Source organism: Heterodontus francisci, chromosome 32 (genome assembly GCF_036365525.1).
Source record: "Heterodontus francisci isolate sHetFra1 chromosome 32, sHetFra1.hap1, whole genome shotgun sequence".
Lineage (NCBI taxonomy): Eukaryota > Metazoa > Chordata > Chondrichthyes > Heterodontiformes > Heterodontidae > Heterodontus > Heterodontus francisci.
Genome location: NC_090402.1, coordinates 61,596,079 through 61,668,167, shown reverse-complemented (window position 1 = coordinate 61,668,167; position 72,089 = coordinate 61,596,079). Strand labels below are relative to the sequence as shown.

Below are 72,089 nucleotides of genomic sequence, written 5' to 3'. Positions count from 1 at the left end.
TCTTCCATTGTCTGTATACCTGCTTTTTCTCCCTTGAAGTTTGGTGATGTTTGCAGTTCAGGAACGCCTTGTGCTTGTGATTTAGTAGTTCCTCGATCTCCTTGTTGTTCTCCTCAAAACAGTCTGATGTTTCTTGGTCGAGAAAACAAGGGTATCTTCGCAATGCTGATTATGGTAGCTTTGAGGGCAGGCCAGGCGTTGTGGACATTCTGTGCTTCCTGGTCATTGAGCGTCACCAAGTTGCTTGTCAGGCGCACACACACAGCAGAAACACATTAATCTGATAGGAGATCACTTACACACGAGCAGCCAGCGGTGTGGAGCCTCCTGAGAGTCCCCTCTCTTTCCAGCCAGTATTTACAGGAGCTGGGACAGGGAAAAGAGTCTCAGTAAAATCAGGGATAGATTTGTTCACTCAAACCAACCCCAAAAATACTGAGTTATTTCTCCATTTACAGACTACCTGGGTGATTGGGAGCCGATAGGAAGAGCAGGAGTAGGGCTGGAGGGCCGAGCAGGCGGTTAGTCCTCCAACCAATCGGGGCGGGGCCTGTGGCACCGAGTGGGCGGGGCTGAGCCCGGATCTCCCTCATTGGCTGAAACTCTGCATCATTTTAGAACCTGATTTGTCTCAAACTCCAGCAACAATCTGGCCCTTTCTGTTGTGGCTTTAAACAGATGAAACCCTGTGGGTGTGGAGCAAATATTTCAACATTTGTTAGTGAAATGGATTCATTCAGGACAGACAGCAGGGATTATAGAAACACAGAAAATAGGAGCAGGAGTAGGCCATTCGGCCCTTCAGGCCTGCTCCTGCATTCATTATGATCATGGCTGATCATCCAGCTCAGTAACCTGTTCCCACTTTCCCCCATATCTTTTGATCTCTTTTGCCCCAAGAATTATATCTAACTCCTTCTTGAAAACATACAATGTTTTGGCCTCAACTGCTTTCTGTGGTAGTGAATTCCACAGGCTCACCACTCTCTGGGTGAAGAAATCTCTCCTCATCTCAGTCCTGAAAGGTTTACCCATTATCCTTAGACTATAACCCCGGGTTCTGGACTCCCCACCATCAGGAAATGCAGTGGATGTTGTGTAGATGGATTGTCAAAAGGTGTTTGATAAGGTGCCGGACAGGAGGCTTGTTGATAAAATTAAAGCTCACGGTATTAAAGGGAGTGGGGCAGTGTGGATAGGAAGTTGGGTAAAAGGCAGAAAACAGAGTAGTGGTTAATGGATGTTCTTCAGACTGGAGGGATAGAAACAGTGGTGTCCCCCAGGGTCAGTGTTGGGACTATTGCTCTTCTCAATATAGAGAAATGATCTGGGCTTGGGTATATGGGCAAAAGATCAAAATCTCCAGATGACTTTAAAATAGGGAGTGAGGGGAACGGTGAATACACAGGCTACTGGGGCAGGTGTAATAATAATATAAAAACAAGAAATGCTGGAAATACTCAGCAGGTCTGGCAGCATCTGTGGAGAGAGAAGCAGGTAGATGCCAGATGAAATTTAACAGTGGGAAATAGGTGATACATTTTGTGACATAAAAGAAGATAAATTAAATAGTAAAGGTTTGGAAGGAATTGAGGATCAGAGAGATTTAGGAGTCATGGATGACACAAAACTAGGTGGGAAATGTGTGTTGTGAGGAAGATGCAAAGCGGCTTCAAGGGGATTTGGACAAACTTAGTGAGTGGGCAAGAATGCGGCAGATGGAATATAATGTGGAAAAATGTGAGGTTATCCATTTTGGTAGGAGGAATAGATGTGCGGAGTATTTCTTAAATAGTAAGAGATTAGAATGTGTTGATGTACAAAGGGACCTGGGTGTCCTCGTCAATAATTCACTGAAAGCGAACATGCAGGTGCAGCAAGCAATTAAGAAGATTTATGGTATGTTAGTCTTTATCACAAGAGGATTTGAGTACAGGAGTAGTGAAGTCTTGCTTCAATTGTATAGAACCTTGGTTAGACTGCACCTGGAGTACTGTGTGCAGTTTTGGTCCCCTTACCTGAGGAAGGATATTATTGCCATAGAGGGAGAAGGTTCCCCAGGCTTGTTCCCGGGATGGCGGGACTGTCTTATGAAGACAGATTGGGGAAACTGGGCCTGCATTCTCCAGAGTTTCGAAGAATGAGAGGTGATCTCAGCTAAACCTACAAAATACATAAAGGGATAGACAGGGCAGGTGCAGCTAAGATGTTTTCCCTGGTTGGGGAGTCTAGAACCAGGGCACACAATTGCAAAATAAGGGGGAAACCATTTAGGACAGAGATGAGGAGATATTTCTTTACTCAGTGTGTTGTGAATCTTTGGAATTCTCTACCCCAGAAGGCTGTGGAAGCTCAGTCATTGAGTATGTTTAAAGCAGAGTTTGACAGATTTCTAAATACAAATGAGATAAGGAGATAGTGTGGGAAAAAGGCATTGAAGTGGATTATCAGCCGTGATCGTCTTGAATGGCAGAACAGGCTCGATGGGCTGAACGGCCGACTGCTCTTATGTTCCTATGTCACTAAGATTCTAACTGACACCTTGTCTTATTAATTTGCAAGTTTGTGAGTCTAGTGTGAGCAATTTTAATATTTATTAATATAAGCTGAGCTGAATATATAGTATATATAGTATATATATGAAGAATACAAAAGTCCGAGTGTATCAAGCCTGTGTCCTCAGTACCTTGCTCTATGGCAGCGAGGCCTGGACAACATATGTCAGCCAAGTGCGACGTCTCAATTCATTCCATCTTTGCTGCCTCCGGACAATACTTGGCAACAGGTGGCAGGACCGTATCTCCAACGCAGAAGTCCTCGAGGCGGCCAACATCCCCAGCTTATACACACTACTGAGTCAGCGGCGCTTGAGATGGCTTGGCCATGTGAGCCGCATGGAAGATGTCAGGATCCCCAAAGACACATTGTACAGCGAGCTCGCCATTGGTATCAGACCCACCGGCCGTCCATGTCTACGCTTTAAAGACGTCTGCAAACGCGACATGAAGTCCTGTGACATTGATCACAAGTCGTGGGAGTCAGTTGCCAGCGTTCGCCAGAGCTGGTGGGCAGCCATAAAGGCGGGGCTAAAGTGTGGCGAGTCGAAGAGACTTAGCGGTTGGCAGGAAAAAAGACAAAGACGCAAGGGGAGAGCCAACTGTGTAACAGCCCCGACAAACAAATTTTTCTGCAGCACCTGTGGAAGAGCCTGTCACTCTAGAATTGGCCTTTATAGCCACTCCAGGGGCTGCTCCACACACCACTGACCACCTCCAGGTGCTTACCCATTGTCTCTCGAGATAAGGAGGCCAAAGAAGAAAAAAAAAATATATATATAGTATACAGTAAATGGCAGAACCCTTTGGAGTATTGACAGGCAGAGAGATCTGGGCGTACAGGTCCACAAATCACTGAAAGTGGCAACGCAGGTGGATAAGATAGTCAAGAAGGCATACGGCATGCTTGCCTTCATCGGTCGGGGCATAGAGTATAAAAATTGGCAAGTCATGCTGCAGCTGTACAGAACCTTAGTTAGGCCACACTTGGAATATTGCGTGCAATTCTGGTCGCCACACTACCAGAAGGATGTGGAGGCTTTGGAGAGGGTACAGAAGAGGTTTACCAGGATGTTGCCTGGTCAGGAGGGTATTAGCTATGAGGAGAGGTTGAATAAACTCGGATTGTTTTCACAGGAATGACGGAAGTGCAGGGGCGACCTGATAGGGGTTTACAAAGTTATGAGTGGCATGGACAGAGTGGATAGTCAGAAGATTTTTTCCAGGGTGGAAGAGTCAGTTACGAGGGGACATAGGCTTAAGGTGCAAGGGGCAAAGTTTAGCACAGTACAGCACAGGAACAGGCCATTCGGCCCTCCAAGCCTGCGCCGATCTTGATGCCTGTCTAAACTAAAACCCTCTGCACTTCCGGGGTCCGTATCCCTCTATTCCCATCATATTCATGTATTTGTCAAGATACCTCTTAAACGTCGCTCTCGTACCTGCTTCCACCACCTCCCCCGGCAGCAAGTTCCAGGCACTCACCACCCTCTGTATAAAGAACTTGCCTCGCACATCCCCTCTAAACTTTGCCCCTCGCACCTTAAACCTATGTCCCCTAGTAACTGACTCTTCCACCCTGGGAAAAAGCTTCTGACTATCCACTCTGTCCATGCCACTTATAACTTTGTAAACCTCTATCATGTCGCCCCTCCACCTCTGTCGTTCCAGTGAAAACAATCCGAGTTTATCCAACCTCTCCTCATAGCTAATACCCTCCAGACCAGGCAACATCCTGGTAAACCTCTTCTGTACCCTCTCCAAAGCCTCCACGTCCTTCTGGTAGTGTGGTGACCAGAATTGGACGCAATATTCCAAGTGTGGCCTAACTAAGGTTCTGTACAGCTGCAGCATGATTTGCCAATGTTTATACTCTATGCCCCGACCGATGAAGGCAAGCATGCCGTATGCCTTCTGGACTACCTTATCTACCTGCGTTGCTACTTTCAGTGACCTGTGGACCTGTACGCCCAGATCTTTCTGCCTGTCAATACTCCTAAGGGTTCTGCCATTTACTGTATACTTCCCACCTGCATTAGACCTTCCAAAATGCATTACCTCACATTTGTCCAGATTAAACTCCTTCTGCCATTTCACCGCCCAAGTCTCCAACCGATCTATATCCTGCTGTATCCTCTGACAATCCTCATCATTATCCGTAACTCCACCAACCTCTGTGTCATCTTCAAACTTAATCAGACCAGTTACATTTTCCTCCAAATCATTTATATATACTACAAACAGCAAAGATCCCAGCACTGATCCCTGCGGAACACCACTAGTCATAGCCCTCCATTCAGAAAAGCACCCTTCCACTGCTACCCTCTGTCTTCCATGACTGAGCCAGTTCTGTATCCATCTTGCCAGCTCACCTCTGATCCCGTGTGACTTCACCTTTTGTAGCAGTCTGCCATGAGGGACCTTGTCAAAGGCTTTACTGAAGTCCATGTAGACAACATCCACTGCCCTTCCTTCATCAATCATCTTTGTCACTTCCTCAAAAAACTCATTAATGTTAGTGAGACACGACCTCCCCTTCACAAAACCATGCCGCCTCTCGCTAATAAATCCATTTGTTTCCAAATGGGAGGAAATCCTGTCCCGAAGAATCCTCTCCAATAATTTCCCTACCACTGAAATAAGGCTCACCGGCCTGTAACATCCTGGATTATCCTTGCTACCCTTCTTAAACAAAGGAACAACATTGGCTATTCTCCAGTCCTCTGGGACCTCACCTGTAGCCAATGAGGATACAAAGATTTCTGTCCAGGCCCCAGCAATTTCCTCCCTTGCCTCCCTCAGTATTCTGGGGTAGATCCCATCAGGCCCTGGGGACTTATCTACCTTAATGTTTTTCAAGACGCCCAACACCTCCTCCTTTTTGATATCGACATGACCCAGACTATCTACACTCCCTTCCCTAGACTCATCATCCACCATGTTCTTTTCTTTGGTGAATACTGATGCAAAGTACTCATTTAGTACCTCGCCCATTTCCTCTGGCTCCACACAAAGATTCCCTCCTCTGTCCTTGAGTGGGCCAACCCTTTCCCTGGTTACCTTCTTGCTCTTTATATACGTATAAAAAGCCTTGGGATTTTCCTTAATCCGGTTTGCCAATGACTTTTCATGACCTCTTTTAACCCTCCTGACTCCTTGCTTAAGTTCCTTCCTACTTTCTTTATATTCCTCACGGGCTTCATCTGTTCCTCGCCTTCCAGCCCTTATGAATGCTTCCTTTTTTTTTTTGACTAGGCTCACAATATCCCTCTTTATCCAAATTTCCCAAAACTTGCCAAACTTATCCTTCATCCTCACAGGAACATGCTGGTCCTGGATTCTAATCAACTGATGTTTGAAAGACTCCCACATGTCAGATGTTGATTTACCCTCAAACAGCCGCCCCCAATCTAAATTCTTCAATTCCTGCCTAATATTGTTATCATTAGCCTTCCCCCAATTTAGCACCTTCACCCGAGGACTACTTTTATCCTTATCCACAAGTACCTTAAAACTTACGGAATTATGGTCACTGTTCCCGAAATGCTCCCCTACTGAGACTTCGACCACCTGGCCGGTCTCATTCCCCAATACCAGGTCCAGTACGGCCCTTCCCTAGTTGGACTATCTACATATTGTTTCAAGAAGCCCTCCTGGATGCTCCTTACAAATTCTGCCCCATCCAAGCCCCTAGCACTAAGTGAGTCCCAGTCAATATTGGGGAAGTTAAAATCACCCACCACAAAAATCCTGTTGCTTTTATATCTCAGAAGGTTCCTCAAATGAGGCCATATGGGTTGAACGTAAGAACAAAAGGAGGGCAATCACTTGGCTTGGGAGTGTACTACAGGCCTCCAAACAGTTGGGAAGAGACAGAGGAGCAGATATGTCGGCAAATCTCAGAGAGGTGTAAAAATAATAGAGTAATAATAGTAGGGGATTTCAACTTATCTAATATCAATTGGGATAGTCTTAGTGAAAAAGGCTTAAAGGGGGAGGAATTCTTAAAATGCATACAGGAGAGACTTTTGAGCCAGTACATAGAAAGTCCTACAAGAGTAGGGGCAGTACTGGACCTAATCCTAGGGAATGAAGCCAGACAAGTGGTAGAAGTGTCAATGGGGAAGCATTTCGGGGATAGTGACCATAACTCTGTCCTTTTCCATAACAACCTTAAATCTTACAAAGACGAGCCAGAAATAAAGGTACTGAATTGGAGGAAGGCCGATTTCAATTTGCTAAAACAGGATCTGGCCAAAGTGGACTGGGAGCAGCTTCTTGTAGGAAAGTCTACATCAGGCCAGTGGGAGTCAGTCAAAAAGGAAATAGTGAGGGTTCAGAGCCAACATGTAGCCGTTAAGGTGAAGGGTAGGACCAACAAGTCCAGGAAACCCTGGATCTCAAGGGATATAAAGGATTGGATCAGGAAAAAAAAGGAGGCTTATGGCAGATTCGGAGCGCTGAAAACAGCAGAGGCATTAGACGAGTATAGAAAGTGTAGGGGGGTACTTAAAGTAATTAGGCGAGCGAAGAGGGGACATGAAAAAACATTGGCGGGCAAGATAAAAGAAAATCCTAAGGCATTTTATAAGTAAATTAAGGTCAAGAGGATAACCAGGGAAAGAGTCGGGCCCATTAGGGACCAAAGTGGCAATCTGTGCGTGGAGCTGGAGGACATAGGTGAGGTTTTAAATGATTACTTTTCATCTTTGTTCACTATGGAGAAGGAGGATGTAGGTGTAGAGATCAAGGAGGGGGATTGTGATATACTTGAACATATTAGCATTGAAAGGGAGGAAGTATTAGATATTTTAGTGGGCTTAAAAGTGGATAAATTCCCAGGCCCAGATGAGATGTATCCCAGGCTGTTATGTGAGGCATGGGAGGTGATAGCAGGGCCTCTGACACAAATTTTCAGATCCTCTCTGGCCATGGGAGAGGTGCCAGAGGACTGGAGGACAGCAAATGTGGTACCATTATTCAAGAAAGGTAGCAGGGATCGACCAGGTAATTACAGGCCAGTGAGTCTAACATCAGTGGTTGGGAAACTATTGGAATAAATTCTGAGGGACAGGATTAATCTGCACTTGGAGAGGCAGGAAATAACCAGAGATAGTCAGCATGGCTTTGTCAGGGGGAGATCGTGTCTAACTAACTTGATTGAATTTTTCGAGGAGGTGACGAGATGTGTCGATGAGGGTAAGGCAGTTGATGTAGTCTACATGGACTTCAGTAAGGCTTTTGATAAGGTCCCACATGGGAGATTGGTTAAGAAGGTAAGAGCCCATGGGATCCAGGGCAATTTGGCAAATTGGATCCAAAATTGGCTTCATGGCAGGAAACAGAGGGTAATGGTCGAGGGTTGATTTTGCGAGTGGAAGCCTGTAACCAGTGGTATACCGCAGGGATTGGTGCTGGGACCCTTGCTGTTTGTAGTGTACATTAATGATTTTGATGTGAATATAGGAGGTATGATCAGTAAGTTCGCAGATGACACGAAAATTGGTGGTGTCGTATATAGTGAGGAGGAAAGCCTTTCGATTCCAGGACGATATAGATGGGCTGGTAAAATGGGCGGAGCTGTGGCTAATGGAATTTAATCCTGAGAAATGTGAGGTGATGCATTTTGAGAGAACTAACAAGGCAAGGGAATAAAGAATGGATGGTAGGTCCCTAGGAAATACAGAGGGTCAGAGGGACCTTGGTGTACTTGTCCATAGATCACTGAAGGCAGCAGCACAGGTAGATAAGGTGGTTAGGAAGGCATATGGGATACTTGCCTTTATTAGCCGAGGCATAGAATATAAGAGCAGGGAGGTTATGATGGAGCTGTATAAAATGCTTGTTAGGCCACAGCTGGAGTACTGTGTACAGTTCTGGTCACCACACTATAGGAAGGATGTGATTGCACTGGAGAGAGTGCAGAGGAGATTCACCAGGATGTTGCCTGGGCTGCCCTCGGGCCCATGGAATTTGGGCAGAGGGTTGTGGAGATAGAAGAAAAGACCTCTACTGTGATGGTGGTCTCTAGGCCTCTCCTGGAATGAGAGGAGGCGCCCTCCTCTGAAGAGGACCCTGAATTACCGGGTCCATCTCCTGGCCTCGGGTCCTCAGACTCCCCCCGCCCTGCCACCGGAACAGAGTGGGGAGAGATGTCCCTGTAAATTTGGCAACTTTTTTTTTTATTCATTCATGGGATGTGGGCGTCGCTGGCAAGGCCAGCATTTATTGCCCATCCCTAATTGCCCTTGAGCTAGGCCATTACAGAGGGCATGTAAGAGTCAATCACATTGCTGTGGTCTGGAGTCACATGTAGGCCAGACTGGGTAAGGACAGCAGATTTCCTTCCCTAAAGAACATTAGTGAACCAGATGGGTTTTTACAGCAATCGACAATGGTTTCATGGCCATCATTAGACTAGCTTTTAATTCCAGATTTATTAATTAAATTCAAATTCCACCTTCTGCTGTGTCCCCAGAGCAATACCCTGGGTCTCTGGGTCACTAGTCCAGTGTCAATACCACTACGCCACCGCCTACCCGAGGTGGGGGGGGGGGCCCGCATGTGGTGGAGGAGTCTGTGGACCCACAAGGAGGAAATACTCCATCTGCCACTTGGTCGGGTGTCCTGGGTGAGGGTGAGACTTGTGAGGGTCAACCATCCCAGCAGCCTGATGCTGCCACCCAGGATGTCCCATAACCAGAGGCCAATTTCCTTGGTGCCCCATTTGCTGGGCCTGTGGGCACTGGTGGGGCAAGAGATGGCCTCCTCTCACCGCCTCCGATCCTGGCTCTGGCTGGATTTCTGGAGGCAGAAACTACCGTTTCTCTTGGGCCACTCACTGGCCTGGGGACGGAGGTGGAGGGGGTACTGAACCGCTGGTACCCATAGGCTGCAGTTTGATAGAAGAACCTAGACAGGATTCCTATACCATTGATCATGAGAGTGAGTTTGTGAGGGAAGCAGGACCAACTATTGCAGCCGGGACATCCGCCCCACAGTGTGTGGTGGGTGTGTCGGCCGCTGGCGGTGACGACCCGGAGGAGGATGGGGACTTGGTGTGGGGCATGGAGGATGATCTTGAATCCATCGCCAGTGAGGCAGTGGAATCCCTCGTGTCTCCTACTGAGTCTCTTCTCATCCCCACTGTTGAACTCCGGGACTTCCTTGTGGCCTACAGGGTTTGCCGCAATAAAGCTCAGTTGGCCCTCGGCCAGTGGTCGAATCTGGCGCTGATCATCCGGTCCATCCATGCCACCCTCAAGAAGGGGGAGAAGGGCTGAGAGGTGCCAGTTTAAGGTGGCCCTTCGCTTTGGGAGAGGAGTACATCAGGGATGCTCCATGTCTGGTCAATTATCTACCATCTGCGTGGAGCCATTCCTGTGACTGCTTCACAAGAGTTTGGTGGCTTTGGCTCTGCACAGGCCGGACATGCGGGTTGTCCTCTTGGCTTACGCCAATGGCATGCTCCTCACGATCACAGATCCCATTGACTAGTGGAGGATGTACGAGTACCAGCAGAACTTTTCTGCCACGTCCTCCGTGAGGATCAATTAGGAGAAATGTTCTGGTCCACCTGCTGGAGGAATTAACACCTTTTGCGTTGAGCACCACGCTCCTCCTCTATCTGGGATTCCACCTGAGTCCCACTGAGGAAGCCTGGCCAGCAAACTGGCAGGGGCTGGAGATGAAAGTCACCACTCGGCTAGGGCGCCAGACAGGACTGCTCCGAGTGCTTACCTACCGGGGCCGAATGCTGGTCATAAACCAACTGGTGGCCTCCATGCTGTGGTACCGGCTGGTCACTTTGGCCCCGCCCCCTGCATTTGCCACCAAGATCCAGAAGAAGCTCGTTGATTTTTTCTGGGGCAAAAGAAAACACTGGGTCTCTGCCGCGGTCCTGAGTCTCCCGATTGAGGAGGGCGGCCAGTCGTTGGTGTGCGTCCGCACCCAGGCTGTGACTCTCCGCCTTCGGACCCTGCAGAGATACCTGTACGTCGAGCATCCTCCCAGATGGTGTGCGCTGGCAACGTGTTTTTTCCACCAGTGTCACTGCCTTCAAGACGACACGCAGCTCCCGGCGGAGACCGTTAGCCGCACCTCTCTGAGGGAGTTGCCTGTCTTTTATCGGGATCTATTCCGAGTCTGGAACATGGTCGCCTCCAGTCAGGGTGCTCCCCCGTCGGCGGAGAGCGCTTCGGCTGTCCAGGCGGCCGACTCCGGGGATGAACCGGTGGGCGGAGAAGTAGCCGAAGCCCCCGGGACGCTCCTCACTGCGGGAGGCGAGGGGGCTCGGAAGAGCGGAGCGCTCCCGGCCAAGCAGACACCTGCTCTGCCAGAACTGCTCATCGGACCCAGGCCCCAAAACCCTCCTCCGGAGCCAGTCCCACACAACCTGAGCCGTCTCTCGGAAATGCCTTCCGTGACATACCAATTGGCGCGGAGGGGTTTCCTGTACGGGCTGCTCCTGCACACTCTCCACTTCCTCGCCTTCGTCAGCCAGCCGGACATGCCCTGGCGGTCCGCGTTGCCATCTGGCGGTGAGGGGAATCCCCGATGGAGGTCTTTCTAAGTGGGAGTCCTCCCCCTTTACATTGGAGACTTGGGGTGGAGTGTGTTGCACAGGGCAGTCCCATGCAATAGACTTTTAAGCAGGTTCACGGACTCCCAGGCCATCTGTACTTCCTGCGGACTGGACGAGTCCGTGTTCCATGTACATATGGAGTGTGCGAGGTTGCAGCCCCTCTTTGAGTATTTGAAGGGGCTGCTCCTCAAGTTCTGGCTGCACTTCAGTCCCACACTCCTGATCTTTGGGCACCCGGTGAGGAGGGCGTGGGCCGGGAGGAGGATCTCCTCGTCGGTCTGCTCCTGGGCCTGGCCAAGGTGGCAATTCACAGGTCCAGGCAGTGGGCCGTCGGGGGGTCCGTCCTCGCTGATTGCCTGCCCCTCTTCCGCGGTTACGTTCGCTCCCGGGTGTCCCTGGAGAAGGAGCATGCGGTGTCTGCCGGTACGCTTGAGGCCTTCCGCGACCGGTGGGCACCGCAGGGACTGGAGTGCATTGTCGACGCCGAGAATGGCATTTTAATTTGACCTTTTTGTTTATTTATGTTTTTAATAAAGTTATTAACAAAATATGTATATAAAGGGGGCCTGAGCAATAAAGGCCCCCTCGACATAAAATATATGAAAGGACCTGGGGTATAAAGGCCACCTAATAAAAAGAAAATAAACCCATGCTCCAGCTCTCCGCCTTCAGATCCTGCAGAGATACCTGTACATCGGACATCCTCCCAGATGGTGTCCACTGACTATGTATTTTTCCCGCCAGGGGTACTGCCTTCAAGACGACACGCAGCTCCCGGTGGTGAACATTAGCCATGCCTCTCTGAGGGAGTTGCTGTCTTTTACCGGGATCTATTCAGGGTCTGGAACATGGTCGCCTCCAGTCAGGGCGTTCCCCCGTCGGTGGTGGAGAGGGCAGTGGCTGTCCAGGCAATCGACTCTGGGACGGACTGATGGGTTGAGGAGTAACCGAAACCCCCAGGACGCCCCTCGCTGCGGGTGACAAGGGGGCTCGGGAGTGTGGCAACACCTGAGGAGGGAGGAGGAGGCCTGCTTGTGGTGGGGGTGCCAATGGACCTACCAGGAGAAAACACTCCATCTGCTGCTGGGTCACATATTCTGGGAGGGGGGGGCGAGACCTGTGAGGGTCAACCCTCACGACTATCTGTTCCTGCTGCCCGGGATGGACCTGACCAGGAGGTTGATTTGCACACTGTAAATAGTGCCCCGTCTGTGGGTGCTGGCGGGTTGGGATATGGCCCCTCTCTCTCCACCTGCAGTCCAGCTCTAGCTGGATTTCCAGAGTTGGGAACAACCGTCTCTCCTGGGACGCTCAGGGATGGAGGCGGGGAAGGGTCCTGGACTGCTGGTGCCCATGGGCCCTGTTTTTCCATAGGAGCCCAGAGAGGACTCCTCCGCCATTGATTCTGGGGGTGGGATCGTGACCAAGGCCATACCAGCTGCTGCGGCTGGGTGTCTGCCCCTCAGTGTGAGGTATGCCGGTCACAAGGGGTTCCATGCGTTCTTCTCTGGGTTGCTGGGGGAATGGAAGGTGATACATCAGGGACCTGCGGTGGAAGGTGCTGCACAAGGCAGTCCCACGTAATCGACTTTTCAGTCAGTTCATGGACTCCGAGGCTGCCTATAATTCCTGTGGGCTGGACAAGTGCATGTACCATGTTTAGATGAAATGTGCGAGGTTGCAGCCTCTCTGAGTATTTAAGGGGGCTGCTCCTCAGGTTTTGGCTGCATTTCAGCCCCACACTCCTGATCTTTAGACATATGACCCGGGAGGAGGATCTCCTCATCAGTCTGTTCCTGGGCCTGGCCAAGGTGGCGATTCACAGGTCCACACAGCGGGCCTTCAGGAGGTGGGTTGAGGGGGGGTGCGGGGGGGGAGAGGGGGTCCGTCCTCTCTGATTACCTTCCCCTCTTCAGAGGTTACGTTCAAGCCCGGGTGTCCCTGGAGAAGGAGCATGCTGTGTCCGCCAGTTTACTTGAGGCCTTCTGCACCTGGTGGGCACCCTAGAGACGGGAGTACATGATAGATACCGACATTGCGTTTTAATTTGAGTTTTATTTATGTTTTTAGTAATTATTTATTTAAAATGCATATAAAGGTGGCCTGGGGAATAAAAGACACCCGACAAAAATAAAAGGGGCCTGAACTATAAAGGCTATCTTTAAAAAAATAGGTTAGATACAGAGTAAAGCGCTCTCATCCACTGTTGCATCAAACGCTCCCAGGGCAGATAGATGGGTGTATTACCGATACCTTTCCTGGATACCAAGGTTAGGACAGGCGCTCTGGAATGTATGGTGAGCTGGGATTGGTCCATGATGATATCTGAAGGTCTGAGAACTGAAATAATCCAGTGTAAAGATGAGGTGTTAACCGTGGCTCAGTGCTTACATCCTCATCTGTCAGTACTGTGGATTCAAATCCACATCCAGAGACTTGAGCATAAAATCTGGCTGATAATCTACAGTGGGGGTGCTGCAGTATCAGGGGTCCTGTCTTTCAGATGAGATCTTCAACCAAGACCCCAGTTGACCTCTCAGATGGACGCAAACACTCCCATAAAGTTATTTTGAAGAGCAGGGGGTGTTCTCCCCAGTGTTGCCCATATTTATCACTCAACCAACATCATGAAAAAAGATTGTGTGGTCAGAGCCACCTTTCTGTTTGTGGGACTTTGCTGTGTGCAGTTTTCCTGCCATATTACCAACATTAAACGAAGGATTGCATTTATATGGCGCCTTTCGTGATTCCAGGATGTTTTAAAGCATTTTACAACTAATGAAGTACTTTTGAATTGTTGTAATGTAGGTAACACAGCAGCTAATTTGCACAGCAAGATCCCACAAACGGCAACGTTCTTGTTTGAAATAGTGCCACAGGATCTATTACGTCCACCTGAGGGGGAGGAAGAACCTCAGTTTAATCTTTCATCTGAAAAGACGGCACCTCCGATTATGCAGCACTCCCTCAGTACTGCACTGCAGTGTCAGCTTTGATTTTTGTGCTCAAGTCCTGGATAAAACTTGAAGCCACCACCTTCTGACTCAGAGGTGAGAGAGTTACCCACTGAGTCACAGCTGTCAACAGCACTGAGTATACAGCAAAAGAACGTCATTAGCTGTAAAACACTACGGGACATCCTGAAGTGGTGAAAGGCACAATACAAATACAAGTCTTTCATTAACAAAGGAGAAAAGGCCCAAAAATGGAAGAATCAGTAACAGAACATCAGTCTCCTTTTAGTTTAGTTTAGAGATACAGCATTGAAACAGGCCCTTCGGCCCACCAAGTCTGTGCCGACCATCAACCACCCATTTATATTAATCCTACACTAATCCCATATTCCTACCACATCCCCACCTGTCCCTATATTTCCCTACCACCTACCTATACTAGGGGCAATTTATAATGGCCAATTTACCTACCAACCTGCAAGTCTTTTGGCTTGTGGGAGGAAACCGGAGCACCCGGAGAAAACCCACGCAGACACAGGGAGAACTTGCAAACTCCACACAGGCAGTACCTAGAATTGAACCCGGGTCCCTGGAGCTGTGAGGCTGTGGTGCTAACCACTGCGCTACTGTGCCACCCATTCCTCTTAGAGAAATCAAGGACTCGAACACTGTGTATTTGACAGAAAGCTAATTTATTTAATATATATCTTGACTATTAATCCCTGTAAGGGGGCTGGAGTTTATCAACTAAAATAAGTCCCAGCTATCAGAATGAACATGGTTCAGTCCTGGATGTGATTAACAGCAGCAATAACAGGAGGATTCGCTGGTGTAACAGTCAGCTGGATGACTGAGTGAATTCCTTCCCACATATGGTGCGGGTGAACGGCCTCTCCCCAGTGTGAGTGCGTTGGTGTGTTAAATTATTTTTGCTTTTAAAGCTCTTCTCACATTCAGAACATTTAAAAGGTCTATGATTACTGTGAACAAGCTGATGTCCAGTGAGGCAGGATGACTAAGTGAATCCCTGCCCACACATGGAACAGGTGAACGGCCTCTTGCAGTGTGAACTTACTGGTGTCTCCATAGGTTGGATAATTGATTAAATCTCTTCACGCACAGAGCTGGAGAATGGCCTTTCTGTGGTGTGAACTCACTGATGTGTTAGCAGGTGGGATGACCAAGTGAATCCCTTCCCTCACATAGAGCAGGTGGCAGTCTCTCCCCATAATGAATGCGTTGATGTTTCATGAGATAATTTCTGCTTTTAAAGCTCCTCAAACAGTTGGAACATTTAAAAGGTCTCTTATCAGAATGAATAAGTTGGTGTTCAGAGAGGTGGGATGACTGAGTGAATCCTTTCCCACACACAGAGCAGATGAACGGCCTTTCCCCAGTGTGAACTCGCTGATGTGTCAGCAGGGTAGATGAGTGAGCGAACCGCTTCCCACATATGGAGCAGGTGAACGGCCTCTCCCCAGTGTGAACTCGCTGGTGTCTCAGCAGGTTGGATGACTGAGTGAATCCCTTCCCACACACTGAGCAGGTGAACGGCCTCTCCCCAGCGTGAGTGCGTTGGGTGTGCGTCAGCAGATCATTTTTACTTTTAAAGCTCTTCTTGCATTCAGAACATACAAAATATCTCTTATCAGAATGAACAAGTTGGTGCCTCAGGAGATAGGATGACTGAGTAAATCCCTTCCCACACACGGAGCAAGTGAACGCCCTCTCCCCAGTGTGAGTGCGTTGGTGTGTCAGCAGATCATTTTTGATTTTGAAGCTCTTCTCACATTCAGAACATGCAAAACATCTTTCATCAGAGTGAACAAGTTGGTGTCTCAGGAGATCAGATGACTGAGTGAATCCTTTCCCACACTCAGAGCAGGTAAACGGCCTCTCCCCAGTGTGAACTCGCTGATGTGCTAGTAGGGGTGATGACTGAGTGAATCCCTTCCCACACTCAGAGCAGGTGAAAGGCCTCTCCCCAGTGTGAGTACGTCGATGAGTATCCAGTTCTGATAGGTAATTGAATCCCTTCCCACACTCAGAGCAGGTGAACAGCCTCTCCCCAGTGTGACTGCGTCGATGAATTTCCAGCTTGGATGGATAATTAAATCCCTTCCCACAGTCCCCACATTTCCACGGTTTCTCCATGGTGCAGACGTCCGTGTGTCTCTCCAGGTTGGATGATCAGTTGAAGCCTTGTTCACACACAGAACATGTGAATGATGAAATGTTTTTTCAGTCTGTGTAACTGGTTAAAGCTCTTTCCACAGTCAGTGTACTGGAACACTCTCACTCTGGTGTGTGTGTCTCACTGCTTTTCCAGTCACACTGATGTTTGAAATCTTTTCCCACAGACAGAACAAACAAATATTTCTCCTTCCACATTCAAAGGCTGATGATATTCAGGTCCTAATAAATTGACTGACTGTCAACTCTTGATGTGATGTTTAGTTTGAGTTTCCTGTCTGCAAATCCTCCTCTTCTAATATCCTGTAAAAGGAGTTTACAAAAGACATCACTGTCAGTACAGGCTGGAAATTCAGAACAGATAATTCTAGTTTCATAGAATCATAGATTGCGTGAACAGTGTTCTGATGAAGGGTCACTGACCTGAAACGTTAACTCTGCTTCTCTTTTCACAGATGCTGCCAGACCTGCTGAGTATTTCCAGCATTTCTTGTTTGTGTTTCAGATTTCCAGCATCTGCAGTATTTTGCTTTTATCACAATACTCCAAGGCCCTGTATAACTGCAGTCAGACATCCTTGCTCTTGTACTCAAATCCTCTTGCAATGAAAGCCAACATACCATTTGCCTTCCTAACTGTTTGCTGCACCTGAATGCTTGCTTTCAGTGACTGGTGTACAAGGACACCCAGGTCTCGTTGCACCTCCCCCTTTCCCAATCTATCACCATTCAGATAATAATCTGCCTGTTTTTACAACCAAAGTGGATAACCTCACATTTATCCACATTATACTGCATCTGGCATGCATTTGCCCACTCACCCAACTTGTCCAAATCACATTGGAGCCTCTTTGCATCCTCCTCACAGCTCACATTCCTCCCCAGCTTTATGTCACCTGCAAACTTGGAAATGTTACATTTAGCTCCCTCACCCAAGTTATTAAAACATATTGTGAACAGCTGGGGCCCAAGCACTGATCCCTGCGGTACCCCACTAGTCACTGCCTGCCACCCGGAACAAGACCCATTTGTTCCTACGCTTTGTTTCCTGTCTGTCATATCAGTAGATTACCCCCAATCCCATGTGCTTTAATTTTGCACACTAACCTCTTGTGACCTTATAAAAAGCCTTCTGAAAATCCAAATACACCACATCCACTGATTCTCCCTTATCTATTCTACTAGTTACATCCTCAAAAAACTCCAGCAGATTTGTTAAGCAAATTTCCCTTTCTTGAATCCATGCTGACTTTGTCCAATCCCGTTTATGCATTCCAGGTGTTCTGCTATCACATCCTTTATAGTACTCTAGCATTATCCCCACCATTGATGTAAGGCTAACTGTTCTGTAATTCCCTGTTTTTTCTCTCCCTCCTTTTTTAAATAGTGGGGTTACATTTGCCACCCTCCAATTTGTCGGAACTGCTCCAAAGTCTGTAGAATTTTGAAAGATGTCCACCAATGCATCCACTATTTCCAGGGACACTTTCTTTAGTACTCTGGGATGTAGATTATCAGGCCCTGGGGATTTGTCAGCCTTTAACCCCATTAATTTCCCTAGCACTTTTTTTTTGTTACTAATACTGATTTCCTTCAGTTCCTCCCTCTCATTAGACCTTATGTTCCCTAACATTTCTGGGAGGTTATTTGTGTCCTCCTTTGTGAAATCAGAACCAAAGTATGTGTTTAATTGTTCTGCCATTTCTTTGTTCCCCATTATAATTTCCCCCGTTTCTGACTGTACGGGACCTACATTTGTCTTCACTAATCTTTTTCTCTTCACATATTTATAGAAACTTTTACTTTCAGTTTTTATGTTCCCAGCAAGTTTACTCTCAAACTCTATTTTCCCCCACTTAATCAACCTCTTTGTCCTTCTTTGCTGAATTCTAAACTGCTCCCAATCCTCAGACTTGCTGCTTTTTCTGGCAATTTTATATGCCTCCTCTTTGGATCTAATACTATCTCTAATTTCTTTTGTAAGCCACGGTTGAGCCACCTTTCCAGTTTTATTTTTGTGTCAGACAGGAATGAATAATTATTGTAATTCATGTGCACATTCTTTAAATATTATCCATTGCCTATCCACCAATCACTTCTGATCTCCAGGTTAAAAAAGTATATTGAAGCACTGAACAAAGTGCTGAACAGATTTGCAAGGTTGTTGCCAGACAGGATGCTACTCCCTGGAAAGAAGCCTAGGAGACCCAGCAGAGGCCTTTAAAATTATTAGAGATTCAGAACAAGAGGGGCAGCAAATTAAGATATTAACAGGTCAAATAGAGAACTTAGGAGGAACCTCTCTATTCAAAGAGCAGTGATAATGTGGAACTCGCTGCCACTTGCTTAAGAAGCAGCTCAATACAGTTCTGAGGGAGAAGGGATATGGGACAGGGTGGGACGAGGTAAATAGATTGAGAGGAGGCTCATGTAGATTATAAACATTGGCACAAACAACTGTGGCTGAAAAGTCTGTTTCTGGGCTGCAATTCTGTGCATGTACAGCAGGGGTGGATTAATGTTTAGGTTTACAGGGCCTGCAGGTGGATTAATGCCCAGGTTTACAGGGTGCAGAGGTGCATTAATGTTGTGTTTACAGGGCCTACGGGTTGATCGATGTTCGGGGTGGAATAATGCTGACATTGAGGACCCAGGAGTAGATTAATGCTTGGGGAGACCATTGGTGGATTAATGCTTGGGTTTGCAGGGCGCAGTGGTGGATTAATGCTCAAGGCTTGGGTTGTATAACGCTCCAGTTTACAGGACCTGGGGTAGGAATAATGTTCGGGTATCCAGGGACCAAAGATTTTTTTTTATTATTCATTCGGGGGATGTGAGCATCACTGGCTAGGCCAGCATTTATTGACCATTCCTAATTTCCCTTGAGAAAGTGGTGCTGAGCTGCCTTCTTGAACCGCTGCAGTCCTTGGGGTGTAGATACACTAACAGTGCTGTTAGGAAGGGAGTTCTAGGATTTTGACCCAGCGACAGTGACGGAACGGCGACATAGTTCCAAGTCAGGATGGCGTGTGGCTTGGATGGAACTTGCAGGTGGTGGTGTTCCCATGCATCTGCTGCCCTTGTCCTTCTAGGTAGTAGAGGTCGCGGGTTTGGAAGGTGCTGTCTAAGGAGCCTTGGTGCATTGCTGCACTGCATCTTGTAGATGGTACACACTGCTGCCACTGTGCATCGGTGATGAAGGGAGTGAATGTTTGTAGATGGGGTGCCAATCAAGCGGGCTGCTTTGCCCTGGATGGTGTCGAGCTTCTTGAGTGTTGTTGAAGCTGCACCCATCCAGGCAACTGGAGAGTATTCCATCACACTCCTGACTTGTGCCTTGTAGATGGTGGACAGGCTTTACGGAGTCCGAACGTGAGTTACTCGCCATGGAATTCCCTGTCTATGACCTGCTCTTGTACCCACAGCATTTACGTGGCTGGTCTAGTCCAGTTTCTGGTCAATGGTAACCCCCAGGATGCTGACAGTGGGGGATTCAGTGATGGTAATGCCATTGAACGTTAAGGGAAGGTGGTTAAATTCTCTCTTGTTTGAGATGGTCACTTGTGTGGTGCGAATGTTACTTGCCACTTATCAGCCCAAGCCTGGATGTTGTCCAGGTCTTGCTGCATATGGACGCGGGCTACTTCAGCATCTGAGGAGTTGTGAATGGTACAATCATCAGCGAACATCCCCACTTCTGACCTTATGATGGAAGGTGATGAAGCAGCTGAAGATGTTTGGGCCTAGGACACTACCCTAAGGAACTCCTGCAGTGATGTCCTGGGACTGAGACGATTGACCTCCAACAACCACAACCATCTTCCTTTGTGCTAGGAATGACTCCAACCAGCGGAGAGTTTTTCCTAATTCCCACTGACTCGAGTTTTGCTAGGGCTCCTTGATGCCAGACTCAGTCAAATGCTGCTTTGATATTAAGGGCAGTCACTCTCACCTCGCTCTTGAGTTCAGCTCTTTTGTCCATGTTTGGGTCAAGGCTGGAATGAGATCAGAGTCGAGTGGCTCTGGCAGAACCCAAACTGAGCGTCAGTACTCAGGTTATTGCTGACCAAGTGTCGCTTGATAGCACTGTCGACAACACCTTCCAACATTTTGCTGATGATCTGGAGTAGACTGATAAGGCGGTAATTGGCCAGGTTGGATTTGTCCTGCTTTTTGTGCACAGGACAGGTGGGTTAATGCTGGGGTTGACAGGACCCAGTGGTGGATTAATGCTGGGATGGACAGGACCCCCGGGGTAGATTAATGCTGGGGTTTACAGGACCCCCAGGGGTGGATTAATGCTGGGATGGACAGGACCCCCAGGGGTGGATTAATGCTGGGGTTTACAGGACCCAGGGGAAGATTAATGCTGGGATGGACAGGACCCCCAGGGGTGGATTAATGCTGGGGTTTACAGGACCCAGGGGTGGATTAATGTTGGGATGGACAGGACCCCCAGGGGTGGATTAATGCTGGGGTTTACAGGACCCAGGGGTGGATTAATGCTGGGATGGACAGGACCCCCAGGGGTGGATTAATGCTGGGATGGACAGGACCCCCAGGGGTGGATTAATGCTGGGGTTTACAGGACCCAGGGGTGGATTAATGTTGGGATGGACAGGACCCCCAGGGGTGGATTAATGCTGGGGTTTACAGGACCCAGGGGTGGATTAATGCTGGGATGGACAGGACCCCCAGGGGTGGATTAATGCTGGGATGGACAGGACCCCCAGGGGTGGATTAATGCTGGGGTTTACAGGACCCGGGGTGGATTAATGCTGGGATGGACAGGACCCCCAGGGGTGGATTAATGCTGGGATGGACAGGACCCCCAGGGGTGGATTAATGCTGGGATGGACAGCACCCCCAGGGGTGGATTAATGCTCGGGTTTACAGGGCCCCGGGGTGCATTAATGCTCGGGTTCACAGGACCCAGGGGTGGATTAATGCTCAGGTTTACAGGGTCCCGGGGTGCATTAATGCTCAGGTTTACAGGAGCCAGGGGAGGATTAATGCTCAGGTTTACAGGGTCCCGGGGTGCATTAATGCTCAGGTTTACAGGAGCCAGGGGAGGATTAATGCTCAGGTTTACAGAGCCCCGGGGTGCATTAATGCTCAGGTTTACAGGAGCCAGGGGAGGATTAATGCTCAGGTTTACAGGGCCCCGGGGTGCATTAATGCTCAGGTTTACAGGGCCCCGGGGTGCATTAATGCTCAGGTTTACAGGGCCCCGGGGTGCATTAATGCTCAGGTTTACAGGGGTCAGGGGAGGATTAATGCTCAGGTTTACAGGGGTCAGGGGAGGATTAATGCTCCGGCTTACTGTGCCCTCGGGTGGAATAATATTCGAGTTTATGGGAGGCAAAGAGGATTAATGGTCATGTTTTCAGGACCCAGGGTGGATTAATGCTCGGGTAAGCAGGGCCCAGGGGTGGATTAAGGCTCAGGTTTACAGGATCTATGGGTCGATTCATGCTCGGGTCTACTTGCCCCCGAGGTGGATTAATGGTCAGGTTTACAGGGTCCAGTGAAGGATTAATGCTCGGGTTTACAGGATCTGGGGTGGATTAATGAATCGCAGAATTGTACCAGCACAGAAGGGGCCATTCATCCCATCGTATCTGCACCGGTTCTCCCAACATGTAATTCACCGAATGCTATTCCTCCTGAAGCCTGCACATTTTTCCTTTCAGCTTACAGTCTAATTTCCTTTCGAATGCCTCGACTGAACCTGCCTCCAACGCACTCTCAGGCAGCGCATTCCAGATCCTAACAACTCGCTGAAGAAGTTTTTCCTCGTGTGGCTTTTGGTTCCTTTGCCAATCACTTTAAATCTGTGCTCTTTCATTCTCAATCCCTTCAGGAGTGCAGTATTTTCTCTCTATCTACTCTGTCCAGACCCCTCATGGTTTTGAATACCTCTATCAAATCTCCTCTCAGCCTCCTCTTCAAGGAAAACAGTCCCAATGATTAATGCTCAGGTTTACAGGACCCAGGGATGGATTAACACACGGGTTTACAAGGCCCAGCCGTGGATTGAAGCTCGAGTTTACAGCACCCAGGAGTGGATTCATGCTCGAGTTTGCTGGGCCAGACTCATTTGTGTAATTTCTCCTCGTAACTTAACCCTGGGAGTCCAGGTATTATTCGGGTAAATCTGTGCTGCACTTCCTCCGAGTCCAAGATATCCTACCCGAGTTGTGGTGCCCAGAACTGAACAGAGTATTCTGCTGTGGTCTGAACAGGGTTTTGTGTACCTCAGTACTTTTCCCATCACGCTGATACCTTAGATTTTTATCCCACAGACAGATCAGACAAACCTTTTTTCCTTCCACGTTCTAAGTTTAGGTCCTGATGAATCGAGTGACTGTCAGATCTTGATGTGATGTTTAGTTTGAGTTCATCCTTCTGCAAATCTTCCCCTTCCAATATCCTGTAAAAGGAGTTTACAAAAGTCATCAGTGTCAGTCCAGGATAGAAATTCACATCATTCTCTCCTCCTGCTTCCTGGCCTAGGGTGGCTATGCATGCAAATATAAAACAGTGAACATTATCCTCCCCAGACCCATGTGTAAAACCGTGAACATGATTCTTTGTGGAACCAGGGAGTGGGGGATGGGTCTCATGTTGGAAATTGTTGGGCCCAAATATACTTGGGGTTCAACCCAGTCGCCCTTCTTCCATCTCCACTCCAGCTCAAATTGATGCAACAACAAAGACCTACACAGGTCAGGCAGTCACTCATCCTTATACAAACTCATTCTTAATTGTTCAAAAACAGAAAGTGCTAGAAATACTCAGCAGGTCAGGCAGCATCTGTGCAGAATGAAACAGAGTTAACGTTTCAGGTGCATCAAGCCACCAGAACCTACAGCCTGGAACTTGGAGTGGGAGGAGGAGGAAGAATGAAGAGAGACAATATAGTCGAACAATATAGGCGCAGGCAGGCTAGTGCAGGAGTCCCCTGTGGCCATCCCCCTCTCAAATAGATATACCACTTTGGATATTGTTGGGTGGGGGGGGGGGGGAGGGGGGGGGGGTGGAATGACCTCCCAGGGGAAAGCAGCAACAGCCAAGTTCGTGGCACCATGGAGGGCTCTGCTGTACAGCAGGGGAGGAAAAGGGTTGGATGAGCTATAGTGATTGGGGATTCTATCATAAGGGGTGCAGATAGGTGTTTCTGTGGCCACAAACAAGACTCCAGGATGGTATGTTGCCTCCCTGGTGCTGGGGTCAAGGATGTCTCAGAGCGGCTGCAGGACATTCTGAAAGGGGAGGGTGAGCAGCCAGAGGTCGTGGTCCATATTAGTACTGACGACATAGGCAGGAAGAGAGATGAGGTCCTGCAAAGTGAATATAGGGAGTTAGGCAGAAGGTTAAAAAGCAGGAAAATAAAAGCAAAATACTGCGGATGCTAGAAATCTGAAACAAAAACAAGAAATGCTGGAATCACTCAGCAGGTCTGGCAGCATCTGTGAAAAGAGAAGCAGAGTTAACGTTTCGGGTCAGTTCCGAAGAAGGGTCACTGACCCGAAACGTTAACTCTGCTTCTCTTTCCACAGATGCTGCCAGACCTGCTGAGTGATTCCAGCATTTCTTGTTTTTGTTAAAAAGCAGGACCTCTATTGTTGTAATCTCAGGATAACTCCCTGTGCCACATGCTAGTGAGGGTGGGAATAGGAGGATTAGGCAAATGAATGCATGACTGAAGAGCTGGTGTAGGCAGGAGGGCTTCAGCTACTTGGATCACTGGGATCTCTTCTGGTGCAGAGGTGACCTGTACATGAAGGACGGGTTGAATCTGAACTGGAGGGAGACCAATATCCTTGCAGGGAGGTTTGCTAGTACTACTCGGGAGGGTTTAAACTAGTCTTGCAGGGAGTGGGACCCAAAGTAGTAGTCTCTCAAATGAGATAGTTGAGGCAAATGTAGAGGTTAAAGCAAGCAAGTCCAGTAAGCAGGCCGGGCAGGGGCAGGACAGGGAGCGTGGAAGGTCTGGTACGCTAAACTGCATTTACTTTAATACAAGAAGCCTTACAGGTAAGGCAGATGAACTCAGAGCATGGATTGGTACATGGGATTGTGATATTATAGCTATTATGGAAACGTGGTTGAGGAATGGGCAGGACTGGCAGCTCAATGTTCCGGGGTACCGATCCTTCCGGCGTGACAGAGGTGGAGGTAACAGGAGGTGGAGTTGCACTATTGATTAGGGAGGACATCACGGCAGTACTTAGAGAGGATATCCCAGGGGGAATGTCCAGCGAGGCCATATGGGTAGAACTTACAAAAAAGAAAGGGGTGATCACAGTGATGGGATTATAGTTTAGTTTAGTTTAGAGATACAGCACTGAAACAGGCCCTTCGGCCCACCGAGTCTGTGCCGACCATCAACCACCCATTTATACTAATCCTACACTAATCCCAGATTCCTACTACATCCCCACCTGTCCCTCTATTTCCCTACCACCTACCTATACTAGGGGCAATTTTATAATGGCCAATTAACCTATCAACCTGCAAGTCTTTGGCATGTGGGAGGAAACCGGAGCACCCGGAGGAAACCCACGCAGACACAGGGAGAACTTGCAAACTCCACACAGGCAGTACCCAGAATCGAACCCAGGTCCCTGGAGCTGTGAGGCTGCGGTGCTAACCACTGCGCCGCCACTGGGCCTATACTATAGGCCCCCCAATAGTCAGAGGGAATTGGAGGAGCATATATGTCGGGAAATCACAGACAGGTGTAGGAATTATAGGGTTGTAATAGTAGGTGATTTTAACTTCCCTAATATTGACTGGGACTGCCTTAGTGCTAAGGGATCAGATGGGGAAGAATTTGTTAAGTGTGTCCAGGATAGTTTTCTGAAGCAGTATGTGGATGGCCCTCCTCGAGAAGGGGCTACACTCGACCTCCTTTTAGGAAATGAGGATGGGCAGGTGGTTGATGTGTCAGTGGGGGAGCACTTTGGGACCAGTGACCATAACTGTATTAGCTTCAAGATAGTTATGGAAAAGGATAGGACTGGTCCTCAAGTTGAAGTCCTAAATTACGGGAAGACTAATTTCGATGGCATCAGACAGGAACTCTCAAAAGTTGAATGGGAGAGGCTGTTTACAGGTAAAGGGACGTCTGGCAAGTGGGAGGCTTTTAAAAGTGAGATAGGAAGAGTTCAGGGCCGGCATGTTCCTGTTGGATGGAAGGGCAAGGCTGGCAAGTTTAGGGAACCTTGGTTGACGAGGGATATTGAGGGTCTGGTCAGGACAAAGAAGGAGGCATATGTCAGGTATAGGCAGCTGGGATCGAGCAAATCCCTCGAGATGTATAAGGGATGTAGGAGTACACTTAAGGAGGAAATTAGGAGGGAGAAAAGGGGCCATGAGATTTCCCTGGCAGATAAGATAAAGGAGAATCCTAAACGATTCTATAAGTATATTAAGAGTAAAAGGGTAGCTAGGGAGACAGTAGGTCTCCTTAAGGATCAGTGTGGCAATCTATGTGTGGAGCCACAGGAAATGGGCGAGGTCTTAAATGAATATTTCTCGTCCGTATTTACCGTGGAGAAGGTCATGGAAGCTAGTGAGTTCAAGGGAGGGAACACCAATATCCTGGAGCATATCAACATTACAAATGAGGAGGTGTTGGAGGCTTTGAAGCACATTAGGGTGGATAAATCCCCAGGGCCTGACCAGGTGTATCCTCGGATGCTATGGGAAGGAAGGGAGGAGATTCCTGGAGCCCTGGCAGAGATTTTTGTATCATCGTTCGCCACGGGTGAGGTACCGGAAGACTAGAGGATAGCCAATGTTGTGCCTTTATTTAAGAAGGGCAGCAGGGATAAGCCAGGGAACTACAGGCCGGTGAGCCTTACATCAGTGGTGGGAAAGTTATTGGAAGGGATTCTGAGAGACAGGATTTATATGCATCTGGAAAGGCATGGTCTGATTAGGGATAGTCAGCATGGCTTTGTGAGTGGGAAATCATGTCTCACGAGTTTGATTGAGTTTTCCAGGAGGTGACCAAGAGGATTGACGAGGGCAGGGCTATGGACGTTGTCCACATGGACTTTAGCAAGGCCTTTGACAGGGTCCCGCATGGTAGGCTGGTCCAGAAGATTCGAACACATGGGATCCAGGGTGAGCCAGCAAGTTGTATACAAATTGGCTTGGTGATAGGAGGCAGAGGGTGGTAGTGGAGGGTTGTTTTTCAGATTGGAGGCCGGTGACCAGTGGTGTGCTGCAGGGATCGGTGCTGGGCCCTCTGGTTGTCATATATATTAATGACTTGGATGTGAATGTAAGGGGCATAAATAGTAAGTTTGCAGATGACACCAAAATTGGTGGTATAGTGGACAGTGAAGAAGGTTGTCTAAGGTTACAACAGGATATAGATCAACTGGGAAAGTGGGCAAGGGATTGACAAATGGAATTTAATGCAGACAAGTGATGCATTTTGGGAAGTTAAACCAGGGCAGGACATATACAGTGAATGGCAGGGCCCTGGGGAGTGTTGTTGAGCAGAGAGACCTTGGGGTGCAAGTACATAGTTCCCTGAAAGTGGCAACACAGGTAGACAGGGTGGTTTAGAAGGCGTATGGCATGCTTGCCTTCATCGGCCGAGGCATTGAGTACAAGAGTTGGGACGTCATGTTACAGTTGGAAATAACGTTGGTTAGGCTGCATTTGGAGAACTGTGTGCAGATCTGGTCGCCGCACTACAGGAGTGATTAGGCTAGAGAGTCTGCAGAAAAGATTCACAAGGATGTTGCCTGGTTTGGAGGGCTCGAGTTATAAAGAGAGATTGGATAGGGTGGCTCTGTTTTCCCTGGAGCAAAGGAGGCTGAGAGGGGACATGATAGAGGTATATAAAATTATGAGAGGCATAGATAGGGTAGAGTGTGTTTCCCATGGGAGGGGTGACTAAAACTAGAGAGCATAGATTTAAGGTGAGAGGGAGGAGGTTTAAAGCGGATCAAAGGGACAAATTTTTCACACAAAGAATAGTGGGTATCTGGAATGAGCTGCCAGAGGTGGTGGTGGAGGCAGGAACAGTAGCAACATTTAAGGGGCATCTGGACAGGTACTTGAATGAGCAAGGAACAGAGTGATATGGAATTAATGTAGGCAGGTGGGATTAATATAGATAGGCATTATGGTCGGCATGGACACGGGGTGCCCCAAGGGCCTGACTCACAGCAACCAACAATCCACCTACATTACTGGGACAGGGAGACAGAGTTTAGAAACACGACTCCAGTAAAACATCCCAGGAGGAAAAGGGGAGCAGTGTGTGTACCTGCCCTGATATCCCCCACCCCAGGCCTGTCAGTCAAACCCCCCACTCCTCCCAGTCCACAGCTCAGCCTTGAAGCTTGCAGCTTCCAGCACCTTGAGCCAGCCCTGCCCAGGCGTGGCCCAGTCCAAGGGAACCAGGGAGTGGGGACCTCCTGCCCTGTGCTGTGTCCCAAATGATTCCTCCCTCCCCTCCCCCATTCCCCTTTATAGAGGAGCTAAATTTCCTTTAAAGTTTTTCCCTTTGATGTTACAGTTTATTAATGCTTAGTTCCTCCAAAAGAGCTGCAAAGTTGGCGGCTGCTAACAGGATCTCTCTCCAGCAGAAGCCCCGCTCGGTGTAAACGCGGAACAGGGAGCTTTTTACTGGGAGAATTGAGGCCTACACCGGGTGATTCTGAAGCCTACCCACCCTCAGCTCCATTGCTCCCTCCGCTTACCGGCTGCAGCTGCGACTCTCAATCCTACTGCCATCACTTGCATTGCGCATGCTCCACACTCTAATTAGCAATGCGCCTGCGTACTGCGAACAATTTCAACCGGAGAGGGTGGTGGGTAACAGCCCCCAACTCATTGAACGTCCCAATAACGAGCGGCGGAGCGAGCGCCGAGCAGATGGGCGCGGGATAAATCAGGGAAGAGAAACGAAGATCGGATGGAGAACTAAAGGCGGCCATTGAGGGGGGATTTGGGCTGAATTCGCTTGTGTCGAATTCAGCGGCGCCATCTTTAATACTGGCAACTGCCTGTGACGTCGAAGACAGGAAAAAGAGCACGTGCTGGAAATCTCAGCAAGTCTGGAGAGAAAGAGAATTTAGAACATTACATCGCAGTACAGGCCCTTCGGCCCTCGATGTTGCGCCGACCTGTGAAACCATCTGACCTACACTATTCCATTTTCATCCATATGTCTATCCAATGACCACTTAAATGCCCTTAAAGTTGGCGAGTCTACTACTGTTGCAGGCAGGGCGTTCCACGCCCCTACTACTCTCTGAGTAAAGAAACTACCTCTGACATCTGTCCTATATCTATCACCCCTCAACTTAAAGCTATGTCCCCTCGTGTTTGCCATCACCATCCGAGGAAAAAGACTCTCACTATCCACCCTATCTAACCCTCTGATTATCTTATATGTCTCTATTAAGTCACCTCTCCTCCTCCTTCTCTCTAACGAAAACAACCCCAAGTCCCTCAGCCTTTCCTCGTAAGACCTTCCCTCCATACCAGGCAACATCCTAGTAAATCTCCTCTGCACCCTTTCCAAAGCTTCCACATCCTTCCTATAATGCGGTGACCAGAACTGCACGCAATACTCCAGGTGCGGTCTCACCAGAGTTTTGTACAGCTGCAGCATGACCTCATGGCTCCGAAACTCGATCCCCCTACTAATAAAAGCTAACACACCATATGCCTTCTTAACAGCCCTATTAACCTGGGTAGCAACTTTCAGGGATTTATGTACCTGGACACCAAGATCTATCTGTTCATCTACACTACCAAGAATCTTCCCATTAGCCCAGTACTCTGCATTCCTGTTACTCCTTCCAAAGTGAATCACCTCACACTTTTCCGCATTAAACTCCATTTGCCATCTCTCAGCCCAGCTCTGCAGCCTATCTATGTCCCTCTGTACCCTACAACATCCTTCGGCACTATCCACAACTCCACCGACCTTAGTGTCATCCGCAAATTTACTAACCCACCCTTCTACACCCTCTTCCAGGTCATTTATAAAAATGACAAACAGCAGTGGCCCCAAAACAGATCCTTGCGGTACACCACTAGTAACTAAACTCCAGGATGAACATTTGCCATCAACCACCACCCTCTGTCTTCTTTCAGCTAGCCAATTTCTGATCCAAAGCTCTAAATCACCTTCAACCCCATACTTCCGTATTTTCTGCAATAGCCAACTGTGGGGAATCTTATCAAACGCCTTACTGAAATCCATATACACCACATCCACGGCTTTACCCTCATCCACCTGTTTGGTCACCTTCTCGAAAAACTCAATAAGGTTTGTGAGGCACGACCTACCCTTCACAAAACCGTGCTGACTATCGCTAATGAACTTATTCTTTTCAAGATGATTATAAATCCTGTCTCTTATAACCTTTTCCAACATTTTACCCACAACCGAAGTAAGGCTCACAGGTCTATAATTACCAGGACTGTCTCTACTCCCCTTCTTGAACAAGGGGACAATATTTGCTATCCTCCAGTCTTCCAGCACTATTCCTGTCGACAATGACGACATAAAGATCAAGGACAAAGCAATCTCCTCCCTAGCTTCCCAGAGAATCCTAGGATAAGTTCCGAAGAAGGGTCACTGACCCGAAACGTTAACTCTGCTTCTCTTTCCACAGATGCTGCCAGACCTGCTGAGTGATTCCAGCATTTCTTGTTTTTGTCTAGGATAAATCCCATCTGGCCCAGGGGACTTATCTATTTTCACACTTTCCAAAATTGATAACACCTCCTCCTTGTGAACCTCAATCCCATCCAGCCGAGTAGTCTGAATCTCAGTATTCTCCTCAACAACATTTTCTTTCTCTACTGTAAATACTGACGAAAAATATTCATTTAACGCTTCCCCTATCTCCTCTGATTCCACACACAACTTCCCACTACTATCCATGATTGGCCCTAATCTAACTCTAGTCATTCTTTTATTCCTGATATACCTATAGAAAGCCTTAGGGTTTTCCCTGATCCTATCCGCCAATGACTTCTCATGTCCTCTCCTTGCTCTTCTTAGCTCTCCCTTTAGATCCTTCCTGGCTAGCTTGTATCTCTCAAGCGCCCTAACTGAGCCTTCACGTCTCATCCTCACATAAGCCTTCTTCTTCCTCTTGACAAGCGCTTCAACCTCTTTAGTAAACCATGGCTCCCTCGCTCGACAACTTCCTCCCTGCCTGACAGGTACATACTTATCAAGGACACGCAGTAGCTGCTCCTTGAATAAGCTCCACATTTCGATTGTTCCCATCCCCTGCAGTTTCCTTCCCCATCCTACGCATCCTAAATCTTGCCTAATCGCATCATAATTTCCTTTCCCCCAGCTATAATTCTTGCCTTGCGGTATATACCTGTCCCTGCCCATCGCTAAGGTAAACCTAACCGACTTGTGATCACTATCGCCAAAGTGCTCACCTACATCTAAATCTAACACCTGGCCGGGTTCATTACCCAGTACCAAATCCAATGTGGCATCGCCCCTGGTTGGCCTGTCTACATACTGTGTCAGAAAACCCTCCTGCACACACTGGACAAAAACTGACCCATCTAAAGTACTCGAACTATAGTATTTCCAGTCAATATTTGGAAAGTTAAAGTCCCCCATAACCACTACCCTGTTACTCTCGCCCCTGTCGAGAATCATCTTCGCTATCCTTTCCTCAACATCTCTGGAACTATTCGGAGGTCTATAGAAGACTCCCAACAGGGTGACTTCTCCTCTCCTGTTTCTAACCTCGGCCCATACTACCTCAGTAGACGAGTCCTCAAACGTCCTTTCTGTCGCTGTAATACTCTCCTTGATTAACAATGCCACACCACCCCCTCTTTTACCATCTTCTCTGTTCTTACTGAAACATCTAAATCCCGGAAACTGCAACATCCATTCCTGCCCCTGCTCTACCCATGTCTCCGAAATGGACACTACATCGAGATCCCAGGTACCAACCCATGCTGCAAGCTCACCCACCTTATTCCGGATGCTCCTGGCGTTGAAGTAGACACACTTTAAACCAAGTTCTTGCTTGCCAGTGCCCTCTTGCATCCTTGTAACCTTATCCCTGACCTCACTACTATCAACATCCTGTACACTGTTCAGCTCAGTGACCTTCATCATGGACAGAGTTAATGTTTCAGCTCAGTGACCTTCATCATGGACAGAGTTAATGTTTCAGCTCAGTGACCCTTCATCATGGACAGAGTTAATGTTTCAGCTCAGTGACCCTTCATCCTGGACAGAGTTAATGTTTCAGCTCAGTGACCCTTCATCATGGACAGAGTTAATGTTTCAGCTCAGTGACCTTCATCATGGACAGAGTTAATGTTTCAGCTCAGTGACCTTCATCATTGACAGAGTTAATGTTTCAGCTCAGTGACCCTTCATCATTGACAGAGTTAATGTTTCAGCTCAGTGACCCTTCATCCTGGACAGAGTTAATGTTTCAGCTCAGTGACCTTCATCATGGACAGAGTTAATGTTTCAGCTCAGTGACCTTCATCATTGACAGAGTTAATGTTTCAGCTCAGTGACCTTCATCATTGACAGAGTTAATGTTTCAGCTCAGTGACCCTTCATCATGGACAGAGTTAATGTTTCAGCTCAGTGACCCTTCATCCTGGACAGAGTTAATGTTTCAGCTCAGTGACCCTTCATCCTGGACAGAGTTAATGTTTCAGCTCAGTGACCCTTCATCCTGGACAGAGTTAATGTTTCAGCTCAGTGACCCTTCATCATGGACAGAGTTAATGTTTCAGCTCAGTGACCTTCATCATGGACAGAGTTAATGTTTCAGCTCAGTGACCCTTCATCATGGACAGAGTTAATGTTTCAGCTCAGTGACCCTTCATCATGGACAGAGTTAATGTTTCAGCTCAGTGACCCTTCATCATGGACAGAGTTAATGTTTCAGCTCAGTGACCCTTCATCATGGACAGAGTTAATGTTTCAGCTCAGTGACCCTTCATCATGGACAGAGTTAATGTTTCAGCTCAGTGACCCTTCATCATGGACAGAGTTAATGTTTCAGCTCAGTGACCCTTCATCATGGACAGAGTTAATGTTTCAGCTCAGTGACCCTTCATCATGGACAGAGTTAATGCTTCAGCTCAGTGACCTTCATCATGGACAGAGTTAATGTTTCAGCTCAGTGACCCTTCATCATGGACAGAGTTAATGTTTCAGCTCAGTGACCCTTCATCATGGACAGAGTTAATGTTTCAGCTCAGTGACCGTTCATCATGGACAGAGTTAATGTTTCAGCTCAGTGACCCTTCATCATGGACAGAGTTAATGTTTCAGCTCAGTGACCTTCATCATTGACAGAGTTAATGTTTCAGCTCAGTGACTGTTCATCATTGACAGAGTTCATGTTTCAGCTCAGTGACCTTCATCATTGACAGAGTTAATGTTTCAGCTCAGTGACCTCCATCATTGACAGAGTTAATGTTTCAGCTCAGTGACCTTCATCATGGACAGAGTTAATGTTTCAGCTCAGTGACCTTCATCATTGACAGAGTTAATGTTTCAGCTCAGTGACTGTTCATCATTGACAGAGTTAATGTTTCAGCTCAGTGACTGTTCATCATTGACAGAGTTAATGTTTCAGCTCAGTGACTGTTCATCATTGACAGAGTTAATGTTTCAGCTCAGTGACCTTCATCATTGACAGAGTTAATGTTTCAGCTCAGTGACTGTTCATCATTGACAGAGTTAATGTTTCAGCTCAGTGACTGTTCATCATTGACAGAGTTAATGTTTCAGCTCAGTGACTGTTCATCATTGACAGAGTTAATGTTTCAGCTCAGTGACTGTTCATCATTGACAGAGTTAATGTTTCAGCTCAGTGACCTCCATCATTGACAGAGTTAATGTTTCAGCTCAGTGACCTTCATCATTGACAGAGTTAATGTTTCAGCTCAGTGACTGTTCATCATTGACAGAGTTAATGTTTCAGCTCAGTGACTGTTCATCATTGACAGAGTTAATGTTTCAGCTCAGTGACTGTTCATCATTGACAGAGTTAATGTTTCAGCTCAGTGACCTCCATCATTGACAGAGTTAATGTTTCAGCTCAGTGACCTTCATCATTGACAGAGTTAATGTTTCAGCTCAGTGACTGTTCATCATTGACAGAGTTCATGTTTCAGCTCAGTGACCTTCATCATTGACAGAGTTAATGTTTCAGCTCAGTGACCTTCATCATGGACAGAGTTAATGTTTCAGCTCAGTGACCTTCATCATTGTCAGAGTTAATGTTTCAGCTCAGTGACCCTTCATCATGGACAGAGTTAATGTTTCAGCTCAGTGACCCTTCATCATGGACAGAGTTAATATTTCAGCTCAGTGATCTTCATCATGGACAGAGTTAATGTTTCAGCTCAGTGACCCTTCATCATGGACAGAGTTAATGTTTCAGCTCAGTGACCTTCATCATTGTCAGAGTTAATGTTTCAGCTCAGTGACCTTCATCATGGACAGAGTTAATGTTTCAGCTCAGTGACCCTTCATCATGGACAGAGTTAATGTTTCAGCTCAGTGACCTTCATCATGGACAGAGTTAATGTTTCAGCTCAGTGACCTTCATCATTGACAGAGTTAATATTTCAGCTCAGTGACCTTCATCATTGACAGAGTTAATATTTCAGCTCAGTGACCGTCATCATTGACAGAGTTAATATTTCAGCTCAGTGACCTTCATCGTGGACAGAGTTAATGTTTCAGCTCAGTGACATTCATCATTGACAGAGTTAATATTTCAGCTCAGTGACCGTCATCATTGACAGAGTTAATATTTCAGCTCAGTGACCTTCATCGTGGACAGAGTTAATGTTTCAGCTCAGTGACATTCATCATGGACAGAGTTAATATTTCAGCTCAGTGACCTTCATCATGGACAGAGTTAATGTTTCAGCTCAGTGACCTTCATCATTGACAGAGTTCATGTTTCAGCTCAGTGACCCTTCATCATGGACAGAGTTAATGTTTCAGCTCAGTGACCTTCATCATTGACAGAGTTCATGTTTCAGCTCAGTGACCTTCATCATAGACAGAGTTAATGTTTCAGCTCAGTGACCTTCATCATGGACAGAGTTAATGTTTCAGCTCAGTGACTGTTCATCATTGACAGAGTTAATGTTTCAGCTCAGTGACCTTCATCATGGACAGAGTTAATGTTTCAGCTCAGTGACCTTCATCAAAGACAGAGTTAATGTTTCAGCTCAGTGACCTTCATCATGGACAGAGTTAATGTTTCAGCTCAGTGACACTTCATCCTGGACAGAGTTAATGTTTCAGCTCAGTGACTGTTCATCATTGACAGAGTTAATGTTTCAGCTCAGTGACCTTCATCATGGACAGAGTTAATGTTTCAGCTCAGTGACCTTCATCAAAGACAGAGTTAATGTTTCAGCTCAGTGACCCTTCATCATGGACAGAGTTAATGTTTCAGCTCAGTGACACTTCATCCTGGACAGAGTTAATGTTTCAGCTCAGTGACCCTTCATCCTGGACAGAGTTAATGTTTCAGCTCAGTGACCTTCATCATGGACAGAGTTAATGTTTCAGCTCAGTGACCCTTCATCATGGACAGAGTTAATGTTTCAGCTCAGTGACCTTCATCATGGACAGAGTTAATGTTTCAGCTCAGTGACCCTTCATCATGGACAGAGTTAATGTTTCAGCTCAGTGACCCTTCATCATTGACAGAGTTAATGTTTCAGCTCAGTGACCTTCATCATGGACAGAGTTAATGTTTCAGCTCAGTGACCTTCATCATGGACAGAGTTAATGTTTCAGCTCAGTGACCCTTCATCATTGACAGAGTTAATGTTTCAGCTCAGTGACCTTCATCATGGACAGAGTTAATGTTTCAGCTCAGTGACCCTTCATCATGGACAGAGTTAATGTTTCAGCTCAGTGACCCTTCATCATGGACAGAGTTAATGTTTCAGCTCAGTGTCCCTTCATCATGGACAGAGTTAATGTTTCAGCTCAGTGACCCTTCATCATGGACAGAGTTAATGTTTCAGCTCAGTGTCCCTTCATCATTGACAGAGTTAATGTTTCAGCTCAGTGACCCTTCATCATGGAGAGAGTTAATGTTTCAGCTCAGTGACCTTCATCATGGATGGAGTTAATGTTTCAGCTCAGTGACCCTTCATCATTGACAGAGTTAATGTTTCAACTCAGTGACATTCATCATGGATGGAGTTAATGTTTCAGCTCAGTGACCCTTCATCATTGACCGAGTTAATGTTTCAGCTCAGTGTCCCTTCATCATGGACAGAGTTAATGTTTCAGCTCAGTGACCCTTCATCATGGACAGAGTTAATGTTTCAGCTCAGTGACCTTCATCATGGACAGAGTTAATGTTTCAGCTCAGTGACCTTCATCATGGACAGAGTTAATGTTTCAGCTCAGTGACCCTTCATCATGGACAGAGTTAATGTTTCAGCTCAGTGACCCTTCATCATGGACAGAGTTAATGTTTCAGCTCAGTGACCCTTCATCATGGACAGAGTTAATGTTTCAGCTCAGTGACCCTTCATCATGGACAGAGTTAATGTTTCAGCTCAGTGACCCTTCATCATGGACAGAGTTAATGTTTCAGCTCAGTGACCCTTCATCATGGACAGAGTTAATGTTTCAGCTCAGTGTCCCTTCATCATGGACAGAGTTAATGTTTCAGCTCAGTGACCCTTCATCATGGACAGAGTTAATGTTTCAGCTCAGTGTCCCTTCATCATTGACAGAGTTAATGTTTCAGCTCAGTGACCCTTCATCATGGAGAGAGTTAATGTTTCAACTCAGTGACATTCATCATGGACAGAGTTAATGTTTCAGCTCAGTGACCCTTCATCATGGACAGAGTTAATGTTTCAGCTCAGTGACCCTTCATCATGGACAGAGTTAATGTTTCAGCTCAGTGACCCTTCATCATGGACAGAGTTAAGGTTTCAGCTCAGTGACCCTTCATCATGGACAGAGTTAATGTTTCAGCTCAGTGACCTTCATCATGGACAGAGTTAATGTTTCAGCTCAGTGACCTTCATCATGGACAGAGTTAATGTTTCAGCTCAGTGACCCTTCATCATGGACAGAGTTAATGTTTCAGCTCAGTGACCCTTCATCATGGACAGAGTTAATGTTTCAGCTCAGTGACCCTTCATCATGGACAGAGTTAATGTTTCAGCTCAGTGACCCTTCATCATGGACAGAGTTAATGTTTCAGCTCAGTGACCTTCATCATGGACAGAGTTAATGTTTCAGCTCAGTGACATTCATCATGGACAGAGTTAATATTTCAGCTCAGTGACCTTCATCATTGACAGAGTTCATGTTTCAGCTCAGTGACCTTCATCATGGACAGAGTTAATGTTTCAGCTCAGTGACCTTCATCATTGACAGAGTTCATGTTTCAGCTCAGTGACCTTCATCATGGACAGAGTTAAGGTTTCAGCTCAGTGACCCTTCATCATGGACAGAGTTAATGTTTCAGCTCAGTGACCTTCATCATGGACAGAGTTAATGTTTCAGCTCAGTGACCTTCATCATGGACAGAGTTAATGTTTCAGCTCAGTGACCCTTCATCATGGACAGAGTTAATGTTTCAGCTCAGTGACCCTTCATCATGGACAGAGTTAATGTTTCAGCTCAGTGACCCTTCATCATGGACAGAGTTAATGTTTCAGCTCAGTGACCCTTCATCATGGACAGAGTTAATGTTTCAGCTCAGTGACCCTTCATCATGGACAGAGTTAAGGTTTCAGCTCAGTGACCCTTCATCATGGACAGAGTTAATGTTTCAGCTCAGTGACCTTCATCATGGACAGAGTTAAGGTTTCAGCTCAGTGACCCTTCATCATGGACAGAGTTAATGTTTCAGCTCAGTGACCTTCATCATGGACAGAGTTAATGTTTCAGCTCAGTGACATTCATCATGGACAGAGTTAATATTTCAGCTCAGTGACCTTCATCATTGACAGAGTTCATGTTTCAGCTCAGTGACCTTCATCATGGACAGAGTTAATGTTTCAGCTCAGTGACCTTCATCATGGACAGAGTTAATGTTTCAGCTCAGTGACCCTTCATCATTGACAGAGTTAATGTTTCAGCTCAGTGACCCTTCATCATGGACAGAGTTAATGTTTCAGCTCAGTGACCTTCATCATGGACAGAGTTAATGTTTCAGCTCAGTGACCTTCATCATGGACAGAGTTAATGTTTCAGCTCAGTGACCTTCATCATTGACAGAGTTCATGTTTCAGCTCAGTGACCCTTCATCATGGACAGAGTTAATGTTTCAGCTCAGTGACCTTCATCAGAGACAGAGTTAATGTTTCAGCTCAGTGACCTTCATCATGGACAGAGTTAATGTTTCAGCTCAGTGACCTTAATCATGGACAGAGTTAATGTTTCAGCTCAGTGACCTTCATCATGGACAGAGTTAATGTTTCAGCTCAGTGACCCTTCATCATGGACAGAGTTAATGTTTCAGCTCAGTGACCCTTCATCATGGACAGAGTTAATGTTTCAGCTCAGTGACCTTAATCATGGACAGAGTTAATGTTTCAGCTCAGTGACCTTCATCATGGACAGAGTTAATGTTTCAGCTCAGTGACCCTTCATCATGGACAGAGTTAATGTTTCAGCTCAGTGACCCTTCATCATGGACAGAGTTAATGTTTCAGCTCAGTGTCCCTTCATCATTGACAGAGTTAATGTTTCAGCTCAGTGACCCTTCATCATGGAGAGAGTTAATGTTTCAACTCAGTGACATTCATCATGGATGGAGTTAATGTTTCAGCTCAGTGACCCTTCATCATTGACCGAGTTAATGTTTCAGCTCAGTGACCCTTCATCATGGACAGAGTTAATGTTTCAGCTCAGTGACCTTCATCATGGACAGAGTTAAGGTTTCAGCTCAGTGACCCTTCATCATTGACAGAGTTAATGTTTCAGCTCAGTGACCTTCATCATGGACAGAGTTAATGTTTCAGCTCAGTGACCGTTCATCATTGACAGAGTTAATGTTTCAGCTCAGTGACCGTTCATCATTGACAGAGTTAATGTTTCAGCTCAGTGACCTTCATCATGGACAGAGTTAATGTTTCAGCTCAGTGACCCTTCATCATGGACAGAGTTAATGTTTCAGCTCAGTGACCTTCATCATGGACAGAGTTAATGTTTCAGCTCAGTGACCCTTCATCATGGACAGAGTTAATGTTTCAGCTCAGTGACCTTCATCATTGACAGAGTTAATATTTCAGCTCAGTGACCTTCATCATTGACAGAGTTAATATTTCAGCTCAGTGACCGTCATCATTGACAGAGTTAATATTTCAGCTCAGTGACCTTCATCGTGGACAGAGTTAATGTTTCAGCTCAGTGACATTCATCATGGACAGAGTTAATGTTTCAGCTCAGTGACCTTCATCATGGACAGAGTTAATATTTCAGCTCAGTGACCGTCATCATTGACAGAGTTAATATTTCAGCTCAGTGACCGTCATCATTGACAGAGTTAATATTTCAGCTCAGTGACCTTCATCGTGGACAGAGTTAATATTTCAGCTCAGTGACCTTCATCATGGACAGAGTTAATGTTTCAGCTCAGTGACCTTCATCATTGACAGAGTTCATGTTTCAGCTCAGTGACCCTTCATCATGGACAGAGTTAATGTTTCAGCTCAGTGACCTTCATCATTGACAGAGTTCATGTTTCAGCTCAGTGACCTTCATCATAGACAGAGTTAATGTTTCAGCTCAGTGACCTTCATCATGGACAGAGTTAATGTTTCAGCTCAGTGACCTTCATCATTGACAGAGTTCATGTTTCAGCTCAGTGACCTTCATCATGGACAGAGTTAATGTTTCAGCTCAGTGACCTTCATCATTGACAGAGTTCATGTTTCAGCTCAGTGACCCTTCATCATGGACAGAGTTAATGTTTCAGCTCAGTGACCTTCATCATTGACAGAGTTCATGTTTCAGCTCAGTGACCCTTCATCATGGACAGAGTTAATGTTTCAGCTCAGTGACATTCATCATGGACAGAGTTAATATTTCAGCTCAGTGACCTTCATCATGGACAGAGTTAATGTTTCAGCTCAGTGACCTTCATCATTGACAGAGTTCATGTTTCAGCTCAGTGACCCTTCATCATGGACAGAGTTAATGTTTCAGCTCAGTGACCTTCATCATTGACAGAGTTCATGTTTCAGCTCAGTGACCTTCATCATGGACAGAGTTAATGTTTCAGCTCAGTGACCTTCATCATTGACAGAGTTCATGTTTCAGCTCAGTGACCCTTCATCATGGACAGAGTTAATGTTTCAGCTCAGTGACATTCATCATGGACAGAGTTAATATTTCAGCTCAGTGACCTTCATCATGGACAGAGTTAATGTTTCAGCTCAGTGACCTTCATCATTGACAGAGTTCATGTTTCAGCTCAGTGACCCTTCATCATGGACAGAGTTAATGTTTCAGCTCAGTGACCTTCATCAGTGACAGAGTTCATGTTTCAGCTCAGTGACCTTCATCATAGACAGAGTTAATGTTTCAGCTCAGTGACCTTCATCATGGACAGAGTTAATGTTTCAGCTCAGTGACTGTTCATCATTGACAGAGTTAATGTTTCAGCTCAGTGACCTTCATCATGGACAGAGTTAATGTTTCAGCTCAGTGACCTTCATCAAAGACAGAGTTAATGTTTCAGCTCAGTGACCTTCATCATGGACAGAGTTAATGTTTCAGCTCAGTGACACTTCATCCTGGACAGAGTTAATGTTTCAGCTCAGTGACCTTCATCATGGACAGAGTTAATGTTTCAGCTCAGTGACCTTCATCAAAGACAGAGTTAATGTTTCAGCTCAGTGACCCTTCATCATGGACAGAGTTAATGTTTCAGCTCAGTGACACTTCATCATGGACAGAGTTAATGTTTCAGCTCAGTGACCTTCATCAAAGACAGAGTTAATGTTTCAGCTCAGTGACCCTTCATCATGGACAGAGTTAATGTTTCAGCTCAGTGACACTTCATCCTGGACAGAGTTAATGTTTCAGCTCAGTGACCCTTCATCCTGGACAGAGTTAATGTTTCAGCTCAGTGACCTTCATCATGGACAGAGTTAATGTTTCAGCTCAGTGACCCTTCATCATGGACAGAGTTAATGTTTCAGCTCAGTGACCCTTCATCATTGACAGAGTTAATGTTTCAGCTCAGTGACCTTCATCATGGACAGAGTTAATGTTTCAGCTCAGTGACCCTTCATCATGGACAGAGTTAATGTTTCAGCTCAGTGACCCTTAATCATGGACAGAGTTAATGTTTCAGCTCAGTGACCCTTCATCCTGGACAGAGTTAATGTTTCAGCTCAGTGACCTTCATCATGGACAGAGTTAATGTTTCAGCTCAGTGACCCTTCATCATGGACAGAGTTAATGTTTCAGCTCAGTGACCCTTAATCATGGACAGAGTTAATGTTTCAGCTCAGTGTCCCTTCATCATTGACAGAGTTAATGTTTCAGCTCAGTGACCTTCATCATGGACAGAGTTAATGTTTCAGCTCAGTGACCCTTCATCATGGACAGAGTTAATGTTTCAGCTCAGTGTCCCTTCATCATTGACAGAGTTAATGTTTCAGCTCAGTGACCCTTCATCATGGAGAGAGTTAATGTTTCAACTCAGTGACATTCATCATGGACAGAGTTAATGTTTCAGCTCAGTGTCCCTTCATCATTGACAGAGTTAATGTTTCAGCTCAGTGACCTTCATCATGGACAGAGTTAATGTTTCAGCTCAGTGACCCTTCATCATGGACAGAGTTAATGTTTCAGCTCAGTGTCCCTTCATCATTGACAGAGTTAATGTTTCAGCTCAGTGACCCTTCATCATGGAGAGAGTTAATGTTTCAACTCAGTGACATTCATCATGGACAGAGTTAATGTTTCAGCTCAGTGTCCCTTCATCATTGACAGAGTTAATGTTTCAGCTCAGTGACCCTTCATCATGGACAGAGTTAATGTTTCAGCTCAGTGTCCCTTCATCATTGACAGAGTTAATGTTTCAGCTCAGTGACCCTTCATCATGGAGAGAGTTAATGTTTCAACTCAGTGACATTCATCATGGATGGAGTTAATGTTTCAGCTCAGTGACCCTTCATCATTGACCGAGTTAATGTTTCAGCTCAGTGACCCTTCATCATGGACAGAGTTAATGTTTCAGCTCAGTGACCCTTCATCATGGACAGAGTTAATGTTTCAGCTCAGTGACCCTTCATCATGGACAGAGTTAATGTTTCAGCTCAGTGACCCTTCATCATTGACAGAGTTCATGTTTCAGCTCAGTGACCTTCATCATGGACAGAGTTAATGTTTCAGCTCAGTGACCTTCATCATGGACAGAGTTAATGTTTCAGCTCAGTGACATTCATCATGGACAGAGTTAATATTTCAGCTCAGTGACCTTCATCATTGACAGAGTTCATGTTTCAGCTCAGTGACCTTCATCATGGACAGAGTTAATGTTTCAGCTCAGTGACCTTCATCATGGACAGAGTTAATGTTTCAGCTCAGTGACCTTCATCATTGACAGAGTTCATGTTTCAGCTCAGTGACCCTTCATCATGGACAGAGTTAATGTTTCAGCTCAGTGACCTTCATCAGAGACAGAGTTAATGTTTCAGCTCAGTGACCTTCATCATGGACAGAGTTAATGTTTCAGCTCAGTGACCCTTCATCATGGACAGAGTTAATGTTTCAGCTCAGTGACCTTCATCATGGACAGAGTTAATGTTTCAGCTCAGTGACCCTTCATCATGGACAGAGTTAATGTTTCAGCTCAGTGACCTTCATCAGAGACAGAGTTAATGTTTCAGCTCAGTGACCCTTCATCATGGACAGAGTTAATGTTTCAGCTCAGTGACCCTTCATCATGGACAGAGTTAATGTTTCAGCTCAGTGACCCTTCATCATGGACAGAGTTAATGTTTCAGCTCAGTGTCCCTTCATCATTGACAGAGTTAATGTTTCAGCTCAGTGACCCTTCATCATGGAGAGAGTTAATGTTTCAACTCAGTGACATTCATCATGGATGGAGTTAATGTTTCAGCTCAGTGACCTTCATCATGGACAGAGTTAATGTTTCAGCTCAGTGACCCTTCATCATGGACAGAGTTAATGTTTCAGCTCAGTGACCCTTCATCATGGACAGAGTTAATGTTTCAGCTCAGTGACCCTTCATCATGGACAGAGTTAATGTTTCAGCTCAGTGACCTTAATCATGGACAGAGTTAATGTTTCAGCTCAGTGACCTTCATCATGGACAGAGTTAATGTTTCAGCTCAGTGACCTTAATCATGGACAGAGTTAATGTTTCAGCTCAGTGACCTTCATCATGGACAGAGTTAATGTTTCAGCTCAGTGACCCTTCATCATGGACAGAGTTAATGTTTCAGCTCAGTGACCCTTCATCATGGACAGAGTTAATGTTTCAGCTCAGTGACCCTTCATCATGGACAGAGTTAATGTTTCAGCTCAGTGACCCTTCATCATGGACAGAGTTAATGTTTCAGCTCAGTGTCCCTTCATCATTGACAGAGTTAATGTTTCAGCTCAGTGACCCTTCATCATGGACAGAGTTAATGTTTCAGCTCAGTGACCCTTCATCATGGACAGAGTTAATATTTCAGCTCAGTGACCCTTCATCATTGACAGAGTTAATGTTTCAGCTCAGTGACCCTTCATCATGGACAGAGTTAATGTTTCAGCTCAGTGACCCTTCATCATTGACAGAGTTAATGTTTCAGCTCAGTGACCCTTCATCATGGAGAGAGTTAATGTTTCAACTCAGTGACATTCATCATGGATGGAGTTAATGTTTCAGCTCAGTGACCCTTCATCATGGAGAGAGTTAATGTTTCAACTCAGTGACATTCATCATGGATGGAGTTAATGTTTCAGCTCAGTGACCTTCATCATGGATGGAGTTAATGTTTCAGCTCAGTGACCCTTCATCATGGACAGAGTTAATGTTTCAGCTCAGTGACCCTTCATCATGGACAGAGTTAATGTTTCAGCTCAGTGACCTTCATCATTGACAGAGTTAATGTTTCAGCTCAGTGACCGTTCATCATTGACAGAGTTAATGTTTCAGCTCAGTGACCTTCATCATGGACAGAGTTAATGTTTCAGCTCAGTGACCTTCATCATGGACAGAGTTAATGTTTCAGCTCAGTGACCCTTCATCATGGACAGAGTTAATGTTTCAGCTCAGTGACCCTTCATCATTGACAGAGTTAATGTTTCAGCTCAGTGACCTTCATCATGGACAGAGTTCATGTTTCAGCTCAGTGACCCTTCATCATGGACAGAGTTAATGTTTCAGCTCAGTGACCTTCATCAGAGACAGAGTTAATGTTTCAGCTCAGTGACCCTTCATCATTGACAGAGTTAATGTTTCAGCTCAGTGACCCTTCATCATTGACAGAGTTAATGTTTCAGCTCAGTGACCTTCATCAGAGACAGAGTTAATGTTTCAGCTCAGTGACCCTTCATCATTGACAGAGTTAATGTTTCAGCTCAGTGACCCTTCATCATGGACAGAGTTAATGTTTCAGCTCAGTGACCTTCATCAGAGACAGAGTTAATGTTTCAGCTCAGTGACCCTTCATCATGGACAGAGTTCATGTTTCAGCTCAGTGACCCTTCATCATGGACAGAGTTAATGTTTCAGCTCAGTGACCTTCATCAGAGACAGAGTTAATGTTTCAGCTCAGTGACCCTTCATCATTGACAGAGTTAATGTTTCAGCTCAGTGACCCTTCATCATTGACAGAGTTAACGTTTCAGCTCAGTGACCCTTCATCATTGACAGAGTTAATGTTTCAGCTCAGTGACCCTTCATCATTGACAGAGTTAACGTTTCAGCTCAGTGACCCTTCATCATGGACAGAGTTAATGTTTCAGCTCAGTGACCCTTCATCATTGACAGAGTTAACGTTTCAGCTCAGTGACCCTTCATCATGGACAGAGTTAATGTTTCAGCTCAGTGACCCTTCATCATGGACAGATTTAATGTTTCAGCTCAGTGACCTTCATCATGGACAGAGTTAATGTTTCAGCTCAGTGACCCTTCATCATTGACAGAGTTAATGTTTCAGCTCAGTGACCGTTCATCATTGACAGAGTTAATGTTTCAGCTCAGTGACCTTCATCATGGACAGAGTTAATGTTTCAGCTCAGTGACCCTTCATCATGGACAGAGTTAATGTTTCAGCTCAGTGACCCTTCATCATTGACAGAGTTAATGTTTCAGCTCAGTGACCTTCATCATGGACAGAGTTAATGTTTCAGCTCAGTGACCCTTCATCATGGACAGAGTTAATGTTTCAGCTCAGTGACCTTCATCATGGACAGAGTTAATGTTTCAGCTCAGTGACCCTTCATCATGGAGAGAGTTAATGTTTCAACTCAGTGACATTCATCATGGATGGAGTTAATGTTTCAGCTCAGTGACCCTTCATCATTGACCGAGTTAATGTTTCAGCTCAGTGACCCTTCATCATGGACAGAGTTAATGTTTCAGCTCAGTGACCTTCATCATGGACAGAGTTAAGGTTTCAGCTCAGTGACCCTTCATCATTGACAGAGTTAATGTTTCAGCTCAGTGACCTTCATCATGGACAGAGTTAATGTTTCAGCTCAGTGACCGTTCATCATTGACAGAGTTAATGTTTCAGCTCAGTGACCGTTCATCATTGACAGAGTTAATGTTTCAGCTCAGTGACCTTCATCATTGACAGAGTTAATGTTTCAGCTCAGTGACCTTCATCATGGACAGAGTTAATGTTTCAGCTCAGTGACCTTCATCATGGACAGAGTTAATGTTTCAGCTCAGTGACCCTTCATCATGGACAGAGTTAATGTTTCAGCTCAGTGACCTTCATCATGGACAGAGTTAATGTTTCAGCTCAGTGACCCTTCATCATGGACAGAGTTAATGTTTCAGCTCAGTGACCCTTCATCATTGACAGAGTTAATGTTTCAGCTCAGTGACCCTTCATCATGGACAGAGTTAATGTTTCAGCTCAGTGACCTTCATCATGGACAGAGTTAATGTTTCAGCTCAGTGACCTTCATCAGAGACAGAGTTAATGTTTCAGCTCAGTGACCTTCATCAGAGACAGAGTTAATGTTTCAGCTCAGTGACCCTTCATCATGGACAGAGTTAATGTTTCAGCTCAGTGACCTTCATCAGAGACAGAGTTAATGTTTCAGCTCAGTGACCCTTCATCATGGACAGAGTTAATGTTTCAGCTCAGTGACCCTTCATCATGGACAGAGTTAATGTTTCAGCTCAGTGTCCCTTCATCATTGACAGAGTTAATGTTTCAGCTCAGTGACCCTTCATCATGGAGAGAGTTAATGTTTCAACTCAGTGACATTCATCATGGATGGAGTTAATGTTTCAGCTCAGTGACCCTTCATCATTGACCGAGTTAATGTTTCAGCTCAGTGACCCTTCATCATGGACAGAGTTAATGTTTCAGCTCAGTGACCTTCATCATGGACAGAGTTAAGGTTTCAGCTCAGTGACCGTTCATCATGGACAGAGTTAATGTTTCAGCTCAGTGACCTTCATCATGGACAGAGTTAATGTTTCAGCTCAGTGACCCTTCATCATGGACAGAGTTAATGTTTCAGCTCAGTGACCTTCATCATGGACAGAGTTAATGTTTCAGCTCAGTGACCCTTCATCATGGACAGAGTTAATGTTTCAGCTCAGTGACCTTCATCATTGACAGAGTTAACGTTTCAGCTCAGTGACCCTTCATCATGGACAGAGTTAATGTTTCAGCTCAGTGACCTTCATCATGGACAGAGTTCATGTTTCAGCTCAGTGACCCTTCATCATTGACAGAGTTAACGTTTCAGCTCAGTGACCCTTCATCATGGACAGATTTAATGTTTCAGCTCAGTGACCTTCATCATGGACAGAGTTAATGTTTCAGCTCAGTGACCCTTCATCATTGACAGAGTTAATGTTTCAGCTCAGTGACCCTTCATCATGGACAGATTTAATGTTTCAGCTCAGTGACCTTCATCATGGACAGAGTTAATGTTTCAGCTCAGTGACCCTTCATCATGGACAGATTTAATGTTTCAGCTCAGTGACCCTTCATCATTGACAGAGTTAATGTTTCAGCTCAGTGACCTTCATCATGGACAGAGTTCATGTTTCAGCTCAGTGACCCTTCATCATGGACAGAGTTAATGTTTCAGCTCAGTGACCTTCATCAGAGACAGAGTTAATGTTTCAGCTCAGTGACCTTCATCATGGACAGAGTTAATGTTTCAGCTCAGTGACCTTCATCATGGACAGAGTTAATGTTTCAGCTCAGTGACCGTTCATCATGGACAGAGTTAATGTTTCAGCTCAGTGACCTTCATCAGAGACAGAGTTAATGTTTCAGCTCAGTGACCTTCATCATGGACAGAGTTAATGTTTCAGCTCAGTGACCCTTCATCATGGACAGAGTTAATGTTTCAGCTCAGTGACCCTTCATCATGGACAGAGTTAATGTTTCAGCTCAGTGACCCTTCATCATGGACAGAGTTAATGTTTCAGCTCAGTGACCCTTCATCATTGACCGAGTTAATGTTTCAGCTCAGTGACCCTTCATCATGGACAGAGTTAATGTTTCAGCTCAGTGACCCTTCATCATGGACAGAGTTAATGTTTCAGCTCAGTGAACTTAATCATGGACAGAGTTAATGTTTCAGCTCAGTGACCTTCATCATTGACAGAATTAATGTTTCAGCTCAGTGACCTTCATCATGGACAGAGTTAATGTTTCAGCTCAGTGACCTTCATCATTGACAGAATTAATGTTTCAGCTCAGTGACCCTTCATCATGGACAGAGTTAATGTTTCAGCTCAGTGTCCCTTCATCATTGACAGAGTTAATGTTTCAGCTCAGTGACCCTTCATCATGGAGAGAGTTAATGTTTCAGCTCAGTGACCCTTCATCATTGACAGAGTTAATGTTTCAACTCAGTGACATTCATCATGGATGGAGTTAATGTTTCAGCTCAGTGACCCTTCATCATTGACCGAGTTAATGTTTCAGCTCAGTGACGCTTCATCATGGACAGAGTTAAGGTTTCAGCTCAGTGACCCTTCATCATGGACAGAGTTAAGGTTTCAGCTCAGTGACCCTTCATCATGGACAGAGTTAATGTTTCAGCTCAGTGACCCTTCATCATGGACAGAGTTAATGTTTCAGCTCAGTGACCCTTCATCATGGACAGAGTTAATGTTTCAGCTCAGTGACCTTCATCATGGATGGAGTTAATGTTTCAGCTCAGTGACCTTCATCATGGACAGAGTTAATGTTTCAGCTCAGTGACCCTTCATCATGGACAGAGTTAATGTTTCAGCTCAGTGACCTTCATCATGGACAGAGTTAATGTTTCAGCTCAGTGACCGTTCATCATTGACAGAGTTAATGTTTCAGCTCAGTGACCCTTCATCATGGACAGAGTTAATGTTTCAGCTCAGTGACCCTTCATCATGGACAGAGTTAATGTTTCAGCTCAGTGACCGTTCATCATTGACAGAGTTAATGTTTCAGCTCAGTGACCCTTCATCATGGACAGAGTTAATGTTTCAGCTCAGTGACCGTTCATCATTGACAGAGTTAATGTTTCAGCTCAGTGACCGTTCATCATTGACAGAGTTAATGTTTCAGCTCAGTGACCGTTCATCATTGACAGAGTTAATGTTTCAGCTCAGTGACCTTCATCATGGACAGAGTTAATGTTTCAGCTCAGTGACCCTTCATCATGGACAGAGTTAATGTTTCAGCTCAGTGACCTTCATCATGGACAGAGTTAATGTTTCAGCTCAGTGACCCTTCATCATGGACAGAGTTCATGTTTCAGCTCAGTGACCCTTCATCATGGACAGAGTTCATGTTTCAGCTCAGTGACCCTTCATCATGGACAGAGTTAATGTTTCAGCTCAGTGACCTTCATCATGGACAGAGTTAATGTTTCAGCTCAGTGACCCTTCATCATTGACAGAGTTAATGTTTCAGCTCAGTGACCCTTCATCATGGACAGAGTTAATGTTTCAGCTCAGTGACCCTTCATCATGGACAGAGTTAATGTTTCAGCTCAGTGACCTTCATCATGGACAGAGTTAATGTTTCAGCTCAGTGACCTTCATCATGGACAGAGTTAATGTTTCAGCTCAGTGACCCTTCATCATGGACAGAGTTAATGTTTCAGCTCAGTGACCTTCATCATGGACAGAGTTAATGTTTCAGCTCAGTGACCTTCATCATGGACAGAGTTAATGTTTCAGCTCAGTGACCTTCATCATGGACAGAGTTAATGTTTCAGCTCAGTGACCCTTCATCATTGACAGAGTTAATGTTTCAGCTCAGTGACCTTCATCATGGACAGAGTTAATGTTTCAGCTCAGTGACCCTTCATCATGGACAGAGTTAATGTTTCAGCTCAGTGACCCTTCATCATGGACAGAGTTAATGTTTCAGCTCAGTGACCTTCATCATGGACAGAGTTAATGTTTCAGCTCAGTGACCTTCATCATGGACAGAGTTAATGTTTCAGCTCAGTGACCTTCATCATGGACAGAGTTAATGTTTCAGCTCAGTGACCCTTCATCATTGACAGAGTTAATGTTTCAGCTCAGTGACCCTTCATCATGGACAGAGTTAATGTTTCAGCTCAGTGACCCTTCATCATTGACAGAGTTAATGTTTCAGCTCAGTGACCTTCATCATGGACAGAGTTAATGTTTCAGCTCAGTGACCCTTCATCATGGACAGAGTTAATGTTTCAGCTCAGTGACCCTTCATCATGGACAGAGTTAATGTTTCAGCTCAGTGACCCTTCATCATGGACAGAGTTAATGTTTCAGCTCAGTGACCCTTCATCATGGACAGAGTTAATGTTTCAGCTCAGTGACCGTTCATCATGGACAGAGTTAATGTTTCAGCTCAGTGACCCTTCATCATGGACAGAGTTAATGTTTCAGCTCAGTGACCCTTCATCATTGACAGAGTTAATGTTTCAGCTCAGTGACCTTCATCATGGACAGAGTTAATGTTTCAGCTCAGTGACCCTTCATCATGGACAGAGTTAATGTTTCAGCTCAGTGACCCTTCATCATGGACAGAGTTAATGTTTCAGCTCAGTGACCTTCATCATGGACAGAGTTAATCATTAATGTAGTCTAAATCATTAATGTAGACTACACACAGCGTGGGTCCCGGCAGTGGTCCCTGCGGGACACCACTGGTCACTGGCTTCCACTCACAAAAATAACCGTCGACCATCACCCTCTGCTTCCTGCCACTAAGCTAATTTTGGATCAACTTTGCCAAATTGCCCAGGATCCCGTGGGCTCTTGCCTTCTTAACCAATCTCCCATGCGGGACCTTTTCAAAAGCCTTACTGAAATCCATGTAGACTACATCAGCTGCTTTACCCTCATCTCCACATCTGGTCAACGCCTCGAAAAATTCAATCAAGTTAGTTAGACATGATCTCCCCCTGACAACGCCATGCTGACTATCCCTGACTAATCCCTGCCTCTCCAAGTGCAGATTAATCCTGTCCCTCAGAGTTTTGTCCAACCACTGATGTTAGGCTCACCGGCCTGTAATTACCTGGTTTATCCCTGCTACCTTTCTTGAATAATGGTCCCACATTCGCTGTCCCCCAGTCCTCTGGTACCTCTCCTGTGGGCAGAGAAGATTTGAAAATTTGTGTTAGAGCCCCTGGTATCTCCTCCATTGCCTCACATAACAGCCTGGGATACATCACATCTGGGCCTGAGGATTTATTCACTTTTAAGACCATTAAAACAGCTAATACTTACTCCCTTTCAATGCTAATATGTTCAAGTATATCACAATCCCCCTCCCTGATCTCTACACCTACATCGTCCTTCTCCATAGTGAACACAGATGCAAAGTAATCTTTTAAAACCTCACATATGTCCTCCGTCTCCACACACAGATTGCCACTTTGGTCCCAAATGAGCCCCACTCTTTTCCTGGTTATCCTCTTGCCCTTAATATACTTATAAAACGCCTTAGGCTTTTCTTTCATCTTGCCCGCCAGTGTTTTTTCATGTCCCCTCTTCGCTCTCCTAATTATGTTTTTAGTGCCCCCCTACACTTTCTATACTCCTCTCGGGCCTCCGCTGTTTTCAGTGCTCCGAATCTGCCATAAGCCTCCTTTTTTTTCCTGATCCCTTGACATCCAGGGTTCCCTGGACTTGTTGGTCCTACCCTTCACCCTAATGGGAACATGTTGGCTCTGAACCCTCACTATTTCCTTTTTGAATGACTCCCACTGGTCTGATGCAGACTTTCCTACAAATAGCTGCTCCCATCCACTCTGGCCAGATCCTGTTTTATCATATTGAAATCGGCCTTCCCCCAATTCAGTACCTTTGTTTCTGGCCCGCCTTTGTCCTTTTCCATAACTACCTTAAATCTTACAGAGTTATGGTCACTATCCCCAAAATGCACCCCCATTGACACTTCTACCACTTGTCCAGCTTCATTCCCTAGGACTAGGTCCAGTACTGCCCCTTTCTCTTGTAGGACTTTCTAACTACTGGCTCAAAAAGCTCTCCTGTAGGCATTTTAAAAATTCTGCCCCCTTCAAGCCTTTTACACAACGACTATCCCAGTTGATATTAGATAAATTATTGAACTCAATATTCAGTCTGCAAGGCTGTTGAGTGCCTAATCGCAATATCAGGTGCTGCTCCTCGAGCTTGCGTTGATGTTCACTGAAACACTGGAGCAGGCCAAAGACAGAAAAGTTGGCATGAGAGCAGGGGGGAGTGTTGAAATGGCAAGCAACCAGAGGCTGAGGGTCATGCTCTCAGACTGGTACAGACTCAATGGGACAAATATCCTCGCAGGGAGATTTGCTCGTGCTGTTGGGGAGGGTTTAAACTATATTGTCAAGGGATGGGAACCTGAGAGGGAGCTCAGATTGGAGGAAACAAAACTGGTAACTTGTCACGGGTGTGGGAACCAGGAGCAAATATCAGAGAGGAATACCAAGGTGCCCAGAATACTGGGGGAGATAGATAGCACAAGAGTAGGGAATAGTATGTTATTAGGTGGGGTCAGAGTAAGGGAGAGAGTAATAAAAGTCTGAATCAGGATTAATATGCATGTATGTAAATGCATGGAGTGTGGTTAATAAGAGTAGTGAGGTACAGGTGCAGATTGTACAGGCGCAGGAAATATTTTTTTTTAATTCATTCATGGGATGTGGGTGTCGCTGGCCAGGCCAGCATTTATTGCTGCCTTCTTGAACCGCTGCAGTCCATGTGGGGTAGGTACAATGGGATTTGTGGCTATAACAGAGACCTGGCTCAAAGAAGGGCAGGAATGGGTGTTAAATATTCCTGGATACAAGGTGTTCAGGAAAGATAGGAAAGGGTAAAAAGGGGGAGGTGTGGCAGTATTGATTAAGGAGAGCATTGCAGTGCTGGAGAAAATGGATGTCCCAGAGGAGTCGAGGACAGAAACTATTTGGCTAGTGCTAAGAAACAGTTACATTGCTCGGTGTTGTCTATAGGCCACCAGCTACTGGGAAGGATGTGGAGGAACAAATTTGCAAGGAAATTACAGAGAGGTGCAAAAATTATAGGGTAGTTTTAATGGGCGACTTTAAGAATCCAAATATAGACTGGGATAATAGTCATGTAAAGGGCAGTGAGGGGCAAGAGTTCCTTGAGCGTGTTCAGGAAAATTTTCCACAGCAGTATGTTGCTAGTCCAACAAGAAAGGAGGCACTGCTAGACCTGGTTCTTGGGAATGAGGTGGGCCAAGTGGATCAAGTATCAGTTGGAGAGCATTTAGGGGATAGTGATCATTGTATCGTAAGGTTTAGGCTGACTATGGAAAAGGATAAGGAGCAATCCAGGGTAAGAGTATTTAACTGGGGGAAGGCCAACTTCAATGGGGTAAGAATGGAGCTGGCAAAAATAAACTGGAGTCAAAGCCGGCAGAAAAACCAGTAGATGAACAATGGGCTACCTTCAAATTAGAGATATTTCGAGGGTATGTTCCCTCAAAGGGGAAAGGTAGAGCAAACAAATCCAGAGCTCCCTGGATGATAAAAGAGGGAGAGATTAAGATAAAGAAGAAAAAATGTGCTCATGACAGATGCCAGGTAGAAAATAGAGAACCAGGATGAATATAGAAAGTCCAGAGGGGAAGTGAAAAAGCAAATAAGAGAAGCAAAGAGACAGCATGAGAAGAGACTGGCAGCTAGCATTAAAAGAAATCCCAAAGTTTTCTATAATTAAATTATCAAAATTAAACTAAATTATCAAAGGGTGGTAAAAGGAGGAGTGGGGCCGATGAGAGACCAGAAAGGGGATTTACACATGGAGGCAGAGGGCATAGCTGAGGTATTAAATGAATACTTTGCACTTGTCTTTACCAAGGAAGAAGATGCAATCCAGGCAATGGTTGAAAGAGGAGGTAAGTCAGACTAGAGGGGTTTAAAATTGATAAAGAGGAAGTATTAGATAGGCTGCCTGTACTTAAAGTGAATAAAACACCAGGACCAGATGAGATGCATCCAAGGATACTGAGGGAAGTGAGGGTGGAAATCGTAGAGGCACTGGCCATAATTTTTCAGTCTTGATTAGACTCAGGGGTGGTGCCAGAGGACTAGAGAATTGCAAACGTTACAGCCTTGTTCACAAAAGGGCTTAAAGATAAGCCCAGCAACTACAGGCCAGTCAGTTTAACTTCGGTGGTGGGAAAACTTCTGGAAAAAATAATCCGGGACAAAATCAATAGTCACATGGACATTGCAGGATAATTAAAGAAAGGCAGCATGGATTTCTTAAAGGAAAATCATTTTTAACTAATTTGCTGGAGTTTTTTGAGGAGGTAACAGAGAGGGTTGATGAGGGCAATGCTGTTGACGTGGTGTACATGGACTTTCAAAAGGCATTTGATACAGTACCACAGAACGGGATCTTAAAACAGAAAAGGGATCAGTGCTAGGACCCCAACTATTCACAATATATTTTAATGATTTAGATGAGGGAACTAAATGTAATATCTCCAGATTTGCAGATGATACAAAACTGGGTGGGAGGGTGAGTTGTGAGGAGGATACAGGGAGACTTCAGGGTGATTTGGACAAGTTGAGTGAGTGGGCAAATGCATGGCAGATGCAGTATAATGTGGATAAATGTGAGGTTATCCACTTTGGTGGCAAAAACAGGAAGGCAGATTATTATCTGAACGGTTACAAACAGAGAGGGGAATATGCAGCGAGACCTGGGTGTTCTTGTCCACCAGTCACTGAAGGTAAGCATGCAGGTGCAACAGGCGGTAAAAAAGGCAAATGGTATGTTGGCCCTCATTGAGAGGATTCGAGTACAGGAGCAGGGATGTCTTGCTGCAATTCTACAGGGCCTTGGTGAGGCCACACCTGGAATATTGTGTGCAGTTTTGGTCTCCTTATCTGAGGAAGGATGTTCTTGCTATAGAGGGAGTGCAGCGAAGGTTTACCAGACTGATTCCTGGGATGGCGGGACTGACGTATGAGGAGAGATTGAGTCGGTTAGGATTATATTCGCTTGAGTTCAGAAAAATTAGGGGGATCTCATAGAAACCTAAAATTCCGAACAGGACTTGACAGGGTAGATGCAGGAAGGATGTTCCCGATGGTGGGTGAGTCCAGAACCAGGGGTCATAGTCTAAGAATACGGGGTAACCCTTTCAGGACTGAGATGAAGAGAAATTTCTTTGTCCAGAGAGTGGTGAGCCTGTGGAATTCACCATCACAGAAAGCAGTTGAGGCCAAAACATTGTATGTTTTCAAGAAGGAGTTAGATATAGCTCTTGGGGCGAAAGGGATCAAAGGATATGGGGGGAAGGCAGGAACAGGTTACTGAGTTGGATGATCAGCCATGATCATAGTGAATGGCGGAGCAGACTCGAATGGCCTACTCCTGCTCCTATTTTCTATGTTTCTATAACAGACTTGTGAGCAAACTTGTAGCTCATAGAATAAAAGGGACAGTAGCAACATTGATACGAAATTGGCTGAGTGACAGAAAACAAAGAGTAATAGTTAATGGATGTTTTTCAGGCTGGAGGAAGGTCTGTAGTGGCATTCCCCAGGGATTAGTGTTGGGACACTTGCTTTTCCTGATATATATTAATGACCTAGACCTTGGTGTATAGGGCACAATTTCAAAGTTTAAAGATGATACGAAACTTGGAAGCATTGTGAACTGTGAGGAGGATAGTGTAGACCTTCAGAAGGACATAGATAAGTTGGTGGAATGGGCAGACAGGTGGCAGATGAAGTTCAATGCAGAGAAATGTGAAATGATTCATTTTGGTAGGAAGAATATGGAGAGATAATATAGAATAGAGGCTATAATTCTAAAGGGGGTGCAGGAGCAGAGGGACCTGGGTGTATATGTGCATACGTCATTAAAGGTGGCAGGACAGGTTGAGAGAGAAGTTGATAAAGCATACAGTATCCTGGGCTTTATTAATAGGGGCATAGAGTACAAGAGCAAGGAAGTTATGTAGAACTTGTATAAGACACTAGTTCAGCCTCAGCTGGAGTATTGCATTCAGTTCTGGGCGCCGCACTTGAGGAAAGATGTGAGGGCATTGGAGTGAGTACAGAAGGGATTCACGCGAATGGTTCCAGGGATGAGAAACTGCAGTTATGAAGATAGATTGGGGAAGTTAGGACTGTTTTCCTTGGAGAAGAGAAGACTGAGAGGTGATTTGATAGAGGTATTCAGAATCATGAGGGGTCTGGACAGAGTAGATAGAGAGAAACTGATCCCACTCGTGAAAGGATTGAGAACGAGAGGGCACAGATTTAAAGTATTTGGTAAGAAAAGCAAAAGTGACATGAGGAAAAGCTTTTTCACTCAGCGAGTGGTTAAGGTCTGGAATGCACTTCCTGAGAATGTGGTGGAGGCAGGTTCAATTGAAGCATTCAAAAGGGAATTAGACAGTTATATGTAAAGGAAGAATGTGCAGGGTTATGGGGAGAAGGCAGGGGAATGGGACTGCGGGAATATCTCTGTCAGAGAGCCAGTGCGGACGCAATTGGCTGAATGGACTCCTTCTGCGCTGTAACAATTCTGTGAAGGTTAGGTGTGAGTGTTGGGAACCGGGTTGCGGTCCAGGCTGCACAATCAGCAAGTTGTGGAAGGTCACACAACAATGCTTGGTTAATGTGAAACAAGACTAAGACCAGAGACATCTGCTGAGCACTGATCAGAATAAAACTGTGTAATCATAAGGCTACGTGACGAAGAATGTGTATGAGCTTGCAACTTTGAGTGCAAAATTAGTGTGCTATCTCGGACTGCCCCAGATGGTCTCTCCCTGCATACGCTTGAGTAAATGATCAAACCTGTTCCTGAGTCTCCTTGCTGGTGATTGGGTCGTCCCACACAGTTTGATGTAGTCAGCAGGATGCTCGCACCGGCCCATCGGAGCGGCACTGCAAGCAGGTGAGTATATTTATTTACCACCCATAGTTAGAGCAGTAAGCCTACCCGAGTGAAGGTCCAGTCGAGTACCCAAAGAAAGTAAAGGAGGACTCGGGACAGTTGGCGCCGGGTAGGGAGGCCGAATCACGCTGGCGGGATCGTGAAGCTGAATCCGCGCAGAGAGATCAGACCATTTAGAGTTGAGTCGCGAAGCCATGCTGGTCAGGAAACGGAGATCGTGCAGGGCGGTGTTAAATAGCTGGCTAAAGAGTGCAGCGAAGCCACGCTGGTCGAAGAACCGCGCAGGGCCATACCAACAAAGCAGGAACAAAATAAACTCGGAGAGAAAAAAGGCGGAGAAGGCCGTGGACTTTGACTGGGGGCCGGAGGGCTCCATGACTAAGTTTGTGGCAAAGCAACATAAAAAGTTTATTAAAAAGATGCAAAAGGATGGGTAGGGTCCAGAGGAAACTCCCAAGAAGCAGAAAACTTGGTGGATAAATCAGAAGAAGGATAAAGAACATGAACGGGGCAGTTATCATGACCGCACTGTACTTACAACTATGTAGGCAGGTGAAATGCGCAAAGAAAGACTGACAAGGATGCCGATGGTGAAGTTGATTGGGGAAGTCTGGGAGAGGAGACTGCTGAGTGCGGGGAACTCCTGTCCCGTACGGGGAGAGAGCGGGAGGAACCCCCACAGCACCACCTCCCGATTTCCATGACCATACAGACCAGGGCAACGAAGAAAAAGGTTAAGTACAACAAGGGGGAAGGACATGGAGAATCAGGAGATAACAGAGAAAATAACCCACAGCCCTTAGTCCAGGTGAAAAACAAGATGTTACAAAAGGAACTGCCCCTCCTTAAACCCCATAATGATAATAGGGAATGTTGGACTATACCTAGGGAAATGCAAGATTTCCACTCCATGCACCCAAAGGATACACACGCCTTGGTGAAAGCAAAATGCCGGGGGACATCTGGGATGGCCTGCCCCATAACTACCGCTCCGGCGGGTGAACGACAACGGAAAAGGGGACAACTAGTGACGAAATAGCGGGCAAACATCTGGACTTTAAGGACACAATACAGAACCAACTGGGGCGTGGAGAATCAAATTGGGGTTACATAACATCCGCAGCCCAGAAAAAGGGCGAGTCAGTGGTAGACCATGCGTAGCAAAAATGGAACCTGTACAGTACAGTACAGGGGGGCCCACAGCCAGATCGTAACAATGAAATATTCTTGAAAATGTTAAAGGAAAGATTCTGCCCAGAACACCAGAAGGATCGAAAAATTGTTTGTGGGAGGAAATTACACAGACATCATGCGATGGGCCGCTGGCCTGGACCAGCAAGGGAGCAAGAGAGGAGCAGTAGCAGCTGTTACCACTCAAAAGGGGTGCTATAACTGTGGCAAACAAGGCCACATGGCAAAGTACTGTAAGGTCCCAAAGAAAGGACAGGCACCGTCCAACAACCAGTGCGTGAACTGCAGAAAGCCCAGTATAACCGGAATGACTGCTGGGCGCCCGGTGGAGGAAAAGGAGGACAAGGTCCTAGACAGACCTCTAGTAGTGAGTCAGAGCGACAGTTCCTGACAGCCAAAGAGGCCCAGTGACTGTTCCGGGATCTGGTCCAGAACAACGCACAGGGAATATCAGCCCTCGGATGATCCAGGTCCGGAGACCTCTGTATGTTTGTTGACGCGCTGTTCGGGGACCGGCAGTGCAGTATGTTCACAGACACTGGGGCGTCTGTATCAACCACAGGCTTGGATTTGCCGGTAACCACACAAACAGTAACCTTATCTGGGATAGGAGGACACGAATTGGGGCAAGACAAAGTGAGACCATTCCTCTAGAGTAGGAGGATTAATGGTATGGGTGTGTAAAACGACTGAAGGGAGCATCCTGGGAATGGATCTCCTGGTGGAATTAGGGGCCTTGGTTAGCCCACAGGATGGTAAGATATTAATGCAGGGTCCCTGGGGAAGAATAGAGCCCCGAGAATCGCCCGCTGTATAGGTGGGTGGCCAAGGCAGGCCCGGACCTATGGGAATGTCACGGTCACTGGGGAACACTGTGCCGACAAGTCACTGGAGTTTGGGCACAGCACAAGCATGAATTGTGGAAGGGTTAATATGGCACTCGCCCATATGCCGGGACCAGAGCATTCCCCAAGGAAACAGTACTCCATTAAATGGGAAGTGCAGGAAGCGGTGTGGGAAATAGTACAAAGCCTGGAACGCGGAGCAATAGTGAGAAGGATGCAGTCCACCACAAATTCCGCCATCTTACCAGACTGGAAGGCCAACGGATCTTACCGACTGTTGATTATACGGCCCTGAATGAAGTGACGCTTAGAGAACACCCGATAGTGGCCAGCCCCGCTACTGTCTTTAATGGCCTGGGACCAGACCATATGATCTTCTCCGTATTGCGCACTGCAAATGGATTTTGGGCCATCCCATTGCATGACAGATCCCAGTATAAGTTTGCATTTACAGTGGGGCACCAGCAGTATACTTGGACACATCTGCTGTAGGGATTCCACAACAGCCCGGCAATATTTCACCAGGTGATGTGCAATACCCTGGGCCAAACAGGCGTCGATGAGGACAGCACGATAATCCAATACGTGGATGACATCCTGACTGCCTCGAGAACGGCTAGAAATCATGTGGGGATCCAACTGAGGGTGCTGGAGCTGCTGGAGACTGCAGGTTTTAAGGCGAGCCCAGGTGGGGCAACGTGAGGTCCAATACCTGGGCTATCGGGTCACCCAAGGCAAGTGAGAACTCCCCCAGAGTAGGAAGGAGGCCATAGACAGGATGCCAAGACCGGTGGATGTGAGAGGGGTAAGGATTTAATTACTTCTGGGACTTTGTGGTGGACTTCGCAAACATCGCAGCACGTATACAAGACCTAGTTAAGGGGGTAAGGCCTCAAGGGATGGTATAGAGTGGGGTTGAGGAACAAGAACGGGTATACACGGCACTGAAACAGGCACTTATCTGTGCAACGGCACTAGGATTACCCGGCATGAAAAAACCATACTACCTGTATGTCCATAATGAGGACGGGTTCTATAGTGCGGTGCCTGGGGACTGTATGAAACTGGTAGGGTACTTCTCAACCAAGCAATCCCCTGTAGTGAGTGACATGCCCCACTGTGTGGCAGCAATTGATCGTACATCATGGGCAGTGAAGGCCTGTGAACCAATAGTAATGACGGGAAATATTCCTCCATACAGGACACCGGGAAACCGGACAGTAGGCGGGCAGCATGGGAAGCAGTATTACTGCCAAAGGAAAATTCAGCTCTGATAGTCCGAGATAATAGGGTCAATCCAGCAGAAGGCATATTACAGGAAGGAGAGAAGCGCAACTACCTGCTGGAGACAGAGGAGGGACACCAGGAAACCTAAAGGAGGATGCGATAAAAGGAGTAGACATGACGCTGTTTATGGATGGGTCCCACATGGAAAATTGCAGGAAAATTTAATAGGATTCCTGAAGGTTATCAGGATTTTTGGTTTGAAGGGAGAGTAACCCCAAATCCCTCCAGTGGGGCAAGCAAGCCCAGAGTAATTCTCAGGGACACAGAGGCCACTGGATCCCTTTTACTGGGAAAAGGCCTGACCTTTCCCCCAGGGAGTGCAGTGAACAGCAGAATGATGATAAATGGTATTGGAGGGCACTGTACGCCTGTACCTTCACGTCAGCTACACTTGGAGTGCAACCTAGTTTCGGGACCGGTGACCGTAGAGATTGTCCCTAGCTTGCCTGTGGACAGGGTTGACCTGCTCCCAGGTAATGATCTGGCAGGGGTGAAGGTGGTAGCTTCCCCAGTAGTGAAGAAAAGACCGCAGGAGGTCAGAGAGACTGGGCAGTGGCAGGAGACGGACCCCTGCTGTTTGCCTGAATGTATAGTGGATCAGGCCATGATCAAACCAGTTCCCCCAGAGAAGACTGCATTGGCACTGCAGGCAGATGACCAGGTCAGTCTGTTCAAGACTTTCTTTGGAAAGTTAGGGGACCCAGGGAACGAATTAAATGGATATTCCCTAGCTGAGGCTCAGTGAGCCGACCCAGTATTGTGAGAGTTAGCATAGGCTGCCCAGTCTGAAAGTGAAGCAGAGGGAGTCCCTTTTTGCTACTATTTAAAGAGCTGAGAGTGAGGAGTGGACAGTAGTTCACCAGTTAGTGGTGCCGCAGAGGTACCGGAGAGAAATATTAAGAAGGGCCCACGAGACTACAGTGGCTGTACATGCCGATAACCGAAAGACCAGAGCCCGCATAAGACAGCAGTCTGACTGGCCAAAACTCCACAAAGATTTTTAGAGTTACAGCACTGAAACAGGCCCTTCGGCCCACCGAGTCTGTGCCGACCATCAACCACCCATTTATACTAATCCTACACTAATCCCATAATCCCCACCTGTCCCTATATTTCCCTACCACCTACCTATACTAGGGGCAATTTATAATGGCCAATTAACCTATCAACCTGCAAGTCTTTGGCATGTGGGAGGAAACCAGAGCACCCGGAGGAAACCCACGCAGACACAGGGAGAACTTGCAAACTCCACACAGGCAGTACCCAGAATTGAACCCGGGTCGCTGGAGCTGTGAGGCTGTGGTGCTAACCACTGCGCCACTGTGCCACCCCTGTGTGGTGGAATACTGCAGGAATTGCTGCATGTGCCAGGTTGAGGGGAAAACCCAACCTACAGTGAAACCTGCACCCCTAAGTCCTGTACCGGTGTTAGGAGGACCCTCCGGCAGAGGGCTGGTGAACTGTAAGGGACCCCCACCAAGAACAAAAGGGACAGGCAGGCACATGGCTGGCAAAAGGTTAGAAAGGGAAGGAGAAAAAGCGACCAAGAGGGCAGGTTAAAGGATGTCAGGGAGGAATTCCGGATTAAAACCCCTGCTGTCCGGGTCAGCCAACCCCGAAAAATTTGAAAAGTTACACCCCATATCCTCCGATGTAAATGCAGACACTAGAAGCACCCCACCAGAATTAATAACAGCATTTACAGGAACATGCAGAGACAAAGAAAGACGGCGGAGAAACCTAGTCGAAGTGCCGCAGCAGAGTGCAGTAGCATCTCAGAATCACAGAATAATACAGTGCAGAAGAGGCTCTTCAGCCCATCGAGTCTGCACCAATGCATTAAAACACCTGACCTGTCTACCTAATCCATTTGCCAGCACTTGGCCCACAGCCCTGAATGTTATGACGTGCCAAGTGCTCATCCAGGTACTTTTTAAAGGATGTGAGGCAACCTGCATCTACCACCCTCCCAGGCAGGGCATTCCAGACTGTCACCACCCTCTGGGTAAAAAAGTTCTTCCTCAAATCCCCCTTAAACCTCCCGCCCCTCACCTTAAACTTGTGACCCCTCGTAACGAACCCTTCAACTAAGGGGAACAGCTGCTCCCTATCCACCCTGTCCATGCCCCTCATAATCTTGTACACCTCAATCACGTCCCCCCTCAGTCCTCTCTGCTCCAGCAAAAACAACCCAAGCCTATCCAACCTCTCTTCATAGCTTAAATGTTCCATCCCAGGCAACATCCTGGTGAATCGCCTCTGCACCCCCTCCAATGCAATCACATCCTTCCGACAATGAGGCGACCAGAATTGCACACAGTAATCCAGCCGTGGCCTTACCAAAGTTCTGTACAACTCCAACATGACCTCCCTGCTTTTGTAATCTATGCCTCGATTGATAAAGGCAAGTGTCCTATATGCCTTTTTCACCACCCTATGAACCTGCCCTTCTGCCTTCAGAGATCTATGGACAAACACGTCAAGGTCCCTTTGTTCCTCGGAACTTCCCAGTGTCAGGCCATTCATTGAATACTTCCGTGTCACATTACTCCTTCCAAAGTGTATCACCTCACACTTTTCAGCGTTAAATTCCATCTGCCACTTTTCTGCCCATTTGACCATCCCGTCGAGATCTTCCTGTAACCTCAGACACTCCACCTCACTGTTAACCAGTCGGCCAATCTTTGTGTCATCCGCGAACTTACTGATCCTACCCCCCACATAGTCATCTATGTTGTTTATATAAATGACAAACAATAGGGTCCCAGCACAGATCCCTGTGGTACACCACTGGACACTGGCTTCCAGTCACTAAACTACATCAACTGCACTACCCTCATCTACACACATGGTCACATGCTCAAAAAATTCAATCAAGTTTGTTAGGCATGACCTCCCTCTGACAAAGCCATGCTGACTATTCCTAATCAAATTTTGCCTCTCCAAATGGAGATAGATTCTCCTTCAGAATTTTCTCCAATAGTTTCCCTACAACTGACATGAGACTCACTGGTCTATAGCTCCCTGGCTTATCTCTACAACCTTTCTTAAATAGTGGGACCACATTAGCTGTTCTCCAGTCCTCTGGCACCTCCCCCGTGGCCAAAGAGGAATTAAAAATTAGGGTCAGAGCCCCTGCAATCTCCACCCTCGCCTCCCACAGCATCCTGGGATACAAATCGTCTGGACCTGGAGATTTGTCCACTTTTAAGCCTTCCAAAACCTCCAATACCTTGTCACTCCCTATAACAATTTGCTCAAGAACCTCACAGTCTCTCTCTCTGAATTCCATATCTACATCCTCATTCTCTTGGGTGAAGACAGATGTGAAGTATTCATTCAACACCCTACCAATGTCCTCTGGCTCCACCCATAAATTTCCCCCTTGGTCCCTTTTGGGTCCTACTCTTTCCCTGCTTAAGCTCTTCCCATTGATATACTTATCGAATATCTTGGGATTTTTCCTACTTTTACCAGCCAGAGCTTTCTCACATCCCCTCTTTGCTCTCCTAATTTCTTTCTTAAGCTCCATCCTACACTTTCTGCACTCCACTAATGCTTCCATTGATTTGCTCTCCTTGTATTTGCTAAAAGCCTCTCTTTTCCTTCTCATCGTACCCTGAATGTTTCTGGTTCTCTGGGCTTGTTGCTCCTACCTATTACCCTAGAGGGAACATGTTGGGCTTGTACCCTCCCCATTTCCTTTTTGAATGCCCCCCACTGTTCCTCTGTAGATTTCCCGACAAGTAACTCTTTCCAGTCTACCTTGGCCAGATCCTGCCTTATTTTACTAAAATTCGCTCTCCCCCAATCCAAAACCTTTTTTTGCAACTTGTCTATTTCTTTCTCCATAACAAGATTAAATTGTACCATGTTATGGTCACTATCACCAAAATGTTCCCCCACCAACACATCAACCACCCGTCAGGCTTCATTCCCCAGAATTAGGTCCAGCACTGCACCCTCCCTTGTTGGATCCTCTACAAACTTGCTGGTCTTCCAGCGCAAAGAGTTGTCCACCACCGAATGTTGCAGACTGGCACATTCCAAGGTCCAGGACTACGTGCTGAGGGACGCACTAAAGCTTGGGGCAGCCGCAGCAAAGGCTCAATGGGGAAAGACCACAGTGTAAGGTTCCCCCACCAAGCTGGACTGAGGGGCTGGAACCATGGGAAGCCCCTCGAACTGTATCGTTAATATTCTCAATTGCTGTAAATGTAAAACTGTAATTGACATGACAATTGTGAAACGGAAGGGTTGGGAAGAAACTCATGACATTATTGAAAGAAACTGATCTCTTTTGCAATGTTTGTATTTTTTGGTGCTGTTTGGAAACTGTTTGGCAATGTAATTTTTACAGATTTTTATGAATAAAGTATATTTTGGAAATAAAAAAAAAAAAAAAAAAATCCTCTACATATTGGGCTAAAAAGTTCTCCGTATACATTTTAAGAACTTGACTCCATCTAAGCCCTTAACACGATGACTATCCCAATTAATGTTGGGAAAGTTGAAATCACCTAATATAATTACCCTTTTATTTTTACACACCTCTGCAAATTGTGCACATATTTGCTTCTCAATTTCCCGCTGACTATCTGGGGGTCTATAATAACCACCTAGCAATGTGGCTGTCCCTTTTTTATTCCTAAACTCTACCCATAAAGCTTCATTTGATGCCCCCTCCAAGATATCATCTCTCCTTACTGCAGTAACTGACTCCTTAACTAATATTGCAATGCCCCCTCCTCTTTTACCCCCTCCTCTGTCTGGCCTGAAGATACTATATCCCGGGATATTGAGCTGCCAATCCTGCCCCTCCCTCAACCACGTCTCCGTGATGGCTACTATATCACAATTCCACATGTCAATCATTGCCCTGAACTCATCCGTTTTACCTGTAATACTCCTGGCATTAAAATTGAGGCCTTCCATCCTGGTCTTACTCCCTTGAAACTTACTTCCGCTGTACTCCCTCCGACTTGTTTGCTTTCCGGTGCTTAGCTGTGTCCCTATTCTGCTAGGAGTCTGCGTCCCCTCCCCCTGCCAAATTAGTTTAAACTCCTCCCAACAGCTCTAGCAAACCCGCCAGCAAGGATGTTAGTCCCCCTCTGGTTCAGATGTAGACCGTCCCACTTGTATAGGTCCCACCTTCCCCAGAAATGGTCCCAGTGGTCCAGGAATCTAAAACCCTCCCTCCTGCACCAACTCTTAAACCACGCATTCATCTGTGCTATTCTCCTATTTCTATAGTCGCTAGCACGTGGCACTGGGAGTAATCCAGAGATTACAACCAGAGAGGTCCTGCTTTTTAGTCCACTGCCTAACTCCCTGAATTCTTGATGCAAGACCTCATCCCTCTTTCTACCTATGTCATTGGTACCAACATGTGCCATGACCTCTGCCTTATAACCCTCCCCCTTCAGGATGCCCTGCAGTGACATCCCGGACCCTGGCACCAGAGAGGCAACACACCATCTTGGAGTCACGTTGACAGCCACAGTAGCACCTATCTGTTCCTCTGACTATAGAATCCCCTATTACTATTGCTCTTCCTCTCTTTCCCCCTTCCTGTGCAGACAGGCTGCTTGCGATGCCAGAGTGCTCTGTCCGCACTCCCTGGAGGAACCAGCCTCATCAGCCTCCAAAATGGAATACCGATTTGCAAGCGGACCCCAGGGGACTCCTGAACTACCTGCCTGTTTCTCTTGGACTGCCTGGTGGTCACCCATTCCCTTCCTTCTTCAAGTCCCTTCAGCTGCGGTGTGACCACCTCTCTATACGTGCTATCCACAATGCTCTCAGACTCACGGATGCTCCACAGTGTTTCCAGCCGCTGTTCCAGCTCTGAAACCGGTGCTTCAAGGAGCTGCAGCTGGACACACTTCCTGCACACATGCTGGTCCCGGGGACTGGAAATGTTCCCAGAGTCCCACATGCAGCAAGAGGAGCAAACCACGGCTTCAAGTTCTCCTGCCATGACTAAACCCTTTAAATTTAACACTATAGAAGATTATAATTAAAAAAAACAATTAAGTCTTGCTAAAACAATGACTTACAATTCAATCCAGCTTGAAAAATACCCACCAGGACTTACTCACCAGTCAGCTGTGCTCTTTGGAAGAGCTCGGCTCCCCTCAGTCTGAGGACAGGTAGGAAATGAAAGGAGCTCCCTCCTCACCGAAATTCCTCAGTTACCAAACTTCCACTATAGCACTCAAATGCAACCCAAGTCAGCACTGTAAGATGGCTCACTTTTATACTGACTGACTCTAGCCCCTGAAAACTGGTTTAAGCCAATTCTCTAATTAACAAGGTGAAGCTGCAAGCAGAGCCTGAGTGAACCCTGTTTAAAGCTGGTCTAAAACTCACCTTCTCCAACCCTAACAGCAACTGCATCTGCACAAATACCTGCAGGCCAGAGGACAAAGGGGAGATTAGCAAAGATTAATCCCACACAGTCAGAAAAAAAGAGAACCACCCGGCCCCTAAAGTCAAAAGCCTTTGCATGACTCAGCCAAGCACTGAAAGACAGTTCAGGATAGACCCGCCCACTACTGACTCTCCTGAGAAAAAAAAATTCCAAATTAGGGCTAATTAAATCTAACCCTTCCCTTTTGCCGACCTCAACAGGAACAAAGACCCTAGGCAGTCTGATATTGTGCAACTGAAAAAACTTACCCAAAAACCACATGTTTATTGGGATGTCAGAAAGGGCAGTTTAAAGCAACACTGCTACCAAGAAAAGACAGACTGTAACAATTGTTAGCATTCTGAATAAGTCAGAGAGATGCATGTGTGTGTTCCTATCATTATCTTCTTTCTCATCCCTTTTTAATGAAATACTCTTTATGTAAAAAAAATTGCATTTCATATGTGGACAGGACCCGTTGCAACAGTTGAGTAGTTGTTAATTAAGGAGGACATGTTGTTGGCAGTGGAAGACTATCAGGCAACCTTTCAGCCCAGGTAGCAGATCAATTTATTTAGAGATACAGCACTGAAACAGGCCCTTCGGCCCACCGAGTCTGTGCCGACCAACAACCACCCATTTATACTAACCCTACAGTAATCCCATATTCTCCTACCACCTACCTACTCTAGGGGCAATTCACCTGCAAGTCTTTGGCGGTGGGAGGAAACCGGAGCACCTGGCGAAAACCCACGCGGTCACAGGGAGAACTTGCAAACTCCGCACAGGCAGTACCCAGAATCGAACCTCGGTCCCTGGAGCTGTGAGGCTGCGGTGCTAACCATTGCGCCACTGTGAAAGAGGCCCTATGTATAGCTGCATGTGGGACTCTGGGAACATTTCCAGTCCCCGGGACATTTATACCGACAGTAGATATGCCTTTGGGGTAGTACACGATTACATAGCGGCCTGCAGCCGAGGGGGTTATTTCACCTCAGGAAGGGGACAGATACAGCATGAGGTAATAATTAGGGAACTGCTGGAGGCAGAGAAACTACACTGGATGCGGCAGTCATAAAGATTAAGGCACATCAGAAAGGGACAAACCCAATCCAACTGGGTAATCACTGGGCGGATGTGGAGTCCACGGAGGTGGCCACAGTCAGCCCAGTGTCGCAAATAGCGGTGGCTGTGATCGGGCCAGAGGCAGTAAATATGGTAGATATGCATAGAGATGTAAAGGAAGAGGAACGCAGGCAGTGGGGGAAACAGGGAGTAGTTGAAGGCCCTGACGGTGTTTGGTAGAAGGACAGTAAGGTGATAGCACTATGTTGTATCCATCATAACCTGATTGTCATGCAGACTCCCACCTGCCAAGAATGAGGCATATTAATTTTGTCATATGAACATTGATTTTAAACTGTTGCCGAAGCGAGGAAATGACTTGTTAAACAGGAAAAAAACATTTACATACTAACAGACAGTGCTTGTGGAGACAAAGGACTATTCCATGATCCACAATGGACTTTGATCACCAGACATTGAAGGTGAGGAAGTTCACATTCCAGGATGACTGCTAAGATGGCTGAATCCACAACGAGATAAGGTCAAACACATGACTAACCTGCTGGGCAACCTGGATTTTTAAAAATTGTACAAACAGTTTGAACAGAGAGAGACTGTTCGCTCTGAGACTGAGAAAACCACTCCTCTTTGCTCCCATCTCTTTCTCACAAGCCTCTGGACCCATTGAAGACATGTGAGCCTCAAGAAAGAAAAATCTCCTACATCGAACAAGGTTTAAGGAGAATACTGGGCTCCAACAAAAAGCAGGCCAGACCTACAATCAAGGACTCGACAGCGAGCTCGAAGAAAAGGAACATAGAACATAGAACACTGCAGCACAGTACAGGCCCTTCGGCCCACGATGTTGTGCCGACCCTTTAACCTACTCTAAGATCAAACTACCGACATACCCTTCATTCTACTATCATCCATGTACCTATCCAAGAATCGCTTAAATGTCCCTAATGTATCTGCTTCTACTACCACCGCTGGCAGTGCATTCCACGCACCCACCACTCTCTGTGTAAAGAACCTACCTCTGACATCTCCCCTAAACCTTCCTCCAATCACCTTAAAATTATGCCCCCTGGTGATAGCCCTTTCCACCCTGGGAAAAAGTCTCTGGCTATCCACTCTATCTATGCCTCTCATCATCTTGTACCCCTCTATCAAGTCACCTCTCACCCTTCTTCGCTCCAATGAGAAAAGCCCTAGCTCCCTCAACCTTTCTTCGTAAGACATGCCCTCCAGTCCAGGCAGCATCCTGGTAAATCTCCTCTGCACCCTCTCTAAAGCTTCCACATCCTTCCTCTAATGAGGCGACCAGAACTGAACACAATATTCCAAGTGTGGTCTAACCAGGGCTTTATAGAGCTGCAGCATAATCTCGCGGCTCTTAAACTCAATCCCCCTGTTAATGAAAGCCAACACACCATACCCCTTCTTAACAACCCTATCAACTTGGGTGGTAACTTTGAGCGATCTATGGACATGGACCCCAAGATCCCTCTGTTCCTCCACATTACCAAGAATCCTGTCTTTAAGCCTGTATTCCGCATTCAAATTCGACCTTCCAAAATGAATCACTTCACACTTTTCCAGGTTAAACTCCATCTGCCACTTCTCAGCACAGCTCTGCATCCTGTCAAGGTCCCGCTGCAACCTACAACAGCCCTCCACACTATCCACAACTCCAGCAACCTTCGTGTCATCGGCAAACTTGCTAACCCAGCCTTCCACTTCCTCATCCAAGTTATTTATAAAAATCACAAAGAGCAGAGGTCCCAGAACAGATCTCTGCGGAACACCACTGGTCACCGAGCTCCAGGCTGAATACTTTCCATCTACTACCACCCTCTGTCTTCTATGGGCCAGCCAATTCTGTATCCAGATAGCCAAATTTCCCTGTATCCCATGCCTCCTTACTTTCTGAATGAGCCTACCATGGGGAACCTTATCAAACGCCTTGCTAAAATCCATATACACCACATCCACTGCTCTTCCTTCATCAATGTGTTTTGTCACATCTTCAAAGAATTCAATAAGGCTTGTGAGGCATGACCTGCCCCTCACAAAGCCATGCTGACTATCTCTAATCAAACTATGCTTTTCCAAATAATCATAAATCCTGTCTCTCAGAATCCTTTCCAATAATTTGCCCACCACCGACGTAAGACTGACTGGTCTGTAATTCCCAGGGTTACTGCTATTCCCTTTCTTGAACAAGGGAATAACATTTGCCACCCTCCAATCATCTGGTACTACTCCAGTGGACAGTGAGGACGCAAAGATCATTGCCAAAGGCGCGGCAATCTCTTCCCTCGCTTCCCGTAACAACCTTGGGTATATCCCGTATGGCCCCGGGGACTTATCTATCCTCATGTCTTTCAAAATTTACAGCACATCCTCCTTCTTAACATCAACCTGTTCGAGCATATCAGCCTGTTCCACGCTGTCCTCACAAACGACAAGGTCCCTCTCACTAGTGAATACTGAAGAAAAGTATTCATTAAGGACCTCCCCTACCTCCTCTGACTCCAGGCACAAGTTCCCTCCACTATCCCTGATCGGCCCTACCCTCACTCTGGCCATCCTCTTGTTCCTCACATAAGTGTAGAATGCCTTGGGATTTTCCTTAATCCTACCCGCCAAGACTCTTTCATGTCCCCTTCTAGTTCTCCCACGTCCATTCTTCAGTTCCTTCCTGGCTACCTTGTAACCCTCTAGAGCCCTTTCTGATCCTTGCTTCCTCAACCTTAAGTAAGCTTCCTTCTTCCTGTTGACTAGCTGTTCCACATCTCTTGTCATCCAAGGTTCCTTCACCCTACCATCCCTTCCTTGCCTCATCGGGACAAACCTATCCAGCAGTCGCAGCAAGTGCTTCCGAAACAACGTCCACATTTCTGTCGTGCATTCCCCTGAGAACATCTGTTCCCAATTTAAACTCCCCAGTCCCTGCCTAATAGCATTGTAATTCCCCCTCCCCCAATTAAATATTTTCCCATCCCGTCTGCTCCTATCCCTCTCCATGACTACAGTAAAGGTCAGGGATTTGTGATCACTATCACCGAAATGCTCTCCCACCGAGAGATCTGCCACCTGGCCTGGTTCGTTGACAAGCACCAAATCCAACATAGTCTCCCCTCTAGTCGGCCTATCTACATAATGGGTCAAGCAACCTTCCTGGACACACCTGACAAAATCCGCTCCATTCAAACTATTTGCACTAAGGAGGTTCCAATCAATATTAGGGAATTTGAAGTCACCCATAACCAAAACCAACTTCAGATATTGGCTCAAACTTTTCCACTTTATTTCTTCTGCTCTTTTCTGCATGTGTGTGTATCACATATGCATACTAGCGTGGGCACGTCGTGTATCAAAGAACAAAGAACAGTACAGCACATGAACAGGCCATTCGGCCCTCCAAGCCTGCGCCGATCTTGATGCCTGCCTAAACTAACACCATCTGCACTTCCGGGGCCCATATCCCTCTATTCCCTTCCTATTCATATATTTGTCAAGATGTCTCTTAAACGTCGCTATCGTATCTGCTTCCACCACCTCCCCTGGCAGCAAGTTCCAGGCACTCACCACCCTCTGTGTAAAAAACTTGCCTCGCACATCCCCTCTAAACTTTGCCCCTCGCACCTTAAACCTATGTCCCCTAGTAACTGACTCTTCCACCCTGGGAAAAAGCTTCTGACTATCCACTCTGTCCATGCCGCTCATAACTTTATAAACCTCTATCATGTCGCCCCTCCACCTCCGTCGTTCCAGTGAAAACAATCCAAGTTTTTCCAACCTCTCCCCATAGCAAATGCCCTCCAGACCAGGCAACATCCTGGTAAACCTCCTCTGTAGCCTCTCCAAAGCCTCCACATCCTTCTGGTAGTGTTGCAACCAGAATTGCACGCAATATTCTAAGTGTGGCCTAACTAAGGTTCTGTACAGCTGCAACATGACTTGCCAATTTTTATACTCTAAGCCCCGACCGATGAAGGCAAGCATGCCGAATGCCTTCTAGACTACCTTATCCACCTGCGTTGCCACTTTCAGTGACCTGTGGACCTGTACGCCCAGATCTCTCTGCCTATCAATACTCCTAAGGGTTCTGCCATTTACTGTATACCTCCCACCTGCATTAGACCTTCCAAAATGCATTACCTCACATTTGTCCGGATTAAACTCCATCTGCCATTTCTCCGCCCAAGTCTCCAACTGATCTATATCCTGCTGTATCCTCTGACAATCCTCATCATTATCTGCAACTCCACCAACCTTTGTGTCATCCGCAAACTTACTAATCAAACCAGCTACATTTTCCTCCAAATCATTTATATATACTACAAACAGCAAAGGTCCCAGCACTGATCCCTGCGGAACACCACTAGTCACATCCCTCCATTCAGAAAAACACCCATCCACTGATACCCTCTGTCTTCTGTGACTGAGCCAGTTCTGTATCCATCTTGCCAGCTCACCTCTGATCCCTTGTGACTTCACCTTTTGCACCAGTCTGCCATACGGGACCTTGTCAAAGGATTTACTAAAGTCCATATAGATAACATCCACTGCCCTTCCTTCATCAATCATCTTCGTCACTTCCTCAAAAATCTCAATCAAATTAATAAGACATGACCTCCCCTTCACAAAACCATGCTGCCTCTCGCAAATAAGTTCGTTTGTTTTCCAAATGGGAGTAAATCCTGTCCTGAAGAATCCTCTCCAATAGTTTCCCTACCACTGACGTAAGGCTCACCGGCCTCTAATTTCCTGGATTATCCTTACCACCCTTCTTAAACAAAGGAACAACATTGGCTATTCTCCAGTCCTCTGGGACCTCACGTGCAGCCAATGAGGATGCAAAGATTTCTGTCAAGGCCCCAGCAATTTCTTCCCTTGCCTCCCTCAGTATTCTAGGGGAGATCCCATCAGGCCCTGGGGACTTATCTACCTTAATGCTTTGCAAGACACCCAACACCTCCTCCTTTTTGATAATGAGATGACTGAGACTATCTGCACTCCCTTCCCTCGGCTCATCATCCACCAAGTCCTTCTCCTTGGTGAATACTGATGCAAAGTCCTCATTTAGCACCTCACACATTTCTTCTGGCTCCAGGCATAGTTTCCCATCTCTGTCCTTGAGTGGGCCAACCCTTTCCCTGGTTACCCTCTTGCTCTTTATATATGTATAAAAAGCCTTGGGACTTTCCTTAATCCAGTTGCCAATGACTTTTCATGACCCCTTTTAGCCCTCCTAACTCCTTGCTTAAGTTCCTTCCTACTGTCTTTATATTCCTCAAGTGCTTCATCTGTTCCTAGCCTTCCAGCCCTTACGAATGCTTCCTTTTTCTTTTTGACTAGGCTCACAATATCCCGTGTTATCCAAGCTT

At 46.3% G+C, this 72,089-nt stretch overlaps 1 protein-coding gene across 3 annotated transcripts; it reads right to left on the bottom strand.

Moving 5' to 3' along the window:
• Positions 1 to 14,377: 14,377 nt before the first annotated feature.
• On the bottom strand, positions 14,378 to 50,093 carry LOC137347535 (zinc finger protein 551-like). 3 transcript variants are annotated; one of them, XM_068011991.1, is made up of 3 exons: positions 50,018 to 50,093; positions 22,606 to 22,718; positions 14,378 to 16,589 (listed from the first exon to the last, which is right to left on the bottom strand). In XM_068011991.1, the coding sequence occupies exon 3, from the start codon at positions 16,245 to 16,247 to the stop codon at positions 15,258 to 15,260; it is 990 nt and encodes a 329-aa protein (XP_067868092.1). In that variant the 5' UTR covers positions 16,248 to 16,589; positions 22,606 to 22,718; positions 50,018 to 50,093; the 3' UTR covers positions 14,378 to 15,257. The 3 variants fall into 3 exon arrangements, with proteins under 3 accessions (XP_067868092.1, XP_067868091.1, XP_067868090.1); XM_068011990.1 differs by lacking the exon at positions 50,018 to 50,093 and adding an exon at positions 28,018 to 28,059; XM_068011989.1 differs by lacking the exon at positions 50,018 to 50,093 and adding an exon at positions 27,990 to 28,054.
• Between the last annotated feature and the right edge of the window lie 21,996 nt (positions 50,094 to 72,089).

Bases quoted from the DNA above. Each gene is read 5' to 3' on its own strand.
- LOC137347535 (XM_068011991.1), bottom strand. From the start codon at position 16,247: ATGGAGAAACCGTGGAAATGTGGGGACTGTGGGAAGGGATTTAATTAT.